This window comes from Muntiacus reevesi, chromosome 1 (assembly GCF_963930625.1).
Source record: "Muntiacus reevesi chromosome 1, mMunRee1.1, whole genome shotgun sequence".
NCBI classification, from domain to species: domain Eukaryota; kingdom Metazoa; phylum Chordata; class Mammalia; order Artiodactyla; family Cervidae; genus Muntiacus; species Muntiacus reevesi.
Window position 1 is genome coordinate 234743554 of NC_089249.1, and position 72089 is coordinate 234815642.

At 41.7% G+C, this 72089-nt stretch overlaps 1 protein-coding gene across 1 annotated transcript; it reads right to left on the reverse strand.

The window, feature by feature from the left end:
- Positions 1 to 19902: 19902 nt before the first annotated feature.
- Positions 19903 to 37190, reverse strand: GRXCR2 (glutaredoxin and cysteine rich domain containing 2). The gene is made up of 3 exons (XM_065935617.1): positions 36855 to 37190; positions 30029 to 30250; positions 19903 to 20085 (listed from the first exon to the last, which is right to left on the reverse strand). Exons 1-3 carry the CDS (start codon positions 37188 to 37190, stop codon positions 19903 to 19905), a joined length of 741 nt encoding a protein of 246 aa, XP_065791689.1.
- Between the last annotated feature and the right edge of the window lie 34899 nt (positions 37191 to 72089).

The window sequence follows — 72089 nt, forward strand, 5'->3', positions numbered from 1 at the left end:
CCTCAGATTCACGGAGGGACGGAGACCCTTCCAAACTCACACATGTGTTTGTCAGCAGGATTTAGTTCCTAACAGGCTGTTGGACTGAGGGCCTCCATTCCTCCTGGGCTGTCGGCCAGAAGACACACTCTCCTGGCTGTTCCTGGCTATGTGACCTCTCCATAAGGCAGTTCACAGCATGGCAGCTGGCTGCATCCGGTGAAGAAGCAAGAAAAGCCAAAAATAAAGTCATAGTCTTTTTTCCTTTTGCTTTGTTTGTTGTTTTTGGCATTTCCTCCCAACATTTTATTATGAAAAATTTCTAATATACAGAAAAGTTGAAAGAATTATAGAAGGAATAACTCTTAAACCACCTAGACTCTAGAATTTACATTTTGCTGCATTGCTTTATCACATGGTGATCCATTTATCCATATTTCCACTCATTCATTCATCCCTCAGTTCATCTTTTATAATGTGTTCTCAGAGATGGCATTCCATTATTTTTGCCACAGCCTACAGTTGGAAGCAAGTAGCTAAGTCCAGTTCACACTCAAACGACTGCTTAGGATGAGTACCTATGTGGGGGTCACTGGGAGCTATTTTAGAAGCTGTCTACATGTGAAATTTCCCAAGGCACTGGCCCACACGACAATACACCAAGGGGTATGTGTATGCATCCCAAAGTCATGTCTCTGCAAACACCAGATCAGCGAACATTTCTTGAACACTTTCTATGCACCAGGGGCTATAGGAGATGCTGGGGACTTAGTAATAAATGAGGCACACTTCCTGCTCTTAAGGAGCCCATAGCTCAAAGGAAGACACCCACAATTCCATGAGAGTTAGACACTCTCCCCTTTCTTCCTCTCCTATAGCACCTTTAACTTTATTTTGCAAATATTGATTTAAATATCTGGTGCCCTGTGGGACTATAATGTCCCTGAAAGAGGGGACTGTGTCTGTTTCATCTTCTGGCTGCTTGTGTCTCGCACATGGCCTCCCCTATAGGAGGCATGGCATAGCTTTGAACCTAAAAAGCAGACGTGGTCAATAATCTACTAGGTGTTCACACCTTGGTGTAAATTAATGGCTGCAATCTTCTGAGAATTAATCATTAATAAGGAAACAAGGACGGGAGTTGGACAAAAATGACACCAAGAAAATTTCACAGAGAGGAATCCTGTAGCGTTAAAAGAGATGAACGTTGACTGACGGGCGGCAGAGAGAGCCGGCGGACAAGCCGGGGAGCCCCGGCAGCGCGGCGAGAAGGGGAGCGCGGGAGGGAAGGGGAGCGTGGCAGGCCCACTGAGGGAGCCACCCCAGGACACGGAGCCCGGGCGCCCTCTGAACAGCCTCCCAGCGGCCGGACCTGTGGGCGCGGGGAGCCTGGACAGCGGTGCGCCCGACGGGGGTGACTGGGAGACCCAGCGACCAGGGAAGCGGGACAAGGAGCCAGAGCCGGACAGGGATGAGAAGGTGACGCCACCAGGGGGCGCCACTCGCTTTGTGGGGGAAAATGCTCAACTACTGCGTGGAAGATGCCACCATGTTGGACATGGAGAAATGGAGGAAGACTTCCAAGCACTGTAGATCAAGCCCTGAGGCTTTGGAGTGGGAACACTGACTCCAAGACCACAGACTGTCAGAGAACTAACCCTAGGGAGTATCAAATAGTGAGAACTCACACAAAGGAAACCACTTGAATACAAGACCCAGCATCACCCAACCACCAGTAGCACCCTGTGCAGGATGCCTCATCTAAACAACATACAAAACAAAACAACAAACCCAATCAACAGCCGACAGGATTACCAACTCACTCAGCCTTGCCCATCAGAGGAAAAACATACAAAAAAAAACTCAGCACAAATCTCACCCTATAGGAAGCTCACACAAACCTTAGGGCCAACCTTAGGAGGGCAGAAACCAAAAGGAAGAAAGAATTCCACCTTCTTCAAGGAAAGAATTCAACTTTCCTTGAAGCCTGGGAAAAGGAGACCTCAAGCACAATAACTTTTAAAAAAAACGATGAAAAGGCAGAGAAATACTGCACAAATGAAGGAACAAACTAGAAACACAGAGTCCAAATAAATGAAGAGGAAATAGGCAAATTACCTGAAAAAGAATTCAGAATAATGATAGTAACGACGATCAAAAACCTTGAAAACAAAATGGAGAAAATGCAAGAATCAATTTAAAAATACCTAGAAAAAATTAAAGAATAAACAAACAGAGACAAACAACACAATTACTTAAATTAAAAATAGAAGGAATCAGTAGCAGAATATCTGAAGCACAAGAACGAATCAGTGAGCTGGAAAATAAAATGGTAGAAATAATTTCTGAAGAGCAGAATAAAGGAAAAAGAATGAAAAGAGCTGAGCACAGTCTCAGAGAAATCTGGGACTGTATCAAATGCACCAACATTTGAACTATAGGGGTCCCAGAAGAATAAGAGAAAAAGAAAGGCTATGAAAAAAATTTTGAAGAGATTATAGTTCAAAATTTCCCCAACATAGGAAAGGAAATAGTCGATCAAGTCCAAAAGGCACAAAGTGTCCCATACAAGATAAACCCAAGGAGAAACACACCAAGACATATACTAATCAAACTAACAAAGACTAAACACAAAGAAAGAATATTAAAAGCAGCAAGGGAGAAGCGAAAAGTAACATACAAGGGAAACCCTATATGCTTAATGGCTGATCTTTCAGCAGAAACTCTGCAGGCCAGAAGAAAATGGCAGGATATATTTAAAGTACTGAAAGGGAAAAATCTCTAACCAAGATTACTGTACCCAGCAATGATATTCAAAATTGATGGAGAAATAAAAAACTTTTCAGAAAAGCAAAAGTTAAGAGAAGTCAGTACCACCAAACCAGGTTTACAACAAATATTAAAGGGACTTATATAGTCAAGAAATACAACAGGAAAAAAAAGATCTACAAAATCAACCCCAAACTATTAGAAAATGGCAATAGGAACATCTATATCAATAATTATTTTAAATGTAAATGGATTAAATGTTCTAACCAAAAGACAGACTGGCTGAATGGATACACAAACAAGACCCATATATATGCTGTCTATAAGGAAGCCACTTCAGACCTCAAGACACATATAGACTGAAAGTGAGAGGATGGGAAAGTATATTCCATGCAAATGGGCAGCAAAAGAAAGCTGGAGTAGCAATCCTCATATCAGACAAAATACACCTTAAACTAAAGAAGATTACAAGAGATTAGGAAGGACACTACATAATTCATCATGGGATCAATCAAAGAGGAAGGCATAACAATTGTAAATATCTATGCACCCAACATAGAAGCACCTCAGTACATAAGACAAACACTAACAGACATAAAAGGAGAAATTGACAGTAACACAATAATAGTAGGAGATTTTAATACCCCACTCACACCAATGGACAGATCATCAAAACAGAAAATTAATGAGGAAACACAAGTCTTAAAATGATACATTAAATGAGATGGATCTCACTGATATCTTCAGGACATTCCATCCAAATGCAGAAGAATACACCTTCTTCTCAAGGGCACATGGAATATTCTCCAGGATAGACCACATCTTGGGTCACAAATCAAACCTCAGTAAATTTAAGAAAATTGAAATTGTATCAAGCATCTTCTCTGACCACGATGCTATGAAACTAGATATCAATTACAAGAAAAAAAAAAGTGTAAGAAACACAAATTCATGGAGATTAAACAGCATCTTTCTAAATAACCAACAGGTTACTGAAGAAATCAAAAGGGAAATCAAAAAATTTCTAGAAATAAATGACAATGTAAACATGACAACTCAAAACCTATGAGATGCAGCAAAAGCAATTTTAAGAAAGAAGTTTATAGCAATACAATCCTACCTCAAGAAACAAGAAAAGCATCCAATAGACAACCTAACTTTACACTTTAAACAACTGGAAAAAGAAGAACAAAAAAAAATTAGTAAAAGGAAAGAAATCATAAATATCCAAGCAGAAATAAATGAAAAATAAATGAAACAATAGTAAAGATTAATAAAACTAAAAGCTGGTTCTTTGAGAACATAAACAAAATTGACAAACCTTTAGCCAGACTCATCAAGAAAAAAAGAGGGAAGAATCAAAACAACAAAATTAGAAATGAAAAAGGAGAGGTTACAATAGACAATGCAGAAATACAAAGGATTATAAGAGACTATTATGAACAACCATATGGCAATAAAATAGATAACCTGGAAGAAAAGGAAAGATTCTTAGAAAAGTTCTATCTTCCAAGACTGAACCAGGAAGAAATAGAAATTATGAACAACTCAATTACAAGCACTGAAATTGAAGCTGTGATAAAAAAAATCTCCCCAAAAACAAAAGCCCAAAACCAGATGGCTTCACAGGAGAATGTCTATCAAACATTTGGAGAAGAACTAAACCCTATCCTCCTGAAAGTATTTCAAAGAATTGTAGAGGAAGGAACACTTCCAAACTCATTCTGTGAGGCCACCATCACCCTGATACCAAAACCAGACAAAGACAGCACAAAAAAAGAAAACTACAGACCAATATCACTAATGAACATAGATGCAAAAATCCTCAACAAAATTTTAGCAAACAAGGTTCAGCAACACGTCAAAAAGCTCATAAGCCATGATCAAGTTGGGCTTATTCCAGAAATGCAAGAATTCTTCAATATATGCAAATCAATCAATGTGATATACCATATTAACAAACTAAAAGATAAAAACCATATGATAATCTCAATAGATGCAGAAAAAGCCTTTGACAAAATTCAGCAGCCATTTATTATGAAAACTCTTCAAAAAATGGGCATAGAATGAACTTACCTCAACAGAGTAAAGGCCATATATGATAAACCTACAGCAAACATTATTCTCAATGGTGAAAAACTGAAAGTGTTCCCCCTAAGATCAGGAACAAGACAAGGATGCCTACTTTTGCCACTATTATTCAACATAGTTCTGGAAGTTCTAGCTACATCAATCAAAGAAGAAAAAGAAATAAGAGGAATCCAGATTGGAAGAGAAGAAGTAAAACTCTCACTGTTTGCAGATGACATGATACTATACATAGAAAACCCTAAAGATACTATTAGAAAATTACTAGAGTTAATCAATGAATTTAGCAAAGTTGCAGGATACAAAATCAATACACAGAAATGACTTGCATTTCTATATGCTAACAATGAAAATCAGAAAGAGAAATTAAGAAATCAATCCCATTCACCATTGCAACAAAAAGAATTAAATATCTAGGAATAAACCTACCTAAGGAGACAAAAGAACTGTACAAAGAAAATTATAAGACACTAATGAAAGAAATCAAAGATGACATAAACAGATGGAGAGATATTCCATGTTCCTGGCTAGGAAGAATCAATATTGTGAAAATATTGATGTTTGTGAAATGTCAAATGTAATCTGCAGATGCAATGCAATCCCTATCAAATTACCAATAGCATTTTTCACAGAACTAGAACAAAAAATTTCACAATTCATATGAAGACACAAAAGACCCCAAATCGGCAAAGCAGTCTTGAGAAAGAAGAATGGAGCTGGAGGAATCAACCTTCCTGACTTCAGATTATACTACAAAGCTACAGTCATCAAGACAGTATGGTACTGCCACAAAAATAGAAATATGGACCAACTGAACAAGATAGAAAGCCCAGAAATAAACCCATGTACCTATGGGTACCTTCGTTTTGACAAAGGAGGCAAAACTATACAATGGGGTGAAGACAGCCTCTTCAATAAATGGTGCTGGGAAAACTGGACAGCTACATGTAAAAGAATGAAATGAGAACACTTCCTAACACCATACACAAAGATAAACTCAAAATGGATTAAAGACCTAAATGTAAGACCAGAAACTATACAACTCTTAGAGGAAAACATAAGCAGAACACTCGATGACACAAATCAAAGCAAGATCCCCTATGACCCACCTCCTAGAGTAATGGAAATAAAAACAAAAGTAAACAAGTGGGACCTGATTAAACTTAAAAGCTTTTGCACAGCAAAGGAAACTATTCAGTTCAGTTCAGTCCAGTCGCTCAGTCATGTCAGCCTCTTTGTGACCCCATGAACCGCAGCACGCCAGGCCTCTCTGTCCATCACCAACTCCCAGAGTTTACCCAAACTCATGTCCATTGAGTTGGTGATGCCACCTAACCATCTCATCCTCTGTCGTCCCCTTCTCCTCCTGCCTTCAATCTTTTCCAGCATCAGGGTCTTTTCAAATGAGTCAGCTCTTCGCATCAGGTGGCCAAAGTATTGGAGTTTCAGCTTCAACATCAATCCTTCCAATGAACACCCAGGACTGATCTCCTTTAGGATGGACTGGTTGGATCTCCTTGCAGTTCAAGGGACTCTCAAGAGTCTTCTCCAACACCACAGTTCAAAAGCATCAATTCTTCGGCGCTCAGCTTTCTTTATAGTCCAACTCTCACATCCATACATGACTACTGGAAAAACCATAGCCTTGACTAGACGGACCATTGTTGACAAAGTAATGTCTCTGCTTTTTAATATGCTGTCTAGGTTGGTCATAACTTTCCTTCCAAGGAGTAAGTGTCTTTTAATTTCATGGCTGCAATCACCATCTGATTTTGGAAACTATAAGCAAAGTGAAAAGACAACCCTCAGAATGGGAGAAAATAATAGCGAATGAAACAACTGACAAAGGATTAATTTCCAAAATATATAAGCAGCTCATACAACTCAACACCGGAAAAACAAACAACCCAATCAAAAAGTGGGAAAAAGACCTAAATGGATATTTCTCCAAAGAAGACATACAGATGGCTAACACATGAAAAGATGCTCAACATCGCTCATTACTAGAGAAATACAAATTAAAACCACAATGAGATATCACTTCACACCAATCAGAATGGCCCTCATCAAAAAGTCTACAAGCAATAAATTCTGGAGAGAGTGTGGAGAAAAGGAAACACTCTTGCACTGTTGGTGGGAATGTAAATTGATGCAGCCACTATGGAAGACGGTATGGAGGTTCCTTAAAAACTAGGAATAAAACCACCATATGACCCAGCAATCCCACTCCTAGGCATATACCCTGAGGAAACCAAAATTGAAAGAGACATAAGTATCCCATTGTTTATTGCAGCACTATTTACAAAAGCTAAAACATGGAAGCAACCTAGATGACCATCTACAGATGAACAGATAAAGAAGGTGTGGTACATATACACAATGGAATATTACTCAGCCATAAAATGGAACGCATTTGTGTCAGTTCTGATGAGGTAGATGAAACTAGAACCTATTATACAGAATGAAGTGAGTTAGAAAGAGAAAGATAAATATCGTGTTCTAATGCACATGTACAGAATCTAGGAAAATGGTACTGAAGAACTTATTTACTGGGCAGCAATGGAGAATTATACATAGAGAATAGACTTATGGACATGGGGAGAGGGCAGGAGAGGGTGAGATGTATGGAAAGAGTAACATGGAAACTCACATTACCATATGTAAAATAGATAGCCAACGGGAATTTGCTGTATGGCTCAGGAAACTCAAACAGGGGCTCTGTATCAACCTAGAGGGGTGGGATGGGGAGGGAGATGGGAGGGAGGTTCAAAAGGGAGGGGATATATATATACTTATGGCTGATTTATGATGAGGTTTGACAGAAAACAGCAAAATTCTGTAAAGCAATTATCCTTCAATAAAGATAAATAAATTTTTAAAAAGAGAGAGATAAATGTTGACTAGATCGAACCTGGGTCTCCTGAATTGCAGGCAGATTCATTACTGTGTAAGCCACTAGAGAAGCCCCTAGTTTTGTCAAGGCCTGACTTAACTGCCCCTTTCCTACCTCCTACCTCTTCCCCCCACTCCCCCACAGACCCCCAAGCAATAAGGAAGTTCTACTGCGTTATGGTTCCAGGTCTTCTCTTCTCTGGACTGTAAACGTGCTTTAGCACAGACAGTAATTAAATGCCACAATCTGACACTGACATAACTCCATTTCTTTTTCACATGATTGCAGGAACACGAACTCTCTATAATTACTTCGTGTAATTAGGAAATGAGGAGATGCAACTAATGAGGACCGGTGATAAAAACAACTGCAAATATTTCTTTCAAATTTACCTTTATCATAAAATTCACTCAGGTTAAACTCTAGTGAACTGCAGACATTTTTATAAATGTCACTGGTGCAGGTCAAAATGAATATTTTACAACTGTGATTCATGTTTTCAGAAGACTTAGAGTAAGAACATCATCATCTTTCCTATATGTGTAAGCTTAATCGATGTCTTTGGAAAGGTAAATTATATGGATTTCAAAAAATATTTTAAATATGCAACATTCTCCATTCTCTCCAAAAGGAATCTTACCTGGAAGGGGGTGGGGGGGGGGGGAGGAAGCCAGAATAAAAAACAAGAAAAAGTAGAATTGTTCTAGGTGCATATGTTTCAGGCATATGGATTCTGCCCTCCCCACCCCACAGAATCCCCTGAACAGGAAGGGAGAGGAAGATAAGCCATTTCAGACCACAGGAGTCTTCCAAAAAGGGTGGGGTTTGTGAAAGAAAACCCATGGCCTCTGCCGATCTTGGTGTGTGGAGAAACAGATAGACCTTGAGGCTAAGTTATGTGTGGGACAAGGGGCCATGAAGATGTTATTCTACCCAACAGATTAGTAGAAGCAGAAAGTGAACTAGAAAAGAAAGGAGGAATCAGAAGTGGGGTTGCAAGTGACTGGCACAGTCAGCAAAATCAGTCTTGCTAAGTTAGGTTGTCTCATTACTATAATACAATACCAGCCCCCTTTTTCATAGCTTGTTCCTTTCACAAAGGCCTAGTAAGGCAAGATATTTGTGAGGATCACAGAAAGGGCCTTTATGTTTATAGTCTGGATGGATGTGGAAAGGAGAACCATGTGTGGGATTGAAGCAGAGCAGAACCCTGAGGGAATCCGGGGCATGGAAGACTTTGTGTCTCCAGTTTCTTGTTGGAGGGAATGGTCTCCATGACCTTACCTGAATCCCAAAGGGAACAGATTCCAGCAGTTACTAATCAGGGAATGCAGAGACCATAGAGGAGCAGTAAGAAACAATAGTGCAGGCTGGGGACAGGATCCTGGTTCTGCCTCAAGGGACACACATAGCAGTATCTTTAAGATCTTCTGCAGAACTAAAACTCCCAAATGGAAGATGTTCCAGAGAGAAGGTCACACTTTGTTAACCTCAAGAAACTCAGAGGAGACCAGTTCAGTTCAGTCGCTCAGTCATGTCCAATTCTTTGTGACCTCATGGACTGCAGCACGCCAGGCCTCCCTGTCCATCACCAACTCCTGGAGTTTACTCAAACTCATGTCCACTGAGTCGGTGATGCCATCCAACCATCTCATCCTCTGTCGTCACCTTCTCCTCCTGTCTTCAATCTTTCCCATCATCAGGGTCATTTCAAATGAATCAGCTCTTCACATCAAGTGGTCAAAGTATTGGAGTTTCAGCTTCAGCATTAGTCCTTCCAGTGAATATTCAGGGCTGATTTCCTTTAGGATGGACCACCTGAGGCCAGATGAAAGGAACCAGAAAAGGTCATAAAAAGACCACTTGAGGACAGATTAAAGGGATGCGGGCCCTGCACACGCTCATCCTTACAGCAACGCTGCCCTTGAAACCTTTCTATAAAACTTCTCATCAAATCTTCCAGGCTGGGACACATAGTTTTATGTGTTCAAGCCTGCTGTGCCTCCCTTTGCCTGGCAAAGCAATAAAGCTATTCTTTTATACTTCACCCAAAACTTTGTCTTGAAGATTCAATATGGCACCAGTGCACAGAGGCCAAGTTTGCAGCATCAAGACTAAGAGGTGATCCCTACACTGAATTAATTCCATTGTTAGGACAATTCAAGGTGTTCATAAATGCAGAGTGCTTAGATAGTGCCTTGCACACAGTACAGCTGATACATACTTATTAAAATAAATAAGTAAGCTTTACAATGCATCCACACACTGGCCCAGCTGACCTGGCCAAGCAGAGGAACAGTGAATCACCAGAGGTGTTAGGGGAACTACTGACTGAAACCACTCACCCTGCCCAAGCCTGATAGTAACCACTTGCATGAGTTATCTTACAACAGGAGGTCCTGGTAAAGAAGTGGAACTAACAAGCTACTACCAGTGGCACGAATTCAGGAAAGGTCAAAAGGAGAGAGGAGGCACCAATCCACATGTCCTATCCACCTCCCAGAATCCTCCTTGCTGGAATCCATCTTGGCTGAGTGATGTGTGGGCCACTGATGATAGGGATAGAACAAAGGGACAAAACAGATTAACAAAACCATGCAACAGAAGCACGGGACATGCCCCCAAACAATAAAACAGTGGTAACATGAGACCCACATCCTGCCCGGTGAGCTCAGTAAGTTAATAACTCCTGATGTGGGACATGCTCTCTACATGCATAGAAAACAATAATTTGTGGACGTAGTCTGACCACACAAGGACAACAAAACTTCCTTCCACTTTTCCTTTCATTATAAAACTATAACTTACCCGGCCGCCCCCAAAAAAAACCCTGTAGCCCATCAAGCTCTTAGGGCACAGCATTTCTCTTGTAAATCTCACAAGCATCCTATTCTATTAATGAACCACTTCATATTTACTGCTTTGCTCTTGCTGAATTCTTCTCTGCACTGAGACAAAAAGGATTGTCGTATGGGAGTTCTTTGGAGCCCCCTGAAATGACACCAACCAGTTTCACCAGGAAGGACCCTGAGTCAGAGTGACTGGCCAGAGACAACCTGGAAACTAATCCAATTACCATAAAACCAGAGACCGTGAGTCAGGTGGCAGAGCAGTCCTCCTGGGTCCCCTTACCTACTGTGCTGTGTCTGGGCGCCCCTTCCCAGGAAACTCTCTCGCTTTGGCAGTCATGTACAAATCATTTCTGAGTATTAGACAAGAGCCCACTCTCGGGCCCTGCACTGGGGGTCCCTCTTCCTCCAACAGAGGAAGTAGCAGAGGAGGCAACAGTGTCCTCCTCAAGTTGTAAAATCAATTCATTCATTATGCTGATTGGATGCCCAAGGTTATAATCTCACCAACTACTGAGTGTATTTTCATCTTTGAATCGCCTACTTATTCTTTATTTTAAAAAAGAATATACATAAAAAGTCTATGAAATCAAACAGAAAATGTAAAACCTTTTATGACCAAAAATATAGTGATATTATATTACATATAATATTTTTTTAATCTCAAAATAAGAAAGAGAGAAGTGCTTAGACTTTACCTACCTGGAATCTGATTTTGCTGGAATATAAGTGAATGGATAGATAGTGCACTTTTTGAAAACAAGTATTCATTTAAAATTTTTTGAGCTTTCAAAGTATATAGCATTATTTTTATTTTGCCCACAGCATCACTGATATTTTCTAACATTCTTTTTTTTTTTTAGCATTCTTATTTGTTTCTAGTTCTGAAGGAATCCTTATAGTCTTAAGAGTCCTGGTTGGCTAACCTTGCCCTAAACTTAACCTTGACACAGCCCCATCCACTGGCAATTCTTGTAGTACACATGTCAGGAAGTGGATATTTTTATGCAAACTTATTTCCACTAGTAGGCAAAGAACTCAGATATGATTTGCATATAGTAGGTCATAAGCAGCATTTCTAGGTACAAAGGACAGTAGACAGGCCCTCTGGCTCTACCTTCAAAATATATCTGCAATCTGACCCCTTTAACCACTTCTGCTGGAACCAGACTGGCCCAGGCTAGCATTAGCTGTCACCAGGCTTACCGCAGTGGTCTGCTAACTGGCCTCCCACTTCCACTTTTGCCCTGATGTGTCTTCTTTTAACCCAGCAGCCTGACTGGTTTGTTATAACTTAAATCAAATGGTAACCCTCCTCAGCTCAAAACATTTGTATCAGGTGACATCCAATCAGGAAACCAGAAACCACTCCAGATATCTCAAAGACAGGGAATACATATTATAAGAAATTGATGACAAAGGTGAGTTCTGAAGGAAGCCACTGTCACCCTTAGGCTAGAGGAACAAAGAAATATGGTATGACATGGAGCCTGCAGTCAGAGACACTGAAGGGACCAGGCTGGAAGGACCTGCCTGAGCCAGCATTGCCAGCTGCCATCTTAGAATGGCTGCCAGGATGCTCAGCCAGAAAAACAAGGAAGGCTCTTCTTGCCTCCCTTCTTCAGTCCTGCCAGCACTTTCCAGGGCAAAGCCTAAGTGGATGCCAGTGGGCAAGGAACTCTGGAAAGTGTTGTTTGCAGGTCTCCTGCCCCAGCAGTAAGAGGAGGGAACTGAAGAGAGGTTGAGGGGCTTCAGAAAACAGATCCCATTCAGAGCGGTGCCTCTTTCACAGTAACACCCACGTTCTTAAATGGTTTCAAAGGAAGGCGCCCCCTGGTCTTAACACACTTTTACAGATCTTCTTTTCTGACATCTACTTGTCATCTTGCTCACCACGCTTCAGCCACTCTGGCTTCCTTGCAGCCTTGAAACTCGCCACGCTCTCCTTCCTGTGCTCTATCCTTTGGCTGGAATAGCCCTTCCCCAGACACCTTTACAACTTGACTCCATCTCCTTTAAGCATTTACTTATTTTTGTTTATTTATTTTACTTGGCTGCACTGGTTCTAGTTGCAGCATGTTGATCTAGCTCCCTGATCAGGTATCAAATGCCCCATGCATTGAGAGCATGGACTCTTAGCTGGACCACCAGGAAAATCACCAAGCCTCTATTTAAATGATATCTTCTCAAGGACACTTCCCTGAGAACTAATTTAAAACAACAACCCCTCCCAACTCCCAATTCTCTCCACTGTTTTATTTTTCATCAAAACATTTATCCTTCTTTAACGAATTATACATCATATACATACAGATTTTTATCAGGTAAATAAAGATCTTTTTATTCTATATCATATTTCAGTTCAGTTCAGTACAGTCACTCAGTCGTGTCCAACTCTTTGGGACCCCATGAACTGCAGCATGCCAGGCCTCCCTGTCCATCACCAACTACTGGAGCCTACCCAAACTCATGTCTATTGAGTCGGTGATGTCACCCAACCATCTCATCTTCTGTTGTCCCCTCTGTTCCTACTCTAAATCTTTCCCAGCATCAGGGTCTTTTCAAATGAGTCATCTCTTCGCATCAGGTGGCCAAAGTATTGGAGTTTCAATTTCAACATCAGTCCTTCCAACGAACACCCAGGACTGATCTCCTTTAGGATGGACTGGTTGGATCTCCTTGCAGTCCAAGGGACTCTCTAGAGTCTTCTCCAACACCACAGTTCAAAAGCATCAATTCTTCAGCGCTCAGCTTTCTTTATAGTCCAACTCTCACATCCATACATGACTACTGGAAAAACCATAGCCTTGACTAGATGGAACTTTTTTGACAAAGTAATGTCTCTGCTTTTTAATACGCTGTCTAGGTTGGTCATAGCTTTTCTTTCAAGGAGTAAGCATCTTTTAATTTCATGGCTGCAGAGGAACCAGAGATCAAATTGCTAACATCCACTGGATTATCAAAAAAGCAAGAGAGTTCTAGGAAAACATCTATTTCTGCTTTAGAGACTATGCCAAAGCCTTTGACTGTGTGGATCACAATAAACTGTGGAAAATTCTGAAAGAGATGAGAATACCAGACCACCTGACCTGCCTCTTGAAAAACCTGTATGCAGGTCAGGAAGCAACAGTTAGAACTGGACATGGAACAACAGACTGGTTCCAAACAGGAAAAGGAGTACATCAGGCTGTATACTGTCACCCTGTTTATTTAACTTATATGCAGAGCACATCATGGGAAATGCTGGGCTGGATGAAGCACAAGCTGGAATGAAGATTGCTCGGAGAAATATCAATCACCTCAGAGAAGCAGATGACACCACCCTTATGACAGAAAACAAAGAAGAACTAAAGAGTCTCTTGATGAAAGTGAAAGAGGAGAGTGGAAAAAGTTGGCTTAAAGCTCAACATTCAGAAAACTAAGATCATGGCATCTGATTCCATCACTTCATGGCAAATAGATGGGGAAACAGTGGAAACAGTGGCTGACTATGTTTCTGGGCTCCCAAATCACTGCAGATGGTGATTGCAGCCATGAAATTAAAAGACACTTACTCCTTAGAAGGAAAGTTATGACCAACCTAGACAGCATATTAAAAAGCAGAGACATTACTTTGTCAACAAAATTCCATCTAGTCAAGGCTATGATTTTTCCAGTAGTAATGTATGGATGTGAGAGTTGGACTATAAAGAAAGCTGAGCGCTGAAGAATTGATGCTTTTGAACTGTGGTGTTGGAGAAGACTCTTGAGAGTCTCTTGGACTGCAAGGAGATCCAGCCAGTCCATCCTAAAGGAGATCAGTCCTGGGTGTTCTTTGGAAGGACTGATGTTGAAACTGAAACTCCAATACTTTGGCCACCTGATGCAAAGAGTTGACTCATTTGAAAAGACCCTGATGCTGGGAAAGATTGAGGGCAGGAGGAGAAGGGGGCGACAGAGGATGAGATGATTGGATGGCATCACCAACTCAATGGACGTGAGTTTGGGTAGGCTCCAGTAGTTGGTGATGGACAGGGAGGCCTGGCATGCTGTGGTTCATGGTGTCGAAAAGAGTCGGACATGACTGAGCGACTGAACTGAACTGAACTGAGTCACCATCTGTAGTGATTTTGGAGCCCAAACACATAAAGTTTGTCACTGTCTCCATTGTTTCCCCATCTATTTGCCATGAAGTGATGGGACTAGATGCCCTGAACATAGTTGTCTGAATGCTGAGCTTTAAGTCAACTTTTTCACTCTCCTCTTTCACTTTCATCAAGGGGCTCTTTAGTTCTTCACTTTCTGCTATAAGGGTGGTGTCATCTGCATATCTGAGGTGATTGATATTTCTCCCGGCAATCTTCATTCCAGCTTGTGCTTCATCCAGCCCAGCGTTTCTCATGATGTACTCTGCATATAAGTTAAATAAGCAGGTGACAATATACAGCCATGACGTACTCCTTTCCCAATTTGTAACCAGTCTGTTGTTCCATGTCCAGTTCTGACTGTTGCTTCCTGTTTTCTCAAGAGGCAGGTCATGTAGTCTGGTATTCCCATCTCTTTCAGAATTTTCCACAGTTTATTGTGATCCACACAGTCAAAGGCTTTGGCATAGTCAATAAAGCAGAAATAGATGTTTTTCTAGAACTCTCTTGCTTTTTTGATGACCTGAAGGATGTTGGCAATTTGATCTATGGTTCCTCTGCCTTTTCTAAATCCAGATTGAACATCTGGAAGTTCATGGTTCACGTACTGTTGAAGCCTGGCTTGGAGAATTTTGAGCATTACTTTACTAGCATGTAAGATGAGTGCAGTTGTGCAGTAGTTTGAGCATTCTTTGCCATCGCCTTTCTTTGGGATTGAAATGAAAACTGGCCTTTTCCAGTCCTGTGGCCACTGTGGAGTTTTCTAAATTTGCTAGCATATTGAGTGCAGCACTTTCACAGCATAATCTTTTAGGATTTGAAATAGCTCAACTGGAATTCTATCACATCTACTAGCTTTGTTTGTAATGGTGCTTCCTAAGGCTCACTTGACTTTGCATTCCAGGATATCTGGCTCTAGGTGAGTGATCATATCATCATGGTTATCTGGGTCTTGAAGACATTTTTTGTATAGTTCTGTGCATTCTTGCCACCTCTTCTTAATATCTTCTGCTTCTGTTAGGTCCATATCATTTCTATCCTTTATTGTGTGCATCTTTGCATGAAACCTTCCCTTGGCATCTCTCATTTTCTTGAAGAGATCTCTAGTCTTTCCCATGCTATGGTTTTCCTCTATTTCTTTGCATTGATCCCTGGGGAAGACTTTCTTATCTCTCCTTGCTTTTCTTCGGAACTCCACATTCAAATGGGTATATCTTTCCATTTCTCCTTTGCGTTTCTCTTCTCTTCTTTTCATAGCTATTTGTAAGGCCTCCTCAGAGAACCATTTTGCCTTTTTGCATTTCTTTTTCTTGGGGATGGTCTCGATCCCTGCCTCAGGTACAATGTCATGAATCTCTGTCCATAGTTCTTCAGGCACTCTGTCTATCAGATCTAAGTCCTTGAATCTATTTCTCATTTCCACTGTATAGTCATAAGAGATCTGATTTAGGTCATACCTGAATGGTCTAGTGGTTTTCCCTACTTCCTTCAATTTAAGTATGAATTTGGCAATAAGGACTTTATGACCTGAGCCACAGTCAGCTCCTGGTCTTGTTTTTGCTAACTGCATAGATCTTCTCCTTCTTTGGCTGCAAAGAATATAATCAATCTGATTTCAGTATTGACCATCTGGTGATGTCCATGTGTATAGTCTTGTGTTTCTCTTGTGTTGTTGGAAGAGGGTGTTTGCTATGACCGGTGCGTTCTCTTGGTAAAACTCTAATAGCCTTTGCCCTGCTTCATTTTGTACTCCAAGACCAAATTTGTCTGTTACTCCAGGTATTTCTTGACTTCCTAATTTTGTATTCCAGTCCCCTATAATGAAAAGGATATCTTTTTTGGGTGTTCTGGAATGTTTTGTAGGTCTTCATAGAACAGTTCAACTTCAGCTTCTTCAGTGTTACTGTTCAGGGTATAGACCTGGATTACTGTGATATTGAATGGTTTGCCTTGGAAATGAACAGAGATCATTCTGTCGTTTTTGAGATTGCATCCAAGTACTGCATTTTGGACTCTTTTGTTGACTATGATGGCTACTCCATTTCTTCTAAGGGATTTCTGCCCACAGTAGTAGATATAATGCTCATCTGAGTTAAATTCACCCTTTCCAGTCCATTTTAGTTCACTGATTCCTAAAATGTGTGATGTTCACTCTTGCTATCTCCTGTTTGACCACTTCCAATTTTCCTTGATTCATGGACTTAACATTCCAGGTTCCTGTGCAATATTGCTCCTTACAGCATCGGACTTTGCTTCCATCCTCAGTCACATCCACAACTGGGTGTTGTTTTTGCTTTGGCTCCATCTCTTCATTCTTTTTGGAGTTATTTCTCCACTGATCTCCAGTAGCATATTGTCTCTAAATACATATATTTTGCCAATATCACCCCAATAAATATAAGCTCCCCAGGGGCCAAGATTTGATCTGTTTAGTCTACAAATACATCCTCAGTGCTCAATAAATACTTGACTGAATAAATAAATTTAATCATTACTAGATATATTTATTATGAAATTAAATGTATGAAAGGCTTTTAAGAGCATGGAGTAAGGAAAAGAAGCCAGCAGAGTTCACACAGCTTCCTCTAGAAAGCCACTCTAACCCCACTCAGTTTATACTAGGTATCCCTTCTATGTGCTCCAAATGCTCCCTGAAATTCCCCTTTCCAGAACTTGTCACACGGTATGGTAATTATCTATTTATATATCCATCTCCTCCACCAAAACTCCAAGTCCCATAAGATACCAAAGCATGGTGCCCATCTGGGTAACTGAATATCAAGCACTGGGTAATACCTTCTTGCACATTCAATAAATAGGATCTGTTGTCAAATGTCCTTGTTAAAAAGCAGAAGAAGACACTTAAAAGTCTTAGGCTCTCTTTTTTTTTTTTTTTTTTCTTAGGCTCTCTTGACATCATTCTTTCCTCTGGTATCTGAAAAGACAGGAAGGGCCAATAGCTGTAAGAAAAGATAAACAGTCAGGAAATGGTTAAGTACAGAAGCAAAGAAATTTGGTGTGCAACAGTTCCATTGTTTTGGCTAAAAGAGAATAGGCAAGTTTTATTAATCAGAATAATAGTTGGTTGTGGAAGTGACTGATGCTAAATAAATTCTGATTATTTTTTATTAGATAATTTCTCACGTATAGACTTAAACTGTCAGCTTGGTTGTGTCTATTAGTTAAACTTTGTAAAATATATATATATATATTCTTGTTTTTCCATTGTATGCAAATTGAAAGAAAAAGATGTACCATTTCTCTGTTGTATGTTGGATTATGTAGGAAATGTTTGTGAACAATTCAAAGAAAGAAAGATGAAAAAATTCCCGTGGATGTTTTGTGTAGTATCTCTTGGCATTTGTATTAATAGTTTAAAAAGTTCACTTCCAAATAAAACTCCCATAATGCTAGGAAAAAAAAAAAAGAGAGAGAACAGGCAAAATTCTCATGCTTTCAAAAAATATTTTAATATTTTTTTCAAGAGGTAACCTTTTTTAAAATTTTTATTGGAGTATGGTTACTTTGCAATGTTGTATTGGTTTCTGCTGTAGAGCAGAGCGAACCAGCTATACGTACATAGACCCCCTCTTCTGGATTTCCTTCCCCTCTAGGCCACCACAGAGGGCTGAGGAGAGCTCCCAGTGCAGTATAGTAGGTTCCCATTTGTTATCCAGTTTATACACAGCATCAACAGTGTGGATATGTCAATATCAATCTCCCAACTTATCCCATCCCTCCTCTCCTCACCTGGGTCCATACATTTGTTCTCTATGTCTGTGTTTCTGTTTCTGCTTTGCAAATAGGTTCATCTGTACCGTTTTTCTAGATTTCACATATATGTGTTAGTATACAATATTTGTTTTACTGACTTACTTGACTTTGTATGACAGTTTATAGGACCATTCATGTCTATGCAAATGGCATTTTTATAAGAAGTATTTATATTGTCTGAAAAGCACTCCACTACTAAATTATCTTAACAGCTGAATATAGAGAATAACAAACAAATCTTGAAAAAGTTAAGAAAATCAAAATAATTACCATAAAAAGTGATGCGCCTCAATAGATAATGGATTTCTCAAGGGGGAAGGGAGGGGCTGTTAGAGTTACAAAAGTTCATTAACAAAACTATTTTTCTAATTTTACAACCAACTTTAAGAGGAAAAACTATTCTTAGTTTGTATATTCATAGACAGTAGAAACATAATTGCTAAACAGCCTTGGTTAGTTGTTTTTTTTTTTTTTAATGTATTCATAGTCTTTTATGAAGAGATCATGACTATATCTTAGTCATAGTCTTTTATGAAGAGATCATGACTATATCTTAGCCTTAAAATAAATTCATTTATTTGGTAATAATTTAGGGGCTGGAAGAAGTCATTTCACACACACACATACACATACACAGACACATACACACACTTAAGCACCAAATTTATCATAAATGGTTTTGACTTGGCTTATAACCTCAGTAGTTCAGAGGCACACAGAAATATCTTATCTCATCTTGTCCTAAGAAGTAGCACTGGTTGTTGCCTGCATGCATATTACCCTAGCACATCACAAAAGGAGAGACCCAGGACTTTGAAAAAAAAAGGCCTCCTCAGCTTCCCTGTCTTCAGCAAGAACCGGGTACATCCTATTTTGTTTTCAGTGACATGCTAGTGCATTCAGCATTGGGCATCCCTTTCCTCTTCTGCTAATTAAAAAACGCAATTTGACCAATTTGAAATGCATTATAAGCATTTCAGTTCCTAAGAAATTCAGGAATTCAGTTCCTAAGAAACCTGCCTTTTTTTTTTTTTAATTCCTTTCTCACTGCATAATTTTGCAAAATAACTCCCAACCAGAAAATGACTTCAAACTGCTGCCTGAACTGTACATTTATTTGTTCACTTGCGCAAGGAAAAAACTGAGCTAAGTCAAGTGAGATACATGTGCATGGTTCTACAAGGATCATTTTAGAACAGCTCCAAAACAGACTCTAATTCAAAAATGCCTCTGTCACTTAGACCCACGTGGAGAAATTACCAGCCTCACAAAATGTGATCGAGTAACTGATTTGTGTCAGCGGTGGAAGTGCTGCAGCCACTATGGCTTCCTTGCTGGGAGAGGGAGGAGGAGGTGGAGGAGGAGCAGTTTATCAGAAATCACTTCAGGGAGGATGCCATCAAAGTGGACCTACGAAACCCACAGGCTATTGACTGCAGATCTGGCAAGGCTGCAGGCCATTCTCATTGCAGGCAGGGCACCGCAGGGCCCGATAGGACTCCTTAAATCTGTTGGCCAGCATCGAGAACTTGCTGCCGTGGCACAGAGAGCAGGTGGCACTGCCCGACCCTCGGCAGTGGAAACAGTTGTCCTCGGGATGTTCCCCTTCCTGCAAGAGACAGGTCAGGGTTACATCACAGCAGCAGTTTCAATCCATTGTTCACACGCGAGTCAACACAGCCCTGGGAACCCACAAAGGCTGGGTCAGTTTTAAAGGAATATGCTTCCCATAAATGCCAGTGAGGGGAAACGGCCAGGGGCACAGAACAGCCACGGCACCTTATCAGAGATTAACCCAGAAGACTTTTCTAAGACTGCAGCCCCAGCCACCAGGCCGTGCATTCCCCAACTGGACCTTCATCTCTCTTGTCACTATCTGACATGTTATGTCTATGCCTGTAAGGGAAGGACTTCTTGTTCTCATTGCCAAACAGAGGACACCTGTAGAACTCCTAGAAGGTACCAAGCACTGTTCTGAACCCAGACTCTTGGCAATAACGGTGCAGCGTCCTAACCACTGGTCAGACAGGGAATTCCCTGGGCACTGTTCTGAGTTCTATCAACAACTCGTCTAATCCTCACAATACCCCCGTGAGATAGTGGAAGTAGTACCATCCCTATATTACAGATGGAAAAAAGAGACCCTGAGAAGCTCAGTCGTATGCCAGTGGGCACACAGCTTGAAGAGGAGGAAGCAGGCGTGGATCCTAGAGAGTCGGGCACTTGAGATCATGCTCTGTGGACTCCATATGTTACCCCTCATCGCAGTCACCCAATAGCAGGTGCTCAAGGTTTTTCTGCATGCCTGAGTGGATGAATGAGTGAATGCTGCAATCCTTCAGAGCTTAGACCTGAATTCCAGCAGTACTTTATCTTTATTCTCTTTGAGAACCATGACAAGGCTCCGTGATTAAAGAGCTTTGTTCTGAAGTCAGCAGCCTGGAGCTGAGGCCTGCCTTTGACATCAACTGTGCACCTTGGACAGTTCCCTTAACCACCCTAAATCTGTTTCTTTACCTGTGATCTGTGGCAAGAATACACAAAAGAACTATACAAAAAAGATCTTAATGACCTGGATAACCACAATGGTGTGATCACTCACCTAGAGCCAGACATCCTGGAGTGTAAAGTCTAGTGAGCCTTAGGACACATTACTCTGAACAAAGCTAGTGAAGGTGATGGAATTCCAGCTGAACTACTTCAAATCCTAAAAGATGATGCTGTTAAAGTGCTGCACTCTGCATGCCAGCAAATTTAGAAAACTCAGCAGTGGCCATAGGACTAGGAAAGGTCAGTTTTCATTCCAATCCCAAAAAAAGGCAGTCCCAAAGAATATTCAAACTACTGTACAATGGCACTCATTTCACACGCTAGCAAGGTAGTACTCAAAATCCTTCAAGTTAGGCTTCAACAGTATGTGAACTGAGAACTTTCAGATGTACAAGCTGGACTTAGAAAAGGCAGAGGAACCAGAGATCAAATTGCCAACATCTGTTGGATCATAGAAAAGCAAGTGAATTCCAGAAAACCATCTACTTCTGCTTCATTGACTACACTAAACCTTTGACTGTGTGAATCACAACAAATTGTGGAAAATTCTTAAAGAGATGGTATACATACAACCTTACCTGCCTCCTGAGAAATCTGTAGGCAGGTCAAGAAACAACAGTTAGAACCAGACATGGAACAATGAACTGGTTCAAAACTGGGAAAGGAGTAGGCCAAGGCTATATATTGTCACCCTGCTTGTTTAACTTATATGCAGAATACATCATGTAAAATGCTGGGCTGGATGAATCACAAGCTGGAATCGGGATTGCCAGGAGAAATATCAAAAACTTCAGACATGCAGAAGATACCACTCTAAAGGCAGAAAGTGAAGAGGAACCAAAGAGCCTCTTGATGAGGGTGAAAGTGAAGTCGCTCAGTTGTATTCGACTCTTTGCGACCCCGTGGACTGTAGCCCACCAGGCTCCTCCATCCATGGTGAAAGAGGAAGTGAAAAAGCTGGCTTGAAACTCAGCATTCAAAAAACTAAGATCATGGCACCTGGTCTCATCACTTCATGGCAAATAGATGGGGAAGCAATGGAAATAGTGACATATTTTATTTTCTTGGGCTCCAAAATCACTGCAGGTTGTGACTGCAGCCATGAAATTAAAAGACACTTACTCCTTGGAAGAAAAGCTATGACAAAAACCTAGGCAGCATATTAAAAAAGCAGAGACATCACTTTGCCAACAAAGGTCCATCTAGTCAAAACTATGGTTTTTCCAGTAGTCATGTGTGAATGTGAGAGCTGGATCATAAAGAAGGCTGAGTTTTTGAACTGTAGTGCTGGAAAAGACTCTTAAGAGTCCCTTGGACAGCAAGGAGATCAAACCAATAAATCCTAAAGGAAATCAATCCTGAATATTCATTGGAAAGACTGATGCTGAAGTTCCAATACTTTGACCACCTGATGCAAAAAGCCAACTCATTGGAAAAGACCCTGATGCTGGGAAAATTGAGGGCATGAGAAGAAGGGGATGACAGAGGATGAGATGGTTAGATAGCATCATTGACTCAATGAACATGAACTTGAGCAAACTCCAGGAGATAGTGAAGGACAGGGAAGCCTGGCAGGCTGCAGTCCACGGGGTCACAAAGAGTCAGACATGACTTAGCTAGAGAACAACAACAACCTTTGATTTCGACAGGTATTGCTTACTTCTCTGAGTAGCTGGAATATTAAATGAGTCTACATAAATTCTATAGTATATTATCTGGCATAGGATAGGTTCTCCATTTAAGTCAGTTGTTTCTAAAACTTGCCAGTAAATCTGTAGGCCTTGACTTCCCTCCTCCTAGGGTCACCAGACTGTGTCCCTTGACTACGGTCATGCTCTTCCCCTAAGACAACTCAAGGAAATTTGCAATTTTTGCTCTTGCATGCCATGACCATGCACAGACCATGAGCCTTCTAAGAAATAAAGGGCAATACCAGATCAATACTAGGTGGATTCAGCACCAATTCCTGTCTATTTCATTTTTTGAACATCTCTCAAATCCGTCCCGTTTCCCCTTTTCCATAAACACAATCCTAATCCAGACACCTATCAATTCTGGCATGAATTCAGCAGAGTCTCTGCCTCTGGTCTTGTGGGATATTCTCCCCATAGATGCCCATCTCATGAAGCTACTTACAGCTCTGATTGCCACATGGAAAGCACCCAAGAAACCTTGTCATGAACACCTGCCCACCAAGTCAACTTCCGGTTAAAACCCAGCCTTCTTAACTGATGTACATTTTCAGTTACTTCTTTCATCAGGCTTTCATTCTTAGGTATCTCTCTAGCTGGTCTGGAGGGACCTTTTCCCACTTTCAACCCAGCCAACTCCTGCCTGTTCTCAGATGTCAACTTAGCAGCCCTTCCTCCAGGAAGGCTTTCCCGCTCACACTTCCAGACCAGGAGTTCCACCCTCCTTTACTGCCCCCAGCTTGGTAGGTCTCACATCCCCCTGAAAGTTCCTGCTGACTAGATAGGAAGTGCCCCGGGCTAGTTCCTTTCTCCATCATTTCCTGAGGCAGCGCAATGCCTGGCATAATACAAAAAATAAATGAATAAACAAAACAACAATGTCTGGAGAGCCCTTACTGTTCTTAAGTTCCAGGAACTAACAAGAGAGCTGAAGTCCACTGGGTGGCTCAATCAGTTAGCACAGCTTTCTTTGGTAACCCTAGAATAAAAATCATCTCTGAAAAGTGAGGCCTAAGTTCTGAAAATAGCCCCAATGCACTGCAAAGTGCCTAAGAAGATATTGAGTTTTATTTTATTTATTCTAGATGTAGGGAATGGAAGTGATTATCCAGCTGAGAAAAGTCCCAAATGATATTCAAGCACCCTTTATAATACTTTATTGATTGTTGCCATATTCTGATATAGTAACAGTGGGGGAATTTGTTTTCTTCCCTTATAGTATGCAAAATAAACATTTGTTGTTGCTGTTCAGTCTCTAAGTCATGTCTGACACTTTGAGACCCCATGGACTGCACTATACCAGGCTCCTCTGTCTTTCACTATTTCCTGAAGTTTGCTCAAACTCAAGTCCATTGAGTTGGTGATACCATCCAACCATCTCACCCTCTGTTACTCCCTTCTCTTCATACCCTCAGCATTTCACAGCATCACGGTCCTTATATATATATCAGGGTCTTATAAATATATCTGCCAAAATTAAATTGCCATGCTCCATTCTTTTTCTGCCAAATCCATCATATTTTTGTTTTGCACTTGATTCCACTGAGTTTTTGTGGGGTTTTTTTGGTTGTACTGAGCAGCATGCAGAATCTTAGTTCCCTTAGTTCGACATGGGATCGAACCCATGTCCCCTGAACCTTAACCACTGGACTGCCAGGGAAGTCCTGTGATCTCAGCGAGATTTTAATGATATAAGTCAATGTTGTCAAAGAAAATACAGTAAAATCCTACCATAATGCTATACAGGCATTCCAAAAATTCATTTGGATAGAATGCCGGGTAAAAGATTAACTAAATGACTTGGTGAGCAAGTCATAAAGAACAAGAACAAATCTCAGTCAAATCGCATCTTATGTCACTGGTTATATGACGCATTGCTAGAGATTTCACTGGAGTTTCCACTCTTAGCCTAGTTACCACACTTTTTCCAACTGTTTCCTCTCCATATCCTTTTTAATTATTCAGTTAATTCAACAGGTATTTATTCAGCCTCTGCTCTATACTAGACATGCATGATAGCATCTACCATTCTTGATGTTTTAAAAAACTCTCCACAGAAAATATTTAGTAAAAGAACATGGAGCATAGCTGTGCAGCAGAGCTTAGGATCTAGAACCCACAAACCTGCCCACACCATCTCTCACTAGCTCCTTGACCAAGAAAAGGGCTTTCCTCAGAGACTCAGCCTTTAAGATGGGAATCAGAGCCAATCTGGGGGTTGTTGAGTAGAGTGATTAAGACCAGATGGACCTGAGTTTGACTACTGACTCTGGTGACCTCTGGCAAGTTACTTAATTTTTCTGAGCCCTTATTTCCCCAGCAGCAGAATGAGACTACAGATAATAACTACCAAATAGAGTCCTTACGAGAAGGAAACGGACCATTGCGTGGGCATGATGCCCGGCTAACATGAACCCTCAAAAAATGTCAGGACTTCCCTGGTGATGCAGTGGATAAGAATCTGCCTAACAGTGCAAGGGGACACAGGTTCAATTCCTGGTCTAGGAATATTCCACGTGCCACAGAGCAAGTGATCCCGTTTGCCCCAACTACCGAGCCTGAGCTTTAGAGCCCGTGAGCCATAACCACTGAGCCTGCACTCTAGAGCCTGAGAGCTGCAACTACTGAAGCCTGTGTGCCGAGAGCCTGTGCTCTGCAACAAGAGAAGCCACTGCAATGAGAAGTTTGAGCATCGCAGGGAAGAGTAGCCCCTGCTTGTCTCAGCTAAAGCCCACACAAAGCAATGAAGACACAGAACAGTCAAAAATAAATAAATAAATTTTAAAAATTATTTTAAAATTTTGTATTAAAATGGCAGCTATTATTATTATCATTTTGTTTCAAAGGTAAGATCACATGAAGCATAAAGAAGCCCATATGACTTATGGGTCAAACCCACTGATTACAAGGCAAGATTTTTCCTCTTCTACTTTTCCCTGTGGCTCAATTCAATTATTCTTCTCCTTTCCTTTTGTAGTTAATATAGAGGTTCAAGTTTAGCCTGGCTTTTAGCCTGGCCCCGCTCTCTCATCAAGGAAGACCCTACTGTCTCCCTGTTCCATATAATACAACAAAGAGTTTCTTGGTCAGAATGGGCTCCTTGATGTTCTCTGACCCTGTGTTTTAGAATAAAAGTTGTCTGGGCATTTACTGCATGAGAGATGGGACAAACAAATAACAATTTAAAACAGAGCTTAGAGGACAGGCAAGTGAAGTGCAACCTTTCATGGGAACTTTTTGCTACACATCTCTGTCCTAGTTTATGGCATTAAAGCCAAAAAATAATAATAATAATACATAGTTCTCTCCAGATTGAATTTAAAGGTAGTTGTCATGGCAGGCCTGTTGTTGCCTTTTCATTCAGCCCTGCAGTGTGACCTGCATTTCTGGTCCTCCTCTGAAAATACATGCTCTTACAAATTACAATATGGTGTGGAAAAAGAATAGAATTAATGAATTTCAAAGTGGGATGGTGATGCTTAGTATCACAAAGTTTAGCTGTCTGCCTTTCTACTAGGCTAGGTTCTGAATAGTACTATAGAGAAGACAAGAGAAGGAAGAATATTTTTTATCATTTGGCACTTGGTTCCAAATTCCAGAAATATTTACCTACTATTTACTGAGCACCTAATTAGATGCCAGGATCTATTTTTTTGGGGGGGGGGCATTGGAACTGCTATGTCACACCCGACATAAGCATTCTCCCTGCCCTCACAGAGACCAAATCCTAGTGAGTAAAAGCAAGCATTAACCAAACAATTGCACAAATAAATGTAAGATTACAGATGTGGGGGTGGGGAACACAGGGACTTGAGGAGTCCATCTTTGTGGATTTTTATCCTCACAGAAGCCAGGAGAAGTCTCTCTGAGGAAGTGATGCCTCCACCGAGATCTCAAGGGCTGTGGGCAAGGAGGTAGGGAGTCCGGAGAATATTCTAGGAACAAGGAAGTAGGCTCTGGTAGGAAAGAACAAAGAGCCTCTGAGGGGTAAGCAGATGGGCAGTGGGTCTGGGGCAGAGAGAATGAGTAGAGATCTGTTTAAGTCATGAGGCTGAAGAAGGCAAGTCCACACTGTTTTCTAGAACAAGTGAGGAGTTTCAGCTTTATCCCAAGTGATGAGTGGCCACTGAAAGTTTTGGGTGGGGGGAAAGGATGAGGAAGGGGGCCACATGATCAGATTTGCATTTCAAATATATCTTGTCAAGTATAAGGTCAGGTCTGAAAGAGACAGAAATGGTTGTAAGCAGAACTGGAATCTGGGCATGGCCTTCTTCTTCCTGTCCCCTAAACCCTCCCAGGGTGGGGACATCACTCAAGCGTGAGGAAGCCCCTGGCCCATTTTGTCATGCTAACCCATGGGAGGTTCAGCTTCAAGTTCCAAGAGATGGACACTAAAAAGGGAAAATTTATCTCCAATGTTTTATAAGCTTTTATGTTCTTTGCTTACATTGACCAAAATTGCTTTTCCCACTCTCAACTTCACACTGTGAACTCCTGAATGTCATCACCTTCCTGCTCGTCTGAGCATGTCTAAGCAATGGCTTCTAAGGAGTGCACACCTTTGAAAGGTGTCACCTTTGAACTATTTTTATCTTACCCTTTGAAAAGAATGTAAGAAGCTTTAATAATATTTTCAGAAGAAAATGTGACATCCACCTTTAACAAACAAGGTGACATCAGCACCTTCACTAGGTTGGGTTTAACTTAACAAAGGTAGCACCCAAGAGACCCCGTTGCATGCATAATGTAGTTCTCTCACTTTACATAAAGTGACAATGACAATCCTGCTCTTTCACTCACTTTCAGCATGTTACAACATGTTGTGGTTCATGAATATCTGGTCTAATGGACTTATATATGCTATTGCTTAGATTGAACTAAACTAATCTCCATGGCAGGGTACCTGAAGAACTGTGGATAGAGGTTCGTGATTTTTGTACAGGAGGCAGTGATCAAGACTATGCCCAAGAAAAAGAAATGCAAAAAGGCAGAATGGTTGTCTGAGGAGGCCTTACAAATAGCTGAGAAAAGAAGAGAAGCTAAAGGCAAAGGAGAAAAGGAAACACATACCCATTTGAACGCAGAGTTCCAAAGAATAGCAAGGAGACATAAGAAAACTTTTTTCAGTGATCTATGCAAAGAAATAGAAGAAAACAATAGAATGGAAAAGACTAGAGATCTCTTCAAGAAAATTAGAGATACCAAAGGAATATTTCATGCAAAGATGGGCATATTAAAGGACAGAAATGTATGGACCTAACAGAAGCAGAAAATATTAAGAAGTGACAAGAATACACAGAAGAACTGTACAAAAAAGATCTTCATGACCCAGATAATCACAATTGTGTGATCACTCACCTAGAGCCAGACATCCTGGAATGCAAAGTCAAGTGGGCTTAGGAAGCATCACTACGAACAAAGCTAGTGGAGGTGATGGAATTCCAGTTGAACTATTTCAAATCCTAAAAGATGATGCTGTGAAAGTGCTGCACTCAATATGCCAGCAAATTTGGAAAACTCAGTAGTGGCCAAAGGACTGGAAAAGGTTAGTTTTCATTCCAATCCCAAAGAAAGGCAATGCCAAAGAATGTTCAAACTACTGCAAAATTGCACTCATCTCATGCTACTAAAGTAATGCTCAAAATTCTCCATGCCAGGCTTCAATAGTACATGAACTGTGAACTTCCAGATGTTCAAGTTGGATTTAGAAAAGGCAAAGGAATCAGAAATCAAATTGCCAACATCCATTGGATCATCAAAAAAGCAAGAGACTTCCAGAAAAACATCTACTTCTGCTTTATTGACTACACCTAAGCCTTTGACTATGTGGATCACAATCAATTGTGGAAAAAATTCTTCCAGAGATGGGAATACCAGAGCACTTAACCTATCTCCTGAGAAATCTGTATGCAGGTCAAGAAGCAACAGTTATGAAATTCATGAAACAATGAACCAGTTCCAAATTGGGAAAAGAGTATGTCAAGGCTGTATATTACCACCCTGCTTATTTAACTTATATGCAGAGTACATCATGAAAAACACTGGGCTGGATGAAGCACAAGCTGGAATCAAGATTGCTGGGAGAAATATCCATCACCTCAGATATGCAAATGACACCACCCTTAAGGCAGAAAGCAAAGAGGAACTAAAGAGCCCTTTGATGAAAGTGAAAGAGGAGAGTGAAAAAGTTGGCTTAAAACTCAACATTCAAAAACTATGATCATGGCATTTGGTCCCATCACTTCATGGCAAATAGATGGGGAAACAATGAGAGACTTTATCTTCTTGGGCTCCAAAATCAGTGCAGATAGTGACTTCAGCCATGAAATTAAAAGATGCTTGCTCTTTGGAAGAAAAGCTATAACCAACCTAGACAGCATATTATAAAGCAGAAACATTACTTTGCCAACAAAGGTCTGCCTAGTCATAGCTATGGTTTTTCCAGTAGTCAGGTATGAATGTGAGAGTTGGACTATAAAGAAAGCTGAGCACTGAAGAATTGATGCTTTTGAACTGTGGTATTGGAGAAGACTCCTGAGAGTCCCTTGGACTGCAAGGAGACCAAACCAGTCAATCCTAAAGGAAATCAGTCCTGATTATTCATTGGAAGGACTGATGTTGAAGCTGAAACTCCAATACTTTGGCCACCTGATGCAAAGAACTGACTCCTTGGGAAAGACCCTGATACTGTGAAGGATTGAAGGCAGGAGGAGAAGGGGACGACAGAGGATGAGATGGTTGGATGGCATCTCTGACTCGATGGACGTGAGTCTGAGCAACCTCCGGGAGTTGGTGATGGACAGGGAAGCCTGGTGTGCTGCAGTCCATGGGGTCGCAAAGAGTCGGACAGAACTCAGCAACTGAACTGAACTGAATCTCCATGAAATCTAAAGACAAGTAGCTTTGTTAGATTTCTTCAGGGAAACTATGGGTTGAGTATTAACCAATAAAAGAAGCACAAGCAAACCCATAAGAAAAGGACAGAGGTAATTTTATCTTCCATGTCTAGAACAGGCTGCCCTAAGCCACACTGCAAAGTGAAAACAATATATACCTAATCAGATCTTTTAAAAAATCATTCAAAATAATTCAAATTGTATTTGCAGTATGGACTTGTAACTATTATTGCTAACAATAAAATATGATAACACACTAAAATAAAAGAAAGTTAAAATTCCTCAATATTATTAACATTTAGACATCTTAGGTATTCATATTCAACCATACATTAAAGAGTACACAATCAAAACAATTTGGAGACCAGGGCTATAGGGCCAGCCCTGCACAGAGCAGTGGACCGTGGAGACACACCTGTGGGTACTGGTTATGGGGGAAGGTGCCTTCCGTCTCTGGCAAAGGACCATGGTTCTGGTGTGCATAGATTTCTTCTTTGCTCATCAGAGACTCTTCCTCGGCCTCCTCTTCCTTTTGGAGCATTTTCCTCATGAAATCTCTCTTGTCCATTGGAGTACGAATGATTTTCAGGTTATTCGTGTAGATGATTATCTTTCCAAAATCTATAATAGGTGGGGACTAGAGACATGAAGAATGAGTTTGGTGATGCCCCAGTCACCAAATACAGGGCTGAAGAACCCCTTCAACATCCCAGGAAAGAGATACACCATTCATTCAGCACTTGGGGTCCCATCACAACCCCAAACTACAATTCATTCCCTAGATTCTCTGTTCCGTCTGAAAACCCTGATCGCCAGCTTCTTATTTCCTGTTGATGGTAACCAAAGTTGAACTAATCACATGACTACAGTGTAGGGCTCTGCAGGCCAAGGTCCTGAGCATCTATTCCTACTACATACCATGGGAGCTGGTGCAGGGCTGGGCAGAGTGAGAGATTTATGCATATATAGGAATGCTTTTAAAAAATAAATCTCTCAGATGCCAAATTATTAGTTATACTTCTTTAAAATTTACTGGTTTATGTAATTAATTAGGGATACATTTCAAGTTCTAATTTTTTTGGTTTATTATATAATACATCATTTGAAAATACCAAGGAAATATCCTTTTGTTTTTAATGAGGCATGAGTGGAAGTATTGCTAGCTGGCAGTATTTGATTGTGAGAAATCAATACATTGAATTTTTTAAATAAATAAATCTCTCTCCAAAATTTTATGCATAAGTAATAATGTGTGTGTTAGTCACTCAGTCATGTCTGACTCTTTGCAACCCCATGGATTGTAGCCCGCCAGGCTTCTCTGTCCATGAAATTCTCCAGGCAAGAATATTGGAGTGGCTTGCCATTCCCTACTCCAGCAGATCTTCCCAACAAGGGATTGAAACTGGGTCTCCCACACTGGGAACAGATTCTTAACTGTCTGAGCCACCTTGGAAGTCCTATAAGTAATAATAGTAGATACAATTTATTGAATCTACTATTATTATAGTGGATAGCATTTATTGAACATCAGGCATCATGCTAAGCATTTTACAAACATCACCTCACTTCCCTCCCAAACATCCCTATGATGCTGATGCAACGATTTCTGTACATTTAACGGAAGAAGAGACTGAGGCTCAGTGAGGTTAAGATCTTTCCAAAGTTGCAGAGTTATTCAGGGTTTGTGGCTGGAATTTAAACTCAAGTCTGTCTCACTCTAAGGTCCATATTCTTAGCACCTATACTATACTATACACAAACATCCTCTCAACCAAGTAAGATTATACACATATATGTTGTGTGTGTATTCATTATTCATATATGATAAACATTTTTATGTCAATAAAAATACAGTGTATACGTGCTCAGTCGTGTCCAATTCTCTGTGATCCCATGGACTGTAGCCCACCAGGCTCCTCTGTCCATGGGATTTCTCAGGCAAGAATACTGGAGTGGGTTGCCATTTCCCTCTCCACAGAATATTCCTGACCCAGGGATTGAACCTGCATCTCTTGCACCTCCTACTTTGGCAGGAGCATTCTTTATCAACTGCACCACCCGGGAAGCCTGCAGCATCATTATTAATAGCTTATGTTCCCTTGTGTAGATTTATCATGTGTTACTTCATCATTTACTGAGAAGCAACTTGGACAATTTTACAGGGCAGTAGAGGAGTCCGGGCAGGAAGTGTTTAGACATCAGTTAACTAAGGACACATACTTCTTCACAGATAGCCTAGAGGGGATACAACACTGTATCCCAATCCCACTGTCTGCCAATCGTGAGATACAGGAGAGCCATTTGGTCTCTCAGGACCTCAGTGTTCTCATGCAAATGGGCCGACAGCCAAATGGTGGGCACCACCACAAACAAAGTGTGACTAAACATACAAGTATTTCCTCACTAGCTGATAGTCAGGTGCTGTCCTGAGACTCCTGAGCACCTTCCTATTTCTCAAACTCCTTTCCTGAGGGAGCCTCTCACACCCCTAAGCCCAGTGGTGTAGACATTAATGCTCAGGACCCCAGGTATCAGGACCCCGCCCCAACACTCTCCTGACCTCTGTGCTGACCTCAATGTTCCTGTGGTTAAATGTTTTAACTCTCATCCCTGAGGCTAACTATATCAACATCTAAGGGTGAGGGCGCGATGAAAAATACATTAAGCAGAGTGTGCAAAAGCTGAAGATACTATGCAAAGATGAGTGTTTTTACTGCAGTTAGTATTAATCATGCTACATAGCTACGTTCCCCAGCATGAAATGTTTTGCCCTGCCTTTACAGAATTTTATAAACCAAATCTGTTTAGATGCCACAGTTAAGCAGTCTCCTATTTAGCCCTCATGAATTCAGTCACAACCTGCCTTGAGCAGGACTTCAATCTTCAGGTCCCCTTCCTTGAAACATCCACAGAGTTTTCAATAATTATTAATGAAGCCACAAGCTTCCTACCTGGCCCTGTATCCTCTCCCTCTTGTCAAGGGATCATATGGCAGCTTCCATTTCCTATTGTTTGATGCAGGCTGGGTTCCTGTTTCACACTCTGGACTATCAGTTTCTGAGCATCAGAAGATAAAGATGGTGGTACCTTTGGAAGATTCCATTTCTATTTCCAGTAATAGCCGAAGAGGTTCAGTTACTCGGAAGCTTTTTTCGTACAAAAGGCTGGTTTTCCAAAAGTCTTAACATATGAAAAAAAACAAACTTAACTCATCTGGCCCAACCTCCTGTCTCTCAGCTGGACAACATCCGAGACACCCAAGATAGTAAGTTTATTTTTAATATACTCCCAAGATGGAGGATCCCAAATCACCTTTAAGGTGTGCTTAAGTTTCAGTTACCCTGACAGCCAAGTTCTTTGCCTCTAAAGAAACTCTCTGGGTGTAACTAAAGTTCACATTATCCAGTTACACTCTAGTGCCTGTGAGGAACACACACTCTTACATTATAGAGGACCCGGATGGAGTCAGGACATTTTTGTTTTATTCCATAATCCTGGAATGGCAACTTATATAAGATTAAGTATTCATAAATACTCTGAAGTCAAAAAAAATGGGAATGGGCTTGCCATTCAGGGAGCATGCAACCTTCCACTGCTCTGTGTTTAAATGCAGACATGTCTTGTTGGGACTAGAAACTCAATGTGCTTTGGAGGTGGACAGATCTGAGTTCAAATTCTATTTGACAACTGTGTGAAGTCTGTAAGTTATTTAACCCCCAAGAACTTCTGTTTTTCCATTTGTTAAACTCTTCCTCCCAAAATTATTGTGAGAATGAAATTGCATAACAGTACAGAAAGTTACTGTTCAATAAGTGTTACTTTCCTTCCTCCTCCCCACGCTCCGCCCACACCCCCGCTTTTTTGGCTGCTCTAGGTCTTAATTGTGGTGTGCAAGATCTTTAGTTGCAGCATGCAGAATCTAGTTCCTTGACCAGAGATGGAATCCCAGCCCCCTGCATTGGGAGCAGGGAGTCTTATCCCCTGGTTCACAGGGAAGTCCCTCCTTTCATCTTTTTTAATGACCTTTATACTTAGGGTAAAATGTTCAGTGGTAAAGAATCGCCTGCCAACGCAGGAGTTGTAGAAAACGTAGGTTCGATCCCTGGGTCAGGAAGATCTCCTGGAGGAGGAAATGACAACCCACTTCAGTACTCTTGCCTGGGAAATCCCATGGACAGAGGAGCCTGGTGGGCTAGAGTCCATGGCATCACAGAGTTAGACATGACTAAGCATGCACATATACATATACTTCAGTCAGTTTCAAATGCTTAAAATATCTGTTTATAAGATTTTCTCTATCCATCACATTAAATTTTAAAAGCCTCAATATTTCCTTAATAAGAACCTGGTCATTATCACAGTGGTAGGTACCACGTACTGAACATAAAAATGTGTGCCAGGCACAGTGCTGAGTACTTCCATGTCTTTTATATTTTTAATCATCACAATAATCTTTGCAGGCATGTACTTTTAGTATCATAAGGTTAATGGCTTGCCCAAGCTCACAGAGTAAGTGGGCTGGACGGACATCAAGTCCAGGTTTAACTGACATCAGAGCCTTGCTTTTTTATGATTATTATTTTATTATGATAAAATACACATAACATAAAACACACCACTTTAACCTTTTGTAAGGTACAACCCAGGGGCATCAACACTTTTATATCGTTGTGCAGCCATTTCCACCACCCATGTCCAGAACTTTTTCTCATTTCCAAACTGAAACTCTGTATTCTTTAAACTCCACCTTCTGCCCTCCCTAGCCCATGGCAAGCACCATTCTACTTTCTGTCTCACAAATTTGACAGTGCTAGTACCTCATACAAGTGGAATCATACAATTATCTTTTATGACCAGTTTACTTCACTTAGCATAATGTCTTTAAGATCCATCCATGTTGTAGCATGTATTAAAATGTCCTTCCTTTTAAAGCTGAATAATATTCTATTATATGTATATACCACGTTTTGTTTGTTCATTCATCTATTGATTGATATTTGCTTCCACCTGTGGGCAATTGGGCTGCTATGAACACTGGTATATAAATATCTGTTCAAGTTCAGAGCCCTTCTTTTTAATTGCTGTGCTTAACTGCTACCCAATGTTGCTGCAAAGCCAATATTTACTAAGGGTTATTTCACAGTTGGATTCACTATTGAAAAATCATGACTTCCCAGCTCTAATTTCCTTATTTTCCCCAAGCACTGCATTGACAACCTATTTCAGTGGGTGGAGTTGCAAGAATCCAACCTGACCTCTCTCACACCCAGAGACTGGCTAGCAGCTGGATGTGGCATTTGTTCATGCCACAAAGAAACCAAGGATAACCAGAACAGGCAGAAATCAAACCCTGAAACTGGTCTAGAGAGTACTGTGTTTAAAACCACTGTACAGTGCTGCCAGTAAGACTCAGGCATCTGGTTTTATTAAGTCCATGCCTAACCATACCTTTACATAAATGCCAAGTGTGACACATGGCTGATGAAGGTCAAGCAGTCCAATACTATAAACCATGGACTTGTGCAAGGTTTGCATAAACTATGGCTTTATAAATTCTAAAGCTACAAATGAGACATGGTTAAAAAGAGGTACTGTAAGTACAAGACATAACCAAGTACCCAGGACATAAAAATCACTTGAAAATGGTTACTATTATAATTATTATCGTCACTATTATTAACCGTCTTATTCTCTTAAAAAGAACATTCCACAGGGCCAAGAACATAGGGAATTAGAAGACCTAAAACTTATTCTAACTCTGTACCTAATGACCCTGTAATATTGGTGAGTCCCTTACAACCTGAAACTCAATTGTCCTCATTTGTAAAATGGAAACGACTCTACATTTTTCACAACCTTTCTCCTCAAGGTTGTGGAGAAGACCCAATGAGGTAGAATGTGATTTTAATGCAGAAGTGTCTTTAACGCAGAAGTCACTCCACTAACAAAAGGAATTGTTCATTCCAGTTCCCTTGAATATCAATAAGAAACCTGGTATTATCTTTGATAAGTGTGGACATGCTCATAATTAAACTTATACTAGTGCCAACAAGGCCAGTACATTTGTCTGCTATCGCTATATAACCTGTTCCCTTAGGAAAAGAACAATATAAATGATTAGAGAGTAATGACCTGAATTTTACACTTTAAAGATGAAAACATATCCTGGTGTGCTATTCATTAATAACCTGGTACATTATATAATTGCACTTAAGCTTTTTTTTTTTCAAGGCATTCAGAGTCCTCCTGCAAGCAGAAAACATGCACACCTCCTATTAGTTTGTGGAAATCAGTGAATATGTTCCAGGCTCTTCTAGCTTCAAAGAAAATCATGTATGGGCTTTTGATGATCTTTGGTACTGGAGAAAATAACTGAAATTCACAGATAAAATACATGTTTCTATCTAACTATTAGCTCAAATGTCTTCCACATGTAACATTTCCTCTGGCTGACCTGCTTTTCGCCATTTCTTCCCAGGGTTCCACCTACCCAGGATTCCTGCTAACAAGCAATGGAAAGGCAAAAGAAATAAACAAACAAGCATTTTTTAAAAGCAGGCAGCAGGAGGCAGGTAAGAAACAAAGCAAGATATGGATAAACCATAAGTTAAATAATCGGCTGGAGTAAAGTGAGCACCTTCAAACACTTAACTCTTCCAGGAAAAAGAACAACCCATTGCAGCATAATTTTCTAAAACAGAGTCTGGCAACCTGAAAACTGCTGTATCTCTTTTTCATTTACTTAACAAGACATCCCAGCTGAACACCCAATTACAATTTGTTACCCTGGATGGAAGTTGAATACCAGCTACGCTTTTTGCACTTTCCAACAAGTAGTCAACAAGAATGCTATTTTTGTCCCAGAAATATTATTCTGATAGCGGCTTTGCATTTGGTGCACCTATAGCTGATTGGGCTTCCCTGGTGGCTCAGCAGTAAAGAATCTGCCTGCAATGCAAGAGATGTACAGAAGACACGCGTTCCATCCCTCTGTTGGGAAGATCCCCTGGAGGAGGGCATGGCAACCCACTCCAGTATTCTTGCCTGGAGAATTCCATGGACAGAGGAGCCTGGCGGGTTACAGCCCACGGAGTCGCAAAAGAGTCAGATATGACTAAGCGGCTAAACAACAACAAAAGCTCTGGTTGGTACCCAAGCACAAGCAAGATACAAACTGAAACATTTAGGTGTTTCTCTAACATTTGAGTCCTTAAAGCTTACACATCAGGTGCAATACCAACCTTATGGTCATTTGCCTTGTAATCATTGAAGAAAGCCTGGCTGCCTGCCAAAGTGTAGGCACTACCCTCTCGAAACACACTGATCCTCTGAGCAGTCAGCTTGGGAGAGCACGGTTGGGGCTTCGGGACTTCCCCAGATCCGTAAACACCATCCATTGGTTCAAGGGACTCTTGGAGGAAACTGTGAGGGTATTCCTCCTTTGGCGACTCTAATTCCTGCCCATCTTCAAAGACCTGCTTCAACACACGGCCGCTGTAAGAGGACGAGATTTTAAATCGGACTTTCCGGGGTTTGCCGTCACTCTTCTGGGCCAGCTTCTTCTCGGGGTCCTCCATCAAGCAGGAATTTCACCCTGTGGTTTCCAGGCTTCAGCGTAGCAGTGAAACTTGGGGCTCTGAGAAAAAGGCATTTTATTTTCACTCCTCCTGCATATAATTAATTCAAGTTGGTGCTGAGGTATGCTCGGTTTACAGCAATTGACACCCACACATTAAATATTGATGGGCCTCCATGCAAAGGCAGGTGATTGCAGGCTTATGGAGCAGATGGAGCATAAGACAAGACAAGGTGCCCTCTGAATCCCAAGCTCACCCATAACTTCACCCCAACCTCAGCTTTTCTTAACATGAGCATGAGTAGGTTTATATAGACTAACAATTAACCAGTTCAGTAGGGATCAGTTAGCAAGGGTATTGTTATTCTTACCAAGAACCAAGACGCTTTACCATCTGAGTCACCAGGGAAGTGATGATAACTATGACCTAGTTAGCATTTAAGAGGTGCCAGAGATTTCAAATGCATTATCTTACTGTGGCCTCACAATAAATCTGCAATGAAAGTGTCATTATTTGTGTTTTACAGAAGGGAAAGCCAGGCTCGGAGCAGCATCTTCATCTGTTTACTCTATTCCAGCAAGTAAGTGATGGATCGGGGATTCAAACTCAGTTCTTAAGTAATTCCAAAACCCATGATCAATCCACCAAGCTGAAAGTTTCCAAATCGTGTCTCATGGAGCCCTAGACAAGGAAGTCACAGGTCCCTCTGAGCTTTCCACTCTATATTAACCAATACACATTTACTTTCTATTTCATTTTTAAACTATTTATTTATTTAGCCTGCACCAGGTCTTAGCTGCAGCATACAGGATCTTTAATCTTCATTGTGGCACACAGGATCTTTAGCTGCAGTATGTGGTATCTAATTCCCTGATCAGGGATGGAACCTGGGTCCCCTGCAGTGGGAGTGCAGAATCTTAGTCACCAGGGAAGTCCCACTTTATATCTACTGCTTATTTACGATTTCGTTTGCAATCAGCATAGGCCCCTTTGCCTATTCCAGACAGCACTAGTAAATGGCCGACACTGAGAAAGTTGCTGGGATGAATATCAGACAAGCACATGACATGGGGCTTGAGAATGACAGTCCTACAATCTAGTTTGGGAAACAGACTTAACACATAGGAAATAACAGCCTCCTACTTAGGGAGCAAACTGTCCACTGCTGACTACCAGAACTATTCTGGGAAGACAGCAGCCCCTCAGGAGACAAGGATGCAAGAAGGCTTGTAAAGAAAGGGCCCTTGGATTAGGTCTAAAAAAACAAGTTGGATTTGAAGAGCTGACATGGTGGAGGTTAAGCCTTTCTCTGTCCTTGCTAATGACATCATCATTGACTTAGTTGCCCAAACATACTTCTCTTCTACCCTTGCAGCCATTCCCATGGATTTTGTCACCACTACCTTCTTCCATCCACCCCCACCCATCCAGCCCAAGGTCAAACCCTTGTCACTTCTGTTTTCAGAACTGTGGCAGCTTCTTGGTGACCTCACCACCACCCACAAGTCCAACCACACAGATGCCTGAGTGATACTTCCAAAATACAAATCTGAAAAGTCCTAACTCTTCATGCAGCAGACAAAGTTCCTCAAAACCAAACCCCGCCTTCCCCTCTAGACTGACCCTTGTCTCTCTTACAGGAGCCACCTGGAATTGGTGTAGCAGGCATACTGTCAGCTCAGTTATTTCTCAAAACCATGGATTTCTGTCTCCTATCCAGTACAAACTCTATTTCCTGATTAGAATGTCAAACTTTCATTTATCCTTCAAGTTACACCTCAAATGTCATAGCTCCTGGGAAGCCTTTCCATCTGCCCCGGGGAGGAGACCAGGACCTTTGGACCAACTGCCTTTAACAACTACTTGTTTTCTCTCTCCACTCCTGTGTTCCCCTCCACCAGACTGTGAGCAGAGTCACAAGCTGTGTTGACCATTACTCTGCTGCTGCTGCTAAGTCACTTCAGTCGTGTCTGACTCTGTGCGACCCCATAGACAGCAGCCCATCAGGCTCCCCCGTTCCTAGGATCCTCCAGGCAAGAACACTGGAGTGGGTTGCCATTTCCTTCTCCAATGCATGAAAGTGAAACGTGAAAGTTAAGTCACTCAGTCGTGTCCGACTCTTAGCAACCCCATGAACCGCAGCCTACCAGGCTCCTCCATCCATGGGATTTTCCAGGCAAGAGTACTGGAGTGGGGTGCCATTGCCTTCTCCTGACCATTCCTCTATCCCTACTTTTTATCAAAGTGCCTGGGCTTCCCTTGTGGCTCAGTTGGTAAACAATCTGCCTGCAGTGTGGGAGACCTGGGTTTGATCCCTGGGTTGGGAAGATCCCTTGGAGAAGAGAAAGGTTATCCACTCCAGTATTTTGGCCAGGAGAATTCCATGGACTGTAGAGTCCATGGGGTCTCCAAGAGTCAGACACGACTGAGCAACTTTCACTTTCCTGGTATTTAACAGAACTCAGTAATTAGCATGACTGAGAGAAATCAAATAAATAAAACTTTGGGAACAGGAGCTGAGCATATTTTGCAGAGGTAACACCAAAACCTTATCAGAAAAACATCTACATATCTACTAAGGTGGTGGTTTCCAGTTATAAGGTCTTTGTGTGATCAATGTAAGTAACAGATTAAACATGCACACATCAACACACATATACCAACATGCAGAGAGGGAGAAACAAGATTTTAAAATAAGAAAGAAGGCTTTCCTGGTGGTCCAGTGGTTAAGAATCTGCCTTGCAACACACAGGACACTGGTTCGATCCCTGATCCTAGAAGATCCCACATGCCAGGGAGCAGCTAACCCCTCGAGCCACAGCTGCTGAGCCCGAGGGCTGCAGTACTGAGGACCATGCTCCTGGAGCTCATGCTCCTGGAGCTCACGCTCCACAACAAGGAGAAGCCACTGCAACGAGAAGCCCACACACTACAACACAGAGCTGCCCCTGCTCGCCGCAGCTAGAGAAAGTGCACGCACAGCAACGAAGACCCGCCACAGCCAAAATAAACTCATCAATCAATCTCTGAAAAATAGGAAAGAAAGGAAGAAAGATATGCCTTCATACTGTCAAAAGGTACATGACTGTAGAGGCCTTGGACACAGAGCTGGCCTTGATGTGCCATGAACAGGCGACAGGATCCTAGAGCATGGATCCCTCCGTCCTCAGGACAGGCCGGTGTGGCCCCGGCTTCCAGTCGTCACCATGGATTACATCAGCCTCATTTATTTCCTCCAGTGTAAAGAATAAGTATCATTAATTTCCAAGGGTGCCATGCCATGAAAAAGACTGGGAAGACGTAACTAGGAGAACATTTTCCCCTATTCCTGCCAGGAAACAAGTTATTAGTAAATGTCTGACAGCCTATCTTTATCCAGAAGGAGCAGAGAGTGGATTTCCATGACTACCTATTAAACAGGCATTTTCCACTGCCTGTGGGATAAATGCCATTAAAAAGTTAGCCTTTCAAAAGGGTAGACTTCAACCAGAGTGTATATGTTGACGCATTTCGCACAATTGTACTTGTGCCACGTTGAAAATGTGTTAAGCTTAAATTAAGGTAGAATTATGAACACAATGGAATTGGATAAGATCCTGACTATGAAAAATGAATCCTTTAGTTACGTGAAAAAATCAAAAGCTGGCAAAGAGTGTTCCAAGTAACATTTGTTTTGTACATTTTTATGCCCATTCCCATGTTCACAAACAGACTTTTAGAGAGCTAGACCAAAATCACAGAAGTTTGGAAACAATCATGCTTATTTGATAATTTTTAGATGTTCGTGGCTTTTTTAGGACAGTCACAACTTACCTCACTTGATAAAGTGAAAGCAATTTTGGCAGTATTATCCAAAGTCTTAAAAAGGTTCACATCCTTGAACCTTACTAGAGGAGAAAATAACCGCATGAATCAGAAGAAATAATGTCAAAACATTAACATGAGTTGCCCCCAGGTGGAAGACTCTGAAAGACTATTTTTTCCTTCCCAGTTTCATTATATTTTACTTGATTATGATAAACTTATCTTACCTTGATAATCAGGGGGAAAATAAATGAAAAAAATTCATTACTTTCAACCCAATAATTTATTTTAAGGAGATGATTTTTCTTTTTAATTTTAGGAGTTTATTTGAGCAAAACTGATTTGAATCAGGCAGCATCAATCCAGGAGTGCCCCACCAACATGAGTTTGTGAAGACAATTTTTTTTTTAGAAGATTTTTTTTTTTTTTTAATGTGGACTGTTTTTAAAGGCTTTATTGAATTTGTTACAGTGTTACTTCTGTTTTACCTTTTGGTTTTTCTGGCCATGAGGCATATGGGATCTTAACTCCCAGGGATAAACCCCACACCTCCTGTACCAGAATGTGAAGTCTTATTAACCACTGAACTACCAGGAAAGTCCCAAGGGCAGAGGCGTTTAGAAGCAAAGTAATGCAGTCACTGTTCGGCTAATAGCTCAAAGCCTAGTTGTTTGTGATTGCTCAGCCTTAGGAGTTTTTGATTTTGTGACCATGAGACATTTACAGGCTTAGACTCTGACTTGCTGACATAGGCCCCCATGGCACTAAAGCCACACCCATTTAACAGCATCCTTGTATAATTAATTTAACAATGCCCCTCTTTTTGCCATCCTCTCATACATGAGAGACTAACCAGTTGCCATTAGTGTCTCTATCAGCCACCATCAAAGTTAAATCATTCTTGTCTCATTGTGAAACTCACAGATTATGATGTCAGATCCACAGAAGAACTGTTTTTGTTGTTCATCTGGTTTCTGTTTCTCCAAGTGCAGGAAAAAAAATCTGATGTACTGCTGATGGCTACAAACAGTGTTTAGGAACTTTGATAGAAGCTCAGCTGGTAAAGAATCCCCCTGCATTTCAGGAGACCCCAGTTCAATTCCTGGGTCAGGAAGATCCCCTGGAGAAGGGATAAGCTACCCACTTCAGTATTCTTGGCTTTCCTGGTGGCTCAGATAGTAAAGAATCCACCTGCAATGTGGGAGACCTGGGTTTGATCCCTGAGTTGGGAAGATCCCCTGGAGGAGGGCATGGCAACCCACTCCAGTATCCTTGCCTGGAGAATCCCCATGGACAGAGAAGCCTGGTGGGCTACAATCCATAGGACTGCAAAGAGTTGGACATGACTAGTGACTAAGTGCAGCACAGCACAGCAGGCAGACCACCTGGAGGGCAGGACCACTAGGAGGGTAATCCCAGGAGACTTAAGTATACTCCTTCGTGACCCCATGCACCACACTGGAGGGCAGGCCACTAGGTGGATAATCCCAGGAGACTTAAGTATACTCCTTAGCCAGTGACCCTATGCACCACACCTCGAGGGTAGGACCACTAGGAGGATAATCTCAGGAGACTTAAGTATACTCCTTAGCCAGTGACCCCATGCACCACACCTGGAGGGTAGGACCACTAGGAGGATAATCCCAGGAGACTTAAGTATACTCCTTAGCCAGTGACCCCATGCACCACACCTGGAGGGCAGGACCACTAGGAGGATAATCCCAGGAGACTTAAGCATACTCCTTAGCCAGTGACCCCATGCACCACACCAGTCGGTATCTAATAAATCAAAGACTGTACCTGAAAAGGCATCAACCTGCTTTAGCCAAGTAGCTTATTTGTTAATTCCTTGTATTTACTACAACACCAAATGTGTTGGTCTAGGTACAGCAGGAGATATTTGCTATTACATAGACTCCTTGTTCAGCCAACAAGTAATCTAAAGCAGTTCTATTACCTAAGACCACCTTCACAAGAAAGTCCAAGGATTTCTGTCATGTAGCTGTTGCCTTATCAATAGATTTTGTGATAGTTGCTAGAGTTAAGGAACATTGTTTTCCTGTGCATTAACAGAGAGGGAAAGCAAGTAATTTAAAAAAAGGAATAAAGCTTTCACACTGGAGATTAAGATCTCGAACTGTGATCTTGAGAGAGCTGGTCACCTCGAGATGTCATCAGCTTCTGGAAAGGAACCTCTCTAGACAATTTTAATTTTAGATCTCCAGCTGGTGCGCCATTCTAGGAGTCTAGAGAAGCCCTTTTCAATTAGAGGGTGTGTATCCAAGGTTCAAGTCCCTGAACTTTGACTGCCATCTGGGTAGTGAGGAGGACCTGGGATGGTCCCTTTCAAAGAGTTTCAAAGGCAGTCTTTGTTCTTAATGATTCCAAATCAGAAATGTAGGAGAAAACTGGAAATGTTAGTTTGAAGAGTTGTAGACGATATTTGAGGAAACTAGAACTCAGGATGCAGTTGATTTACAGGTATATAACAAAACCTCAAAGACAGTGAACAGCACTAGAATCTGATATCCACAAGGCTGTGTTATCATTTTCTATGAAGCATAATTATTTCCTCTACAATCACCCTCATTTCTCTCAAAGATAATCACTGTAAGACAAATTTTTCTGCAAGTGCTTAGTCTCATTAAATTTGGCCTGATTATTTAGATGAATGCAGTAAGAATAGTGATTGACCACATAGATTCTCTTTAAATCTGCTTTGCTGATAATTTTTCATAAGAAATCTTAGATTGGACTTTTAAATGCCTCTCTGGGCTAAGAAATCAAACCAAAAACTCAACATTAGACTTCACCTGGTATATTTACAGAGGTGACTGAATTCCTCTCTTTTTTAAAGTATCCTAAGGTTCTGGACCTTTCTGGAAGTAGCCTTCCTTATTCACCTGGTAGGGCTTCCAGGAAGCCTTAAGCAAGGTACAAAGTTAGTTTTTCCAAGGAGTTTTTATTGGCTCCGTAGAGTCAACCTGAGTTCCTTAAAAGTATCTGGTCAAATCCTAGGCATAAGATTTTAGGCATATTCTCATATATACCCAAAAGCATAGAACTTAAGAAGACTTGTCATCACTTACTACTTGATAATGCATCCCACACAATTTAGCATACCAAATAAACATAATTAATTTAACAACTCTCTTTCACAAGGTGAGAGACAAATTCTTTGAGATTTTCCAGGCTTCCTCTGGGAAATTTCAAAGGTATTTTAAAGTCAAAAAGACTGCATTCATAATTTTATTTGGGGAAGTTGTCAAAATGTTTGAACATTTGACTAAATAGGATCTCAGATCATTATGAAGTAATACCTAATTATCAATTTAAGTTGACAATAGAAGATTTTAAAGGCAAACAGAATATTACATAGCTGTGAACAAAACTTAGATCTTTCAATATTGAGAAGACTAGGTTTTCTTATGTAATCAAAGTGCTGATAAAGACAAAGTAAAGCACAATAAATTAGTTTGGAAGAGACCAAATCTCCGCTTTCCAGGTAGATTACCCAAAAAGTTCAACAACAAACTTTCACAGTCCAAAGCAGACCAATATTCCAAGACAAATTTGCCCTTTTACAGAGAGAAAGCCAAATTCTACTTCTGTACCAGTGTACTTCTGATATTAAAACCCATTCTTTAAAAATTTAAATAAATCCATTCTCATTTTAGTCAGCTTGACCATACATAAAATTCCTTTTTCACAAAACTTTTACAACTTTTTTTTACATCTATTCAGGTTTTATCCTGTTTTTTTCTCTTCCTCAATCTCAAAACAAAGTTATTTTACTTTCTTCATGTACTTTTCACACAATTGTTTCCTTTAACTCTTATTTTTTTAAGCAGTTTTAATTACAAATATTGATTAGAAACTTAACTCTTAGAATTCTTTATTCTTAATGAAAATAAAGATGTAAGCAACTGTGGACTATCAGAGTAGCATTCTGTGGATTGTCATATTCAAAAATAAATTTCACAATTTCTAGAGGTATAGTCTTCCTCACGGTAAAATGTTCAATGTGTTACAAAACATGTTTACTAATAGATCTGAGTATTTTTAGCTCCTCTGTAAAAGGAAGTCAAAAGTAGATAAATCTTTTATTTATTTAAAAATAAAATAAATTTATTAATTTATGTTTCACTATTTTATCTCATTCAGAAATGATTTGGATATTCAATGAATAGCCATCATTGAACTGATCTCAGTATAACTTTAAGGCTTCAAGTTAAGAAAAATATTTTGGAAATTATGTTTAAGTAAACATATCTTAAAGCATTATTATTATTGAAAAGTTTGTTCATTAGCTTTAACCTTACATGCATCTATTTAATTTACTTGGGTTTTTGTTTGTTTTATTTTGCTTTGCTTTTTTTGCTGGACCACGCAGCTTGTAGGATCTTAGTTTCCCAACGAAGGATCAAATCTGTGCCTCCTGAAATGAAAGAGGAACCCTAACCACAGAACCACCAGGGAATTCCCAAATTTGTTATTGTTGTGTTCAGTCAATAAGTTGTGCCCGACTACTGGCAAACTCATGGACTGCAGCACACCAGGCTCCTCTGTTTTCCATTATCTCCTGGAGTTTGCTCAAATTCATGTCCATTGAGTCAGTGGTGTTATTTAATCATCTCATCCTCTGCTGCCCCCTTCTCCTTTTGCCTTCAATCTTTCCCAGCATCAGCGTCTTTTCCAATGAGCCGGCTCTTTGTGTCAGGTGACCAAAGTATTGGCACTTCAGCTTCAGCAACAGTCTTTCCAATGAACATTCAAGGTTGATTTCTTTTAGGATTGACTGATTTGATCTCCTTGCTGTCCAAGGGACTCTCAAGAGTCTTCGCCAGTACTACAGCTCGAAGACATCAATTCTTCTGTGCTCGGCCTTCTTTATGGTCCAACTTTCACATCCATACATGACTACTGGAAAAACCATAGCTTTGACTAACCATGCCTTCTCAAATTTATTTGTTCCTAATTATGTTTAGTTGACTCATAAAAATATCATGAGACATTAAATAGCTAACCATCATGTTAAGTTATCCTTCTTGCTGACAAATTCTGTAACAAAGATAACATGGGCTTATTTGATTTTTAGTAAGTCCAGGTAGAATGAAATTGTTATATTTAATGCTGTAGCTCTAAAGATATGCTTTTTAAAATTAAACCAACAAGCTTAAACTAGCTTTTATTTGTCAAAGATTATCCTAGATTACATGGACTTGAAAGACTTTTTGGTTAGCTTATATATTTCTGAGAGTATATTTGATTAATATAAATGTTTGTCTTTAAGCCAGTTAAATAGAGCTCTTTACAAATTAATTTTGGCAATACTGTTAGGAGGTAGAAAAATACTGCATATCTCTAACATTCATACATAGACATACAGGAACATCAGACAAATAAAGACATTTTATAGCTTTAATTTTAAAGTTTTATCCATGAGGACTTCCCTTTGGTCCAGTGGTTAAGAGTCTACCTGCCAATGAAGGGGACATGGGTTCGATCCCTGGTCCAGGAAGATCCCACACGTGCAGGGCAACTAGACCCATGTGCCACAACTACTGAGCCCACATATGCAGAGCACCGAGAGCCCGTGCTCCACCAGGGAAGCCCCTGCAATGACGAGTCCAAGCACCATCAAGGAAGAGTCACCCTCTCGCTGCAACTAGAGAAAGTCCAAGCGCAGCAAGAAAGACCCAGCACAAACATAAATAAATCATTTTTTTAATTTAGCCATCAGATAAGTATAATAATATAAAACTCACTAGTTTGTAAAAGAATGTTTGCATCCAAATTGTGTTTCTGATGAATAACATAAATTACAGTTACCTCTCAATGACTTGGAGAAGGAAATGGCAACCCACTCCAGTATTCCTGCCTGGAGAATCCCACAGACAGAGGAACCTGGTGGGCTACAGTCCATGGGGTTGCAAAAGCCGGACATGACTTAGTGACTAAACCACCACCACCTTGAAGGCTAAGGCTCTTACTGATATTTGCAGAAAAGACTTTAAAAATTTTAATTCAGCTAACTTTCAAATGTCTTTTTTTTCTCCCTTAGATCAGGTAAAACATTTATATCTCAAAGACACAGAGAAAGGATAGGCTATCTCCAAGAAGGGCATTTTTTTTCTAAATCCAGATCCACAGCATCTGCAAGGTGTCTGAGTTGTACAGGGGATTTGGGGGGGATTGGTAAAAAGGATGCTGCTGCTGCTAAGTCTCTTCAGTCATGTTAGACTCTGTGCGACCCCATAGACGGCAGCCCACCTGGCTCCTCTGTCCATGGGATTCTCTAGACAAGAATACTGGAGTGGGTTGCCATTTCCTTCTCCAAGGTAAAAAGGATAGGTGGCTTCAAATTGTTTCTAGAACTGAATTTCTGTTTTGGTAAAGACTCAATTTGTAAGGCAAGTATGGTTGCTTTTAATTCCTCAAAGAATTGAGTTGTGATTTCAAGAGGTTTACCCACTCACCCAACTACATCATCCTCAATTTGCTTGTTTATATCAGGGAGATTTTCAACTAAAATGGAAATCAAAAGATTCCTACCTTATAGCTTTAGATTTGTGTGCCTTTGAAACGTGTGAGTAAATCCTTCCACAATGACTTCAGGACATTTTCTTTTCTTCTGAATACACAGGTTTATTCTAAAGAATAAAGAAAAGTTCCTACCAGGCTCCAAATATCAGTTTCCAATTTGGCCAACTTCTGACCATAGGGAGACTTAAAAAAAAAAAAAAGCTTTTGAATATCTTGTTAGGTTTCAATCAGAACAAACAGCAAAATTTCCTGGCAGTATTGAACAACCCCTAGATGAAGAGATATCCCCAAAGAGGATGCAAAAGAAACTACCCTCCCAAGACCCAGAGTTACTCCAAAAGATAACCAAAAGAAAGAAAGACAGGAAATTCCCTTGAGAGTTGACAGCAGTCAGTAGGACTCTAGCCACAAATGGAATGCAACCCACAGTTCTGCGCAATCAAATTTTGGGGGCCCTACCTAACAGATGGCAAGCCAACTTCTCAGGACACAAATTAAGATGCACAAGAAGGCAATAGACGTCCCTGGGAAATGAAGGATTAATAACTATTTCTTCCTGCCAATCTGGATTTAGAAAGGAAGGGACAACGTGAAATTTTACTTCCCTCTCTTGACCACGCACCACAGAGATCAAAGCAGGCTGACTGTGGTGAGGATTCTTACCCTTTTGGGGCCTCTGCCATTTTCCCTAGGATGCCATCTGCAGGCTCTGGAGAGAGTGCGGCGTCCCAGCAGAACTCAGCCTGGTCACCAGAAATTGAGTTCTCACACTGGACCCAGTTTAAGTCGGAACCAGTCCAACTCTGATGTGAAGAGCCAATTCATTGAAAAAGACTTTGTTGCTGGGAAGGATCAAGGGCAGGAGGAAAAGGGGGCAACAGAGGAGGAGATGGTTGGATGGCACCACCGACTCAATGGACGTGAGTTTGAGCAAACTCAGGGAGATAGTGAAGGACAGGGAAGCCTGGTGTGCTGCAGTCCGTGGGGTTGCAAAGAGTTGGACACGACTTAGCAACTGAACAACTAGCTCAACCCTGGACCCAGTTTGGTTTCTAAAGTAGACCCCGTCCAACTTCAGCAGTTTCCAGAAAGAAATGGTCAAATGAAGGATAGATGAAGGATGGGGCGTCATTACCCACCACCTCCAGAGGCAGCAAGGAGAAACGACTCAAGGGACTCCTCAGGAGCCTTCACTGATGTTGCTCATTGCTCCTGAGGGCCGTCAAAGGTCTCCTTGGTTCCCTCTCCAGTCATCAGACCTGTGAAAGATAAACTGAGGCATGATAAAAGTCTAAGAGTTTATCTGAGCAAAAATCAAGTCAAATCTAGCAGTTCTGAACCAGAAGTGGTTAGGAGCACTTCTAAGGAGATAATTTCAAGTAGAGAAAAATATTTATATGGTAAAATTATTCACCGTAGGAAAAAAAATCTGAAAACAACTTAAATGTTCAACAGTAGGAATTTCACAAAATGAAAGATGATGTAGTCATGTTTAAAAGGTTTTCAGAGCTTGAACTAACATGGAAAAATATTTATGAAAAATTAAATGAGAAAAGATGTGATGGAAAATTTTTTGTTCTGTAATTATAGTATTTTCTATGTAAAACTGTATAGGAGAAAAAGACAAATGCAAATCCATTGAAATGTTAAAAATGATTCAGAGAGGGTAGTTAGGGGTGATTTTTATTTTTCTTTTTTATACTTTTTTGTATTTTCTAAATTTTCCATAATTAGTTAATATTAATTTAATATTAGGAAAAAGTTTTTTTTAAGTAAACTGTGCCTATCACTTTAAAATATAGATGAATTTATGCAATTGGCCAGAGAAAATTAAATCTTCAACCTCTGGCATTTTTCCTCTGCATGAATTCAACTAATAGGAAATCATATTATTTTATTGCAAAAATATTTTTTTCATACCATTTTAATACAAGCAGAAGTGACTTTAATTTGAGTCAAACAAAGTATAATTGTTTTCTCATTTTCTTTTTTTGGCTACTCTGTGCGCTGGCATTTGAGATCTTAGTTTCCCAACCAGGGATCGAACCCACGTCCCCTGCCTTGGGAGTGCATAATCTCAACCACTGAACCACCAGAAAGTCCCTAGAATTGTTTATTCATGATTGCACCCAGATGCAGAAAATTTTAATGGGTTATTGAAAGTAAAGTGTGTGACGTATAACAAAATCAGCCAATTTACAATCTCATTATGGGGCTCATTACTTTTTAAAAGCCCTGATGGACATCTAACCACATGAATAGACTTAGTGTCCCTAATGGTAGGACAAATTGACATTCAATTGACATTCTATTTCTCCTAATTGGATGCTTCATTTACAGATAAGGTGTCCAAACCAAGACATTCTTGACACTGAAAGGCACTATTTACAGTTACACCAGGACAGAAGATAAAGGGGGATAAATGATCACCCCACTGATGAGGTATTTAGGCCAAAATATTTAATATTTATGTAATCAAAACTTTGACCTAACTTTTGGTTTACATGAAGCACAGGCAATAGAAGAATGAGCTAAAGGACCCAAAAGGAAATGGATGGACAGTGGTGGAACCTCCTGCAAGACAACTGGTCTCACCAAATGGTCAATATACTGGGGAAAATGTTGGGATGAGTAGGACATTCTAGAGTTACAGAGATACAACCAAGTGTAATTTATGTACCTTGGTTGGTTCCTGGAGATACTTTTCTCTGGCAGTCCAGTGGTTAAGACTCCACACTTCCACTGCAGGGGGCACAGGTTCGATCCCTGGTTGGGGAATGAAGATCTCACATGCCTCAAGATGTGGCCAAAAATAAATAAATAAAAAAATTTTTTTAAAGTTGATATCAGAGGGAACTTAAGAGTTGTTTTCATTTTCATATGCAGGATACATCTAAGTGACTATGTGTAAGAATGTCCTTTTTGTTGGAGATACATGCTAGAATACTTAAAGTGAGATGTCATGATGTCTGCAATACATTATATAAAAGCTTATTCCCTCAGTATATGTGCTGTGCTATGCTAAGTCACTTCAGTCATCTCCAACTCTGTGTGACCCCATGGACTGTAACCCATCAGGCTCCTCTGTCCATGGGATTCTCCAGGCAAGAATACTGGAGTGAATTGCCATTCCCTTCTCCAGGGGATCTTCCTGACCCAGGGATAGAATCAGCATCTTACCTTTAACCTGCATTGGCAGGCAAGTTCTTTACCACTAGCACCACCTAGGAAGCCCACTTTAACACATACGCATACATGTGAAGTAAAAAATGGAAAAATATTAACAATTCTTTATGGTTGTTTATTATACTATTTTTCTAATTTTTTAATGTTTGAAATATTTATAATAAAAATTGGGACCAAAAATTCTCTTAGAAAAATATTCACAGATATCTAGGCTTGCTTTTATGCATTTTGATTTACACCCTTGGGTATTCTGAGTAGAATTTTTATCCTATTCTGTCTGATGTAATTTACTGGACTTTATTTTTATGTGTACTTTGGGATTTGGGAGATTATGCTAAAAATGTGTCTTGATGAAAGAAATGTGCAATTATTGCAAATTGAGTATAAACATTATCCTTTAGTGATCGTTCCACATCTATCTTTTCTAATCAGAGTAGGGCTTATAAATTAAACAAATCCTTTTAATCTGCTCATGCATTACTACACAGTGTGTGTGTGTGTGTTGTGTGAATGTGTGTGTATTTAAACCCCAGCCTGGCATTTTGTTTTGAAACATTGTTATGGCAGAAGATTATTACAGTTATTGATCATGCCTAAAAAGTTGTGAGAGTTCATGTATCTTTATAAAAAACATGGAAAACAGAACCCAAGTTTATAGGCCCCCTTGCTCTATCACCAACCAAAACAGAAATTTCCAAGGCAATGCTTCAAGAGACTATCATATTATCACTATTTAAAAAAAAATTTTTTTTTAATTTAAAAGGTTGTCTAAGCTCCTGCAGAAATGAATTTTTCATTACAGACCTAGGTGATATGGAACATAGTTTGGTGACTGGTCACTGCCTATATCACAGGATAATCTGAGGAGACCAAGCCATCCAAAGTGTGAGATCAAGGATTCAGATTAGAAAGTAAGACATTTTCTACCACACCATCATTTCCCAAAGTATGACTCACAGAGCTAAAAGTTGAAAAAAAAAAAATTGGAAAACTTGAAAAAAAAAATCCTAATAAAATAAGTTTGGGAAATTCTGGATTAAATAAAGTTAAACTGATTTCTTTACTATAGGACTTCTGAGAATGTTAAATATACTAATGTACTTTGTCAACCTCCACCATTTCCAAAATGTAGTGCCCACAAGATTCTTTTTATTGTTGGAATTCTATTTCAGGAAACCAGTGTTCTGAGAAAAAAGTCTCAAAGATGTTGTTGGAAGATGCTTTTCTGCTTAAAAATTCTCCCACCTCTGACTCTCATCCTCTTCATTGTGAAAAATAATTACAGCTTATGAAGCATTTGCTATGTGTGAGAGAGGTATTTCACAGATAAGAAAACTGGAAACTGAAGCTCAGAGAGGTTATGTATCTGCTCAGAGTCACAGAGCCACGAAATGTCAGTTGTTATTCTCACCCAGGTCTGACCCCAAAGTTTATGTTTCTCTCATATCATCAAATTGACCACTTGGGGGGAAAAGGTCAATTCTTTAAAGATGAGATAGAAAATATTTTAACAAATCTAGTTGTAATCTAAAACCCATAATAGACTCTAGTATATACGATCAGCAAGGTCTCTCTGAGGCTGGGATGGAACTTAAGCTACCTGTGTGGTTGATTCCCCATGCACTGTCTCAGACGAGACTCCAGAATTTGCTCTGAAATTTAACCACCTGCATTAACTGTAATTCACCGGAATGGAGAGATAGGCCATCTTCCTCATACTCTGAGCCGTTTCCTCATTGCCTCTGAGCAGAGCTGGCACAAGTCTTTGTATCACAGGCCAAAACCTCCACGTCAGAAAGCAATGAAAGGGTTCCCAGAGGACCGAGCAGAGGGTGAGCATAGTGGAAAAACATCAACCCTGCCAGAGCCACAGGCCAAAATCTGGGACTTCATTAAAAAATAATAATCACCTGGGATTATTCTACCATTGCAAAGATCCCACACCCCTCTGCAGCCCCTGGGGGCTCAGATGGTAAAGAATCTGCCTGCAATGCAGGAGACCTGGGTTCCACCCCTGGAGAATTCCATGGACAGAGGAGCCTGGTGGGGTCACCAAGAGTCAGACATGACATGACTGAGCGACTAACACTTTCACCTTCTTCTCTAACTCCTCTCTCACTTCCGACTCACTGTTCATTCCTACCAGGCAGAAAGAAAGAAGAGCTCTCAGAGGCTATGAAACAGTCCTGAGTTTTCTCCATCTCAGCACTCTCTAGTAGAAATGCACATATATATGTAATATAACCCACATATATTATTTTTAAATTTGCCAGTGGCAACATTTAAAAAGTACAAAGAAACAATTAAAAAACTAGAAATATTTTATCACTATTCAGATTTCATAAGATTATAAGCAAGTCGTTCAATCGTGTCTAACTCTATGCCACCCCATGCAATAACCCGCCAGGCTCCTCTGTCTGTGGGATTCTCCAGGCAAGAATACTTGAGTAGGCAGCCATTCCCTCTTCCAGGAGATCTTCCCGACCCGGGAATCAAACCCAGGTCTCCTGCATTGCAGGCAGATCCCTTACTGTCTGAGGCACCAGAGAAGCCCTTTCATAAGACAGATAGTTGACAAAGTAGATTCATACCCAAGTTGTTCCAATCACACTTAAATTTTTTCCAATGACTGACTTGAGCATCAGTTTAAAAGTTTATGTGTACGTTGAATCAGATTAAAAGCTTAGTTCTTCAGTCCCACGAGCCACATTTTAAGCTCACTGGCCACATTGGACCGGTGGCTACCCTATTAAGACCACACCGCTGTGCAAGAATACTGAATGGGGCCAGCAGTGCCCCCTAAAGGGCATTATGGAAACGTGTGGGAACATCTGCTTTTTTAGCGCTATACTTACAAGAATGGAATACCACAGTCAGTGGGGGAGAGGACAGGGATGTGGACGTCCTGCAACGTTAAGGGCAGTTCTGCACAACACAACACTGTCCCACACCTCACACTACCTCCTAGGTGAAACACCTGTTTATAATTACCTGAGCCTAGAGCCTGTTTGTTGGTTTGTTTTAGTGAGGTTGGCAAGCTTGGTTTTACTATACATTTTGGGGGACTGAAATGAACATGGATTAAGAGAAGCTTGTACTTTGTTTTATTCAGAGCTCTACCAAAAACTGCCTACCGTTTTGAAAAACTGCTTCACAGATTGAGATGGGTTGCTCCTACCTCAAACAGCATCTGTAGCTGTGGCTTTTCACAGGGGTCCCAGACACGGGTAAAGCATCTGACGACTTCATGATAACTTCTAGGGAAATCGTACCCAAGCATTTGCCATTAAAACACACAGTATTTTATTATCAATTACTTTCCTTTTATTTCTCTTTATATGAGAGCAAAAGTGTTGTATGGGTTTTCAAAGTTATTAATATATTTGCAGGAGGATTATTTAATCTAGTAACTTCACTCCAGGATAGTATAGGGATGTTATGAAGTAAGGGTTAGGGAAGAACACGCATTGTGCCTGATGGATTGAGAACCGTTGCTCAGGGAAGGAGCGTGGCTGGCTCAAGCCGATGAAGACTGCCACCTGCAGGAAGGCGAGGGAACTGAAGCTGCATCCCCGACCGCACTTGCAAACTCCGGTGCTGCGCTGTGCTTAAATGCTCACGCGTGTCCGACTCTTTGCGACTGCATGGACTGTAGCCCGCCAGGCTCCTCTGTCCATGGGGATTCTCCAGGCAAGAATACTGGAGTGGGTTGCCATGCCCACCTTCAAGGGATCTTCCCAACCCAGAGATCCAACCCAGGTCTCCTTCATTGCAGGCGGATTCTTTACCAACTGAGCTCCCAAAGAGCTGCCTCAATTACACAACTGTGTTCTTCGCACCTCCCAAGTCCAAAGCCTTGTGCTGGAAGACACTCACACTGCTAGATCAGTGACGTGAACCACGGTTCTGCTCCCAAGGAGCTCACAGTCCGGGGTGCGAAAGCATGTGGGTCTGGGGGCGGGGAATCTGTTCATGTGGGCACAAATAATCAGCTGGTCAGAGACACCCCCCCACCGACCCCCCAGCCCCCAGCCACTTCAAACCTTTCTGTTAACAACTTGGCCAGGTTAGTTGATGTGGGAAAATATAAGAAAGAGTGCTAAGTTTTCTGCAAACGTATTTCATATTTTTTCCAAATTTATATCAACTTAGAAAAACATACACAAGTGACATATGAATACAGCCTTATGGAGGATAAATATTTTAAATTTGAAAGGAATAAAGAAGAAAACTAACTGTTTCCTTCACTCTACCTAAAAAGTTACCTAAAATGTAACTGTTACTAATACCCCTGGAACATGACCTTCCCAACATTGTATGCGTTTATACACATGTGTATGCCACCAGGTGGCATAGTGATAAACAATCCTCCTGCCAATGCAAGAGACACAGGAGACGTGGGTTCAATCCCGGGGTTGGGAAGATCCCCTGCAGGAGGAAATGGCAACCCACTCCAATGTTCTCGCCTGGAAAACCCCATGGACAGAGGAGCCTGGCAGGCTACAGTCATGAGGTCGCAAAGAGTCAGACACAACTGGGCATGCATGCATGCACATATATGTATATGCAGATACAAATAGATGGTTTTGTTTTTTAGGCACAAGTGAAGTTATACATACAGATATGCATATGTTTACAGTATAATTTCATTTATGTTTAAATATATTAATTTTTCTGAATTTAAAAATATAACATGGAAATCTTTCCATATCAATACAGGTAGATTTCCCCTGCATTGATTTTGTGACTCCATACTAACTTAGTGTAAAAAATTAATTCACTCTTCAACAAATATTTATTAATTACCTACTATTTGTTTGAAACTATTCTTAGTGCTAAGGATGTAAGAGTAAACAACAAAAGCAAAAAGAAAGGCAAAAATCCTTGTCTTCCTGGAGCTTACATTCCAGTGGAGAGAAAGAAACAATACACTTAATAAATGAGTTAATATATTACATATGAAAAAGCAATAATTGCTATGAAAAAAATAGAACAGGATAAAGAAGATTGGGAATCCTAAACTGAGAGTGGGGAGAATTGCAGTTAAAAACAGGGTGGATATAGCAGGCCTCAGTCGGAAGCAAGCTTGAGTAGATGAGAAAGGGAGCTATGTGGGAAAGAGTTTTCCAGGCAGCAGGAACAGCCTGTGCAAAGGTCCTGAGGTAGGAATGTTATTAATAGGCTCAAGATACTGCAAGGATACTACTGCAGCTGGGTAGGGCAAAAATGGAAGCAGGAAGACCAGGTTGAAGGTGAGTGCAAATATCTATGAAAAATGATAATAGTTTAAGATCAGGGTTGGTAGCAGGTAATGAGAACTTGCTACATTCTGCATATATTTTGAAGGTAGAGTCAACAGGACTTACTGAAGGTACTCACGTGGGGAGTGAGAAGGAGAAAAAAGGAATCAGAGATGATTTATCCTAAGCATGTGGAGGTACTCTGCTGCACTAACTGTCCTGTACCATAGGTAATGTAAACTGCTCCTCATAAACTAACATTTAGGTTATTTCTGGGTTTTCTCTATTATAAATGATCTTTCAAAGATTATCCTCTTACATGTACCTTTATGCACATCCAATCAGGTTTCCCAGTGAGCAGTTTCACTCTTCTCTCACCTTTGAAATGAACTGATCTAACCTGATCCACCAGGGAGGACAGGAGTGTGCTCGGGACATGCAAAGGAATCAGTGTGTGACATCAAATTAAGCGTGAAGAGAAGGTTTCTCTTCTCTTTTATACTTGCCCTTCTTGCATCATTCCGTCCCCCAATTAATACTGTGCATGATAGAACCACATCACAGCTCATATTTTTGAGCACTTGAGTGCCAGGCACAGCTTCCCTCATAGTTCAGTTGGTAAAGAATCTGCCTGCAATGCAGGAGACCCCAGTTCAATTCCTGGATCGGGAAGATCCACTGGAGAAGGGATAGGCTACCCACTCCAGTATTCTTGGGCTTCCCTTGCGGCTTAGCTGGTAAAGAATCCGCCTGCAGTGCAGGAGACCTGGGTTTGATCCCTGGGTTGGGAAGATCCCCTGGAGAAGGGAAAGGCCACCCACTCCAGTATTCTGGCTTGGAGAATTCCATGGACTATATAGTCCAAAGAATCGGTCGCAAAGAATCAGACATGACTGAGCAACTTTCACTTCACTTCACACTAATGACCACACTATGAAATAAACATTTATGTCCATCATATAGGTAAGAAGTAAAAGAAGACCTTGTGGGGGACAAACGCACCCCAAGGTCACACATATATAACTGCTGGAACTTGCATTTGAACCTGGCCATGGAGCTTACATCCTCAGCAACTGCATTGGGCAGCATCTAGTATAAATAAACTTCTACCTTTTCCCTGTGACTCTTTTTCTCTGGGACAAAATACCTTGGATTCCATTTACAGTAAGGATTATGCCTGGCCCCCTAAAAGGCAATGCGGGGTGATGCAAAGGGCACAGGCTCTGGAATCAGCTCCTTCTGACTGTGTGATCTTGGGTGAATGGTTTAACCCCACCCCTACCTCACCAAACCTCAGAGAAGTAGGTCAGAACCCTGAGAAAACAAAACAAACATGGCTAATTTCCTATGGGGACTTGTGAGTAGAAAAACCTCTTAAAGATTTTAGATCCAAGTGTTCTGTTTGTGGCTAAAGACAGACAGTGAGGTCCAGAGTCTCTACTGGAGAAATTGAGATCATTCTCTCCACTTCCTATGGTCCCCCTGCTACAGACAAGTTTCCTTGGAAACGCAGCATCCTTCCTATCTCCTCTCTTCAAGACCTACGCTCTCTCCTATGTTAGGGCTGCCACCAAAGTCATAAAAAGATTTCAGGGCTGGTGGACGAGTGGTTAAGAGTCAGCCTGCCCATGTAGGGGACATGAGTTCGATTCCTAGTTGGAGAAGATCCCACAGGCTGCAGAGCAACTAAACCTGTGCACCACTCCTGAGCCCCGAGAGCCCGAGAGCTCGTGCTCCACAACAAGAGAAGCCACCGCAATGATGAGTAAGTAGCCCCTGCTGGCAGCAACTAGAGAAAGCCCACACAGCAACAAACACCCAGATCTGTCCAAAAAAAACCTCATCTACTAACTCAAATCCCAACTCAATCCACAGGACTGCTGTGGGACTCAAACAAACCCTTAGGCCTCTCTGAGCCTGTTTTCCTATCTCTGAAATCATCAGTAGCCCAAATAAACTCCAAATTCTCTCTCAGAATGAACATCCTACAGCTCTATCTCCAGTGGTGATGGGAAGGAAGAGAGTGATGGATACGGTGCACACAAAGAATCTTGCCTCCTACCTATATTTATTGATTTGTCAGAGGCCACAATTGATTGTCTTCCTCTGGAGCAGATGCTCAAGTGCTATTCACGCAGCAAAAGCCATTTTTTGCCTGAGGAAACAAAATGTTCTGGGAAATTTCACAAAAATTGATCTTAAATTGTCTAAAGAGCCACAAATTCACATCAAGCAGGGCATTCCATGAAACCTGAGGTCCCAAATGTTGTCTGTAAGTACTTCCTCCCCACCCCACCCCCTAGCCTGCCGTGAAAATTTTACAACACTTTAGGGATGTGTCCTAGGCTGCCTGGTTTAACCATCAGCTGTGTGGCAAAGGCTGAGGAGCAGGGGTGACCGAAGGTGAGGTAGCTCTGACTACCTGCAAATGCAGGCAGCTGATTCTATGTGAACACGGGTCTCCGGCCAGAGGGGTACTGAGTGCTGAATACAGAGCTCTGGGAGAGTTGCATCACCAGACCTAAACCCCCAGCCCAGGGCCGCGCCCATCCACCCCAGATCAGACTCCTAGAAACACACACACTGGCCCCCCCTGTACCCCACACCAGCCAGCCATCACCACGGAGGAAACCTGGGCGACAGAAAAAGACCCAGAGGAGGGGCTGGGACCCTAGGCTCCTGTCCCAACGACTGGTGAATCTTGACTCTAGAAATGTCCTTTTCTGGGCCTTACTTGCCCAGTTACTTGCCCATTGCCAGTATCTGGAGCTTGTTCACTCTGACAATCTACAACTCCCTGGTGTGAAGAAGCTCCATCTGTCTCCCGAGGAGCTATGCTGCCTTCTGCAGTCTCTACCAGGCTTGGCTGCTGCTGCGTCACTTCAGTCGTGTCCTACTCTGTGCGACCCCATAGACGGCAGCCCACCAGGCTCTGCTGTCCCTGGGATTCTCCAGGCAAGAACACTGGAGTGGGTTACCTACATTATTTGTCTGTCCTGCACAATTTCCCAGACCCGCTTTTGGGAGTCCCTCTTCCCCTGCTCCATGCGGTCCTCAAGGAGGCAAAAGACCCCAGCACCCTGGCCATAGTGATTGGTTCAGGACCAGGCAGGTGAACTTGGAACGAATCAGATGCTTGCCTGATGCTTCTGTTACCTATTGCTCAAGGCCACGCTGCCCTGAAGTGTAATGGCTTTAAGCCACAGCCACTTTCTTCTCCCTAAAGACTCTGTGGCTGGAACTGCAGCCATCTGGAGGCTGGCCTGGGCCGGACCACCCGGGCCCCTCACTGCACCCAGCAGGCTCACTCACGCTGGCTGTCGGTGCTGTGTGGCTGCTGAAGACTCTGCTGAGGCTGTGGCTGGAGGGAGCATCTGGTGTCTCCATGGGGCGTGGACTTTTGAGGGCATGTCAGCTGGGTTCCAAGAAGGAACATTCCAAGTAGGCAAGTCTCAATTTACCAGCAATTTATCAAGCCTCTGTTTACCTCACACATGCAAAAATCCCATCAGTCAAAACATGTCTCATGTCCAAGTTCAGAGTCACTGAGGGATGGCCCCACCCAGCAGCATGAGTTCCAGAAAACCTGGTTCTTTATGGGTCACTGATTAACCAATAAACTTCCTATGGTACTGATGCTGACTCGAGTTGCTCTCACTTCTTGCCAAAATATTCAAGACTGATAGTCAAAAGATTTGAATCCAAGTCTTATCTTTACTACATGCAGCCAAAAAGTTAACTGACCTGAGATTCAGTTTTTCATCCTTAAAATAGAGATAATATCCAGTTCAGAATACCATTATAAAAAGTAAATAAGATGAAAATCCCCCAGATATTTGAAAAATCCTAACACGCTATACACGTAGATGTCCAATACAAATAGGACATTTCATACATGATGATGATAAAGGTGATGATACAGCAGGGGAAACAAAGTTTAAATCATTTCAGTTCGTAATTCATTCATTTCACAGACAGCTCTTAGATATCCACTCTGTGTACAACACTATTATAACTGGCCGCTATACAGTGGGAGGAAATGTCCACGCCCCCAAAGAATTTAGAGTCCAGTAGAAGAAAAGTGAATATATGTACCTATTAATGACTATATATATGTATATATACTTGAATATAATAGATATATTATATATTCTTTTATATATATATATGCTTCCCAGGTAACTCAGTGGTAAAGAATCTGCCGGCCAATGCAGGAGACACAGGGGACGGGAAGATCCTCTGGAAAAGGAAATGGCAACCCACTCCAGTATTCTTGCCTGGGAAATCCCATGGATAGCTGAGCCTGGCAGGCTACAGTCTATGGGATCACAAAGAGTCAGACATGACTGAGCAACTGACTATATATATACATATACATATACATATATATTCATTAACCTAAAGCTAAAAAAAATGCTGTCTCACAAGAGGAATAAACCTTTCTACGGAATAAATCATTCTAAGTTGAATAGTGGGGGATGAGGGGGAGAGAATGAGGACATCTCAGAAAATATGGTACTTAACCTGGGCCATAAATAATGTGTTGGCTTTTATACACATAGAGGAGGCAAAAGGCATTCAGGAGAGCGGACACCAAAAGAACAAAGGCACTGAGTAAGAAAACGTAGGTGCTTAGTAAGAAAAAGATACAGACAAATGAATAAATGGTGTTCCAAGGATAGCACACAATCCAGTATTTCTGCCATAAAGGGAAGATGAGTGGGAACAGTGAGATATAAACTGGAGGAATAGGCAGAGATCACATTATGAAGAGCCTTGAATGCCAGCCCTAGGATTTCAGCATTTATTTCAATAGAGAGTCAGTGAAGATCCTAGAGAATAATAATGGCCAGATCAAAACAATGTTTTACAAAGATCAATCTGGTGATAAAGAGGGATGAACCTATACTTCCCATTATAGAAGCAATCCTCCACCTGTCTTGGTCTATGGAGTATTGGGGGGCCTTATACTCCTATTCTCTCATTCTGCTCCAAGGTGGGCAGATGAATCAACTTGACCAATAGGACCATTTCATCCCAGTAGCCGGTTCAGGGAGAGATTTCTGATTAGAGCTAGGTCAGCTGAAGTTTATGGTCACCAAGAATAAAACTAACAGGGAAGAAAAAAGACAATAGACAAAGGAAATCTGTGACGAATGGCTTCATTTGAGCTCCTGGACAAAGCTACCTGAAAGTAATGTACCCTTGAATTTCCATCACATTGGAAGTGATCCAATCACATTCCATTTGAACTGGTTTTCTTTTGCAGTGAAGTGATTCCGGACTTCATACAGTCAGGCACTATGTGAATCCCTTATCACATTCATTCACTTAAGAAATATGTTTAAGTGCCTACTGTGTGTTAGACACTATTCTAGTGGAAAAAGAGTGGGGGATAAAAAGCAGACAAATATTCCTGTCCTCATGGAATGTATATTCTAGAGTGAACAAGGAGTGTAGGTTAAATGGGATTAGAACAATAACTAGGCAGGGGCAGGATCCCAGGGGGCTTAATATAATTTTGTTTAGTTATTTTTCGTTGTGCTGGGTCTTCGTTGCTGCATGTGAGCTTTCTCTAGTTGCTGTGAGTGGGGGCTACTCTCTAGTTGCAGTGCATGCGTTGCTCATTGAAGTGGCTTCTCTTATGGAGGAACACAGGCTCTAGAGCATGTGGGCTCAGTAGCTGTGGCTCTCAAGCTTAGTTGCTGCAGCATGTGGGATCTTCCCAAAGCAGGGGCTGACCCGGTGTCCCCTGCATTGCAAGACTCTTAACCCTTGGACCACCAGGGAAGCTGAGGGTTTACTAGGCCATTTTAAGGACTAAACTTTTGGAGGAGAGGCATGCATCATGCTGATTTCAAAGGCCCGCTCTGGCTACCACACTGAGCGTGGAGGTCACCAGTGAAAGCACATGGAATCAAGAGAGAGAGGCTGGTGGCTAGGTCCATGGTGGCAGCCGTGAAGGTGGTAAGATGTGATCAGCATCAGAATCCATGTCGGGGAGGTGCCAACGTTTTCCCTCACCTCAAAGGACAGAGTTTTTATTAACAGATGTTGGGGAAGGCCGAGAGAGGAGCAAGAATGGGGGTGAAGGTCAGGCATTTGTCACCATCGAGTTAAACTTGAGTTGCCTGTTAGACTTCTAGGTGGCCAAATCTTCGGGTCTCCACTCCAGAGGACATGTGTGGACTGGGTTACACACCTGCACTGACCTCAGAGAAAGATCAAGGGAAAGATGCTCTGATTGCCTTCCTTATCCTCTGTCGTTCCTTCTCCCGCCTGTACCTGCAGTTGCCCTACAAGGCAGTGAGCTCAAAGGTGGTTTCCTCTAGTCTCAGAGGATGTTCTATGTTCTAACAATCTGATCCAGGAGACTTTTCTTCTTAAGTTGTCCAAGTGCAAAGTTCAACTCTAGGTAGGGATCCAAGAACTTAGGAATGACCATATGCAAACAACAAAAACACTCACCCAGGCTCCCACAGGGAACCACGTTTTCCTCCCTGAGACGTGTCAGGAGACCTGGGATTCCCGAGTCGCCCACAGGAGGAGGGAGACAGACGCCAAGAGCAAGGCCAGGGTGGCGGGGGCAGAGGTGGCGCACAGTCCCGGGGGCTTTCATTAGCTGATGAAGACTGAAACACTCGGGTATCTTTTTTAAGCTTAAAATAGGAACAATGAATATGGAGGGAATCTTTTAAATGTTAATGGAAGCGGTATTAAGGAAGAAAATTGAACCTATTGTTTCGCAAACAGCTGGCTCTGCGGAAGCAAATTCAGTGTGTGTTTCTGAGAGTTCCTTTCAAAATATGCTTAATTATAATAAGCAAAAACTCCAGGGAGGCGCACTCTGGGGAAAAGACTGCGGGACTGGGAATCAGAAGATCTGGCTCCCAACTCAATGGCAAATCACTGACTTCTGAATGGCATTTTCTAAAATGCAGATTCTAACAGCTATCCAGCATGGGGAGCTCAGCTCAGCGCTCTGTGATTCGGACCCCCAGCCTGTCCCTCACCGGCTGGGTGACTTGGAACAAATTCCTCACCCTCTCTGTGCTCAGTTGCCTCAATGGCAAAAAGAGGATTATGTTGTTAGATTCTAACCTTATCAAGAGGGTGAGCAAGAAGATTAAGTGGTCTTTGATACTTGAAATGCTTAGCCCACAATAAGCACTTAATAATTATCCGTACTTATTACCAACATGTATAACTCTCATAACACAGCCAGAAAGTGTGTACTCATTATTATTGCCATGTTACGGCTGTCAAATGAGAGTGACAGGTAACTTATCTAAGATCACACGTGCATGTGTGCACAGTCACTTCAGTCATGTCCGACTCTTTGCGACCCTGTGGACTGTAGCCCGCCAGGCTCCTCTGTCCGGGGATTCTCCAGGCAAGAACACTGGGGTGGGTAGCCATTTCCTTCTCCATGGAAGGTTCCCTGCCCAGGGATCGAACACAAGTCTCCAGCGTTGCAGGCGGATTCTTCACCATCTGAGCCATCAGGGAAGCCCCATCTAAGATCACACTGATGGTTAAATAATAAATACCACTAGTTAAGTAGTAAAGAATGTGGACATGTTCATTATTTATATATTTAATGTTGGAGAGACCTTTTGGTTTCCTCGCTGATGGTGAGCTCACTTCACAGCTCCCCCACCACTTTGTTCTGCTCCTCAGCTGAGCTGCAATGAACTTTCATTACCCAGGCAGCTGCTCCCACCGAACATCCGTTTTTCACTCCCACGTCACATGTTTAGAGAAGTCTTTCCTGACCATCAACCTAAAGCAGTCCCTACCACCCCCATCCCAGTACCTGCCGATGACTCGACCCTGCCTTATTTTCTTTATTGACCTTACTCATTATTTTGTTCATTTAGTTGTTGTCTATCTCTTCCCAACAGAACTTCAGCTCCTTGAGGACAAGGACTTCAACTGACTTCTTTACACTCAATCCACATGGCCTCGAATAGCACCCAGCACATAGCAGATGCTCAGTAAATGAAAGATGAGTGAGTGACAGTCCCTCTTTGTCTGAGCCTTCAGACTGCAGCCTCATTTCACTTCTCCTATAAATTCTTCTCAATTAGTCTTTTTTCTTAGATCTGCCAACAAATGACCAAGGAGTTGAAATGAATGGTCCTGCTCCCTTTACTGCCCCCCATTAATTCCTCTCTCTCACACATTTACAAGACTAACGGGTCAGCACGATCAAGCGTGATTTTCTCCTCTCCCTGAGGCTGGCACTAAATTGTGAGGATTAACGAGATTCCCATTGCTCTCACTCATTCTAAGTGTCACGCTGAGGCTGAACCAATATTGGGACTCATATAGTACATTGAGTTCATTTCGTTCCTATGCTGTTGTCCCTGCAAGCAGAGTTTCTGTCAAGTTTGTTTTAATAACAGGGTTCCAGAGGGAAAATGCCAACTGAATTCATTACTAAAATAAATTGAAACTACATAAGCAGGCTGGAGGGGAAGAGGCATCCAAGAAACTTTATCTTCTCAAACTCGGGAGCTGGTCATAAATTGACAATCAGTAAAACGCATGCCACCTCTCCTTGGGAAATAAGTCCTTTTGACTGGCACCCTCAGACCACAACTTGACCTTTGTGAATCTAAATCACTCTCTGCACTAACCATGCAAAGAGAATCTTTTTGCCCAGAGATTTTCATTTTCCTTCTTTTCAAGAATTCCCCACTGCCCATAAAAATAATGTAAGTATAAAATAAATAAATAAATAAAAAATAATGTAAGTATAAATAATGACACAATACTAGAGCATCTCTATAGTATCTGCTGTTGCAGTGTCTAGGATACTGTGTTGCCAATTAACTGCAGTGCCGACCTGCACTCTGACTGCGGAGATAACACAAAACATGTAAATCACCTCACTGTAAATTGCGATATGTGCTATGGCTGAGGCCGAGGGATCTGCTTTACATAAAGCAGATAAGAAGATTTAAGGTAAGATTGAAAGGATAAGAAGGTCTGCTATGTGAAGTGTGGGTACGTGAGTGTGTACACGTGGGCACACACATGTCCATCAACAGTCACATCCCTGCTCTGTGGATGAGGAGATCCAGGCTCTGAGAGGTTACATTTCCTGCCCAAGTTTACTCACTCCTTACAAGACAAGGTTTGGAAACCCATCTAGCCTAACCCCAAGTAACACACTCTTTCCACAGTTCTGCCCTTTTCTTGCATAAACCAGAGAAGATGAAAGACCTATACTTAATTGGGGGAAGAGGTTAATTTCCTTTCCCTGAACATCGTGGTCATGGCTGAGCAAGACTGAGCGAGTCTGCTGGGGCAGCTGTTTGGGAAAGATTTTATCTCAACCACAGAGGGGAGGTAAGAGAGGCTAAAATGAAAGGAAGACAAGATGGCCAATAAAACTGATACCTGGAGAAAACGTGGCTGACAAGGGCCCAAGGAAGTACATAGAAGATGAAACACAGGAAGAACTGAATTGAGACCAAGACAGAACGGAGCGAAGCCCCCAGTTCACTCCTCTGTGTGGGTGTGTTTGCTCGCTCATGTTTGCGACCCCATGGACTGTAGTCCACCAGGCTTTTCTCTCCATGGGATTATCTAGGCAAGAATACCAGAGTGGGTTGCCATGCCCTCCTCCAGGGGATCTTCCTGCCCCAGGGATCGAACCTGTATCTCTTAGATCTCTTGCATTGACAGGCGGACTCTTTACCACTGAGCCAGCTGGGAAGCCTCCTCTGTGGGCAGTGCTTAGACACTGGCTGAATTTTTAAGTACATGTCTGATTCCCCCTCAGGTCCCACAGCTAGACGACTTTTTCCCATGCTCTTCCTTATTTATCAAAAAGTGTATATTTATTGTGTGTTCTTCTTTTTATTTTATTTTTGGCTGCACTGAGCAGTTTGCACAATCTTAGTTTCCCAACCAGATGCCTGGCAGCAGAAGCACAGAGTCCTAACCATTGTTGGGCCACTGGGGAGTTCCCTATGCAGTGTATTCTATTTTGGGGGGGTGGGGGGTGTGCAACGGGGCATGTGGGATCCCACCCACACCCCCTGTGATGGAAGCATGGAATCTTAACCACTAAACCGCCAGAGAAGTCCCTACTGAGTATACTCTAATATTAGACAATGATGATCCAAAGATGAATGAAGTGGTCAGTGACTGGTCCTGTCTAAAACAGGGTTCATCTTGGACTCCCCAAGACAGCCAGCAAGCATTCAAGCCAGAGGCCCTGTGAGTTCCACCCATGAATGCCCCTCTATCCCAGTTAGGTGCCACCTCTGAAAGTACGCAATCACATCATTTTACCCACCTGCCCTCAGGGCCTGGTGAGGGACACAGTTACAACCCCGTGGACTGTTACAATCCAGTCGGCAAGAGCTGTGGGAGAGAGAAGTGCAGGAGTCCACAGGACCAGAATCAGGGAGTCTTATCCCTGAGCAGTGGTCAGGAAGGCTTCCTGTGTGAAATACCCCTTCTTTCTTTCCTTCAACAAATAATTAGAGAGCCTCTGGTATGCGCCAGACACTGCTCTAGGTGATAGGAATCCAGTGATGAATATAAATTCCTGTCCTTATGGAGCTGGGATCCGCAGGTGGCGCTAATGGTAAAGAATTCACCTGCCAATGCAGGAGATGTAAGAGATGAGGGTTCGATCCTTGAGTTGGGAAGATCCCCTGGAGGAGGGCATTGCAACCCACTCCAGTATTCCTGCCTGGAGAATCCCATGGACGGAGGAGCCTGGCGGGCTACAGTCAATAGTGTGGCACAGAGTCAGACATGACTGAAGAGACCTAGCCCTCATGGAGCTAATATCCAAGGCAGTAGGAGACAAGAAACAAATAACCAGCAGACACATCATTTAAGTCATTTAATAGGAGGTGTTAGGTGTTTTGAAGAACACAAAGCAAAGTGGAGGGAACAACAGTGACAGGTCTGCAGGGAAGCTACGCTGGATGGGGTGGACAGCAAGAGCCCTGGAGAAGAGCCCTAAGTGTCCAGAGGAGCCAGCCATGTGGACATCTGGAGGAAGAGGGTTCTAGGTGGAGGCAGTGGAAAGGCCTAAGGGGGGCAGACTTCCCTGGTGGCGGAGTGGTTAAGAATTCACCTGCCATTGCAGGGGACATAGGTTCAATCCCTGGTCTGAAAAGATCCCACATGCCACGGAGCTGCTAAGCCCATGCTCCACAACTACTGAGCCCATGTGCCCTTGAGCCCCTGATCTGAAACAAGAGAGTAGCCGCTGCAATGAGAAGCCCAAACACCGCCACAGAGTAGCTCCCACTCACGGCAACTAGGGAAAGCCTGCACACAGCAACGAAAACCCAGCACAGTCAAAAAATAAATTTAAAAAGAAAGAAAGAAAGCCCTAAAGAGGGGATAAGTGTGCCCTAGTCAAGAAAATGCAGGACAGCCACTGTGACCAAAGTCATCAAAGGCAGAGAGGAAGGACCAGAGATGAGATGGGAGATACAAGCGATATTGATTCCCAAGATCCTGGTGTGGCTGTGGGATTTTATTTCCAGGGCAGTGGGAAGTCATTGAAATACTAAGAAAGATACTGATGTTCTCTGGTTTACATTTTGAAAAGGTAACTCTGGTCAAATGGTTTTTAAGCACAAGGAACTGTGCGTGCATACTCAGTCACTTCGGTAGTGTCCAGCCCTTTGTGACCCTATGGACTCTATAGCCCACCAGGCTCCTCTGTCCCTGGGATTTTCCAGGCAAGCATAATGGAGTAGCTTGCCATGCCCTTCTCCAGGGGATCTGCCCAACCCAGGAATTGAATCCAGGTCTCCTGAATTGCAGGCAGATTCTTTACTGCTGAGCCCCAGGGGAAGCCTCACATGGATTGTGAGCATTTTTTTAAATGAACTTTTATTTTGGAATAATCTTAGGTTCTTGGAAAGGCTACAAAAATGGTAATGGTACACAGACTTCCTATACCCTTCACCCAGTTTCTCCTATTGTTCACATCTTACATAACCATGGTGTACTCAGCATAAGGAAAACACTAACAAATGATAGATTACCATACCATTAACTAAACTACAAACTTCATCTGGATTTCACCAGTCTTTCCACTAATATCCTTTTTCTCTTCCAGGATCCAACTCAGGATAGTGCCATACCTTTAGGCCCACCCTCTTTTAAATAGTCTGTCTTTGAGGAAATACTCAAGTCAGATAGAATCTGCTTCTCTGTATTGTAACTGAAAGTCTGAACAGATAAGAGAGGTGAAGTGGTTTCAGGCAGATAACTTCTGGAGGCTACTTCTGTCCTCTAGTCAAGAGATGTTGGTACCTACCCAAAAAAAAAGGATGGCGAGTCAGTTGAGTCAATACAGTCACATCTCTCGCTATCACCTCATAGAATAATGGTAATTTTAACACCCCCAAATTAGGAAGAACATAGTCTCAGAATAGACAATCTTCTAAATTTAGCTCCATGCTGAAGCTGAAGCTCCAATACTTTGGACACCTGATGTGAAGAGCCAACTCATTGGAAAAGACTCTGATGCTGGGAAAGATTGAGGGCAGGATAAGGGGGCGACAGAGGATGAGATGGTTGGATGGCATCAGCAACTTAATAGACCAATACAATACTATAAAATTTGAGCGAACTCCAAGAGATAGTGAAGGACAAGGAAGTCTGGTATGCTGGTAGTCTGGACCTCTGGTATGAGGTCACAAAGTCAGACACAATTTAGCAACTGAAAAACAACAACTGAAGGTAAATAATCCGCCTGCAATGTGAGAGACCCAGGTTCAATCCTTAGGTCAGGAAGAACCCCTGAAGGAGGGCATGGCAGCCTACTCCAGTGTTCTTGCCTGGAGAATCCCATGGACAGAGGGGCCTGGAGGGCTACAATCCATGCGGTCACAAAGACTTGGACACAAGTGAGTAATTGACACTTTCACTTTACATGGTCTCAGAACAGACAGTCTTTTAAATTTGCTTTCAGTTCAGATCAGTCACTCAGTTGTGTCTGATTCTTTGTGACCCCATGAACCGCAGCATGCCAGGCCTCCCTGTCCATCGCCAACTCCCAGAGTCCACCCAAACCCATGTCCATTGAGTCGGTGATGTCATCCAACCATCTCATCCTCTGTCGTCCCCTTCTCCTCCTGCCCTCAATCTTTCCCAGCATCAGGGTATTTCCCAGTGAGTCAGCTCTTCACATCAGGTGTCCAAAGTATTGGAGTTTCAGCTTCAACATCAGTCCTTCCAATGAACACCCAGGACTGATCTCCTTTAGGATGGACTGGTTGGATCCCCTTGCAGTCCAAGGGATTCTCGAGTCTTCTCCAACACCACAGTTCAAAAGCATCAATTTTTTGGCACTCAGCTTTCTTGATAGTCCAACTCTCACATCCATACACTACTACTGGAAAAACCATAGCCTTGACTAGATGGACATTTGTTGGCAAAGTAATGTCTCTGCTTTTTAATATGCAGCCTAGGTTGGTCATAACTTTCCTTCCAAGGAGTAAGCATCTTTTAATTTCATGGCTGCAATCACCATCTTCAGTGATTTTGGAGCTCAAAAAAATAAAGTCAGCCACTGTTTCCACTGTTTTCCCATCTATTTGCCATGAAGTGATGGGACCGGATGCCATGATCTTAGTTTTCTGAATGTTGAGCTTTAAACCAACTTTTTCACTCTCTTCTTTCACTTTCATCAAGAGGCTCTTTAGTTCTTCTTCACTTTCTGCCATAAGGGTGGTGTCATCTGCATATCTGAGGTGATTGATATTTCTCCCGGCAATCTTGATTCCAGCTTGTGCTTCCTCCAGCCCAGCGTTTCTCATGACATACTCTGCATATAAGTTAAATAAGTAGAGTGACAGTATACAGCCTTGACATACTCCTTTTCCTATTTGGAACCAGTCTGTTGTTCCATGTCTAGTTCTAACTGTTGCTTCTTGACCTGCATACAGATTTCTCAGGAGGCAGGTTAGGTGGTCTGGTATTCCCATCTCTTGAAGAATTTTCCACAGTTTATTGTGATCCAGTTAGTCAAAGGCTTTGGCATAGTCAATAAAGCAGAAATAGATGTTTTTCTGGGACTCTCTTGCTTTTTTGATGATCCAGCAGATGAAACACTTAATACATGACTCAGAATTTTTGTATTTTGTCTGAGAAGAAGAGCAGAACTTAATATGAAATTATACTGATCCAGGCTACAGAATCTCCTCTGGGGACAAATGGTCCTCCAAAAATTGTGGATTTACAGGATTATACTACTTAATCAACAAACATTTACGGAGCACCTTCTATGTTTCAGGCACTACCTATAGCCTATGTGAACATCAGAAAAGCTCTGGTTTTAAAAGCACAATACAGACCAAAGAAAATGAAATAACTAATTGCACAATGACCTATTCAGAGGTTTATTACTAACCTGATAGAGCCAGTGATTACAGGCAACTTGACGTTGGCAGATTGGTTGTTAATTGAGCAGAACAATGGGAGTGCTGCAAAGGAGATTATATCTGGGATGGGAAGGGTGGCCACTCCTCTTCTTGGGAAATAGGTCTCCTGTGGGAGGTGGGGCCATCAGCACAAGGTAAAGAGGAAAGCAAGTTGGGGGCAACTTCAGCTGTGTCCACACCTAACCTTCACCTACATGCAGCTGTCTTTATAATCTGTCTCTAGTGCAGCATCTTCCCTATTCTTTCCTGATCAATCCAGTTGGTCTAAATGGGGAGTCAAAGGTTAGGGAATCCCTAGGTAGGAGATCTTAGACCAGCAGATAAAAATCTTCATCCAAGTTAAGAAGATTAGAAAATAATACCACATATTACTGAGCCCCTACAATAAGCACAGCAGATAAAGATGAACAGCTCCTCAGCTGCATCCTCACCAGTAACAGAGGTGAAGGATGAGGAGCAGAGAGTGAGGGCAACTCAGCGATTCTGGGCTCCAGGGATTACAGTCATGCTTTCCTGCATCTGTGAGAGATGGCTGAAGACAAAATCAGGTTGCTGATAAACCGGTGCTTTTTGCTTCCTTGTCCCAATGCTATAGTCCAAGAAGCAGCAGTTACTTTTAAATAGTGACTTGGGGACTTCTCTAGCAGTTTGTGGTGAACATTTCATCTTCGAACACAGGAGCTAGGGGTTCAGTCCCTGCTCAGGGAGCTAAGACCCCATATGTGCCAGGACAAAAAAAATCATTAAAAAATTAAATAATTTTTAATGAAAGTAAATCATTAAACCAAAAGCAGTTCTGTAACAAGTTCAATAAAGACATTAAAAATTATCTACATTAAAAAAAAAAACTAAAAAAAGTGAGTAGTGACTTGGAGACTTCTTGCATCAGGATCACCAGAGGAGCTTGGAAAATGAAAATTCTAGGTCCCTCTCCCAGGCCTTCTGAATCAGAATTTTCAGAATCTTCATTTTATATGAACTTCCCACGTGATCCTGACCCACCTAAAATAGGAAAATCTGCTGTCCTTCAAGCCACCCGACCTACCTGTCTGTAGATGGTCGTGATGACAGAAGTGTGGGGAAGATGCAGATGACAGGGAGGAGGTCTAGCAGGAGGGGACAGATGGAGGCAGGAGCAGGGGCATTCCTACCACCATGCCCGTGCTGTTCTTCCAGGGAGAGTGTGGTCAGGCTTCGGTTATCTTAAACAGTCTATGGATATTCTGTAACTCCCTCTAATTATTGTTACTGCTTGACTTGATCTTTCTGAGGTTACTGTCCACCTTGATTCTCTAGGGCCCTGTGGGCTGAAAACTTGAAAAGCCAGAGATTAACCCTCAAGACTCTGATTTTCACAAAGAAATTTCCAGAACAAAACCTAAGCTGATTCTAGACTCTAGAGGACTATGTGTCCTTGCAGACCTTGTGCCTCAGTTTCCTCGTCTGTACGGTGGATTTATCACCAGGATCCACCTCATCAGGATGTTACAAGTAGCAAACAAGATAATTCATTCAAAGCTCTCAGCATGTGCTGGGAACAGAGCCCATGCATGATAAGTAAATAAGTAAGTGTTAGTCGCTCAGTCGTGCCCGACTCTTTGTGACCCCATGGACTGCAGCCCACCAGGCTCCTCTGTCCATAAGATTTTCCAGGCAAGGATACTGGAGTGGGTTGCCATTTCCTTCTC

What these genes read in the sequence shown, in the direction of transcription:
- GRXCR2 (XM_065935617.1), bottom strand. Translation starts at nt 37,190, where the DNA reads ATGGAGGACCCCGAGAAGAAGCTGGCCCAGAAGAGTGACGGCAAACCC. An exon ending in ACAAGGCAAATGACCATAAG is followed by an intron (nt 30,251 to 36,854) that starts GTTGGTATTGCA and finishes TCATGTCTCTAG; the next exon opens with TCCCCACCTATTATAGATTT. An exon ending in CCCATAACCAGTACCCACAG is followed by an intron (nt 20,086 to 30,028) that starts GTGTGTCTCCAC and finishes TGTCTCTTGCAG; the next exon opens with GAAGGGGAACATCCCGAGGA.